The 72,089-nt window shown below is 31.0% G+C and overlaps 5 protein-coding genes across 8 annotated transcripts in view; 2 read left to right on the top strand and 3 right to left on the bottom strand.

The window, feature by feature from the left end:
- Window positions 1-2,155, bottom strand: part of LOC102598210 (uncharacterized) — a 7,947-nt gene extending 5,792 nt beyond the window's left edge. For 3 of the 4 annotated variants that reach the window (XM_006358045.2, XM_006358044.2, XM_006358043.2), the window contains exons 1-4: window positions 1,985-2,155; window positions 501-722; window positions 249-410; window positions 27-77 (exon numbers count right to left, since the gene is read on the bottom strand). In XM_006358045.2, coding sequence (XP_006358107.1) covers window positions 27-77; window positions 249-410; window positions 501-722; window positions 1,985-2,050 — 501 coding nt within the window. In that variant the 5' untranslated portion in view covers window positions 2,051-2,155. The remainder of the gene's footprint in view (window positions 1-26; window positions 78-248; window positions 411-500; window positions 723-1,984) is intronic. The other variant, XM_006358047.2, reaches the window with a different exon arrangement.
- Window positions 2,156-16,133: 13,978 nt separating this feature from the next.
- On the top strand, window positions 16,134-16,754 carry LOC102597896 (uncharacterized). Its single transcript, XM_006358042.2, has one exon. It carries the CDS (start codon window positions 16,239-16,241, stop codon window positions 16,524-16,526), a length of 288 nt encoding a protein of 95 aa, XP_006358104.1. The 5' UTR covers window positions 16,134-16,238; the 3' UTR covers window positions 16,527-16,754.
- A 22,994-nt stretch (window positions 16,755-39,748) lies between these two features.
- Window positions 39,749-45,711, top strand: LOC102597579 (probable alpha,alpha-trehalose-phosphate synthase [UDP-forming] 7). Its single transcript, XM_006358041.2, has 4 exons — window positions 39,749-39,955; window positions 40,262-42,410; window positions 42,497-42,770; window positions 44,686-45,711. Exons 2-4 carry the CDS (start codon window positions 40,429-40,431, stop codon window positions 44,980-44,982), a joined length of 2,553 nt encoding a protein of 850 aa, XP_006358103.1. The 5' UTR covers window positions 39,749-39,955; window positions 40,262-40,428; the 3' UTR covers window positions 44,983-45,711.
- A 2,547-nt stretch (window positions 45,712-48,258) lies between these two features.
- Window positions 48,259-50,630, bottom strand: LOC102597251 (IRK-interacting protein). The gene has a single exon (XM_006358040.2). The coding sequence runs from the start codon at window positions 50,241-50,243 to the stop codon at window positions 48,867-48,869; it is 1,377 nt and encodes a 458-aa protein (XP_006358102.1). The 5' UTR covers window positions 50,244-50,630; the 3' UTR covers window positions 48,259-48,866.
- Window positions 50,631-65,865: 15,235 nt separating this feature from the next.
- Window positions 65,866-70,429, bottom strand: LOC102596929 (protein transport protein Sec61 subunit alpha-like). The gene is made up of 7 exons (XM_006358039.2): window positions 70,251-70,429; window positions 68,628-68,995; window positions 67,868-68,095; window positions 67,424-67,778; window positions 67,190-67,314; window positions 66,917-67,052; window positions 65,866-66,333 (listed from the first exon to the last, which is right to left on the bottom strand). The coding sequence occupies exons 2-7, from the start codon at window positions 68,969-68,971 to the stop codon at window positions 66,094-66,096; spliced, it is 1,428 nt and encodes a 475-aa protein (XP_006358101.1). The 5' UTR covers window positions 68,972-68,995; window positions 70,251-70,429; the 3' UTR covers window positions 65,866-66,093.
- Window positions 70,430-72,089: the final 1,660 nt, after the last annotated feature.

The raw sequence follows: 72,089 nt of genomic DNA, 5'->3' as shown, positions 1-72,089 counted from the left end.
GAGAATAACATCAAAAGGATACTCACCAGGTCAACATCTTCACCAAGCATTCTTCTTGCCTTCTCTTCATTTCTGACCTAAAGTATTTAAGAATGTCAAGAAGAAGGAAATTTTAGTTAAAATAGAGGGAGTGGACATTATTATTTTCTACTCAAATAACATGTTTTTCCATTTAGTAAGCAAAAGAAAGAGTTGTACAAATCTTAGAAAGGAAACAACAAAGGTAAAAAAGATCAGAAGAAACATACGAGTACTCGGACAGACAATTTTTTGTTGCGTAATACGTCCACCACTCTTCTCCCAACACCACCAGTGGCTCCAGTTACCAGGGTAATTCCAGAAGAATCCATCGAGTTAACTGGTTTACTAGGTGATGGACCAGTTAGTTTCTCAATCAGTGATTCAAAAAACTTTAAGAAAAAGAAAAATCGGTTAGAAGTAATGAAGCGCCACGAAAAGAGTCATACACCACTTGCCAGAAAGGGAAAAGAAAGGCCAACCTTTGCAGGGGAAGGAGGGCCATTAAAAAAATACAATGTCTTTATAAATCTGCCAAAATCCCAACCTTGTTTTCCAGCTTCTGCCAATATGGCACCCTTAAACGTCTTCTGCCTGTAAACAAAATTTTGATGTTTCTTTTCAGGTCTAGATAATGGCCAGGAAAGATAAGATGGGGCACCTAAGGATTTCTGAGACGATCTTCCACCAAAAGATGAAACACCCTGCAATGTATTACCACATACAAAGGTATAAATGGTAAAAGTTAGAAATTGCCAAGAATGGAGTAAAGGAAATACAGAAAAGGAAAATGAAGCAATGCAGTCGTCCACAGATGAATCTGAAGTCCAATTTACACTTCAAATGAGCTGCAAGTCTAAGCATTTTTCCAGTGGTTAAAACAAATCCATATTATACTCTATTTTTTGGAACTATAATATCATCAAATGCATCACAAAACCGGAAATACGTCACAAAGCTTCATGGTGTGTCTAGTGGCAGAGAATTTGATAAACAAAGTCCTATAGCTATTTTCATGGTAGTAACTACTGACAGGTTTATAAATTCATGTAAACAACCAAGTATTTGGCATCAACATCAAGTAAGAAAACACACACATCACCCCAGCAAAAAACCCTCAAGAAAAAATCATAGTTTTCATTCACCTCTAATACTTTCTTCCCACTAAAATTCCATGTATACCTCTGTTTCATGTAGACTAAGACTACTACATTATGGTTTTAGTAATAGCTTCTCTAAAAAAACTGGGTTTTGGACACTTTGCACAGTTTTATGAAATATATTATGAGTGATCGATGACTCTAAGCCACCTACAAGTAATCAGAATCCAACAACTACGAGTCAAAAAAGAAAACCACTTTTCAAATATAGTGCTATACAGGAATGTAGATAACTAACAGAATTCGGTTATATCTCCTCCAGTCTTTGCCAACGAGGCAGTATGGGCAGACATACCAGGAACTACATCTTTTGGTCTAGTCGGTGGAACCAGTGAACCACTCGAGCCGGTTAGATGCATGAGGCAGAGGGCTCGTAGCACCTTTGAACAACAATTATTGGAATATAACAGTAACTTGGTAAAAACAATCACTGAACTACCTTAGAGTACATATGCTATTTATTATCCATTTAACCCGGGAAAAAAAAAAAAAAAAACTCATCAATATGTCCTTATAAGCATTTCTATCACCAACTTAAGGCAAACTCTTGCACACAAGCCTCACCCTCTCGAAGGATCAAGAATCAAACATCAATTTTTCAACTGCACCCAAAATTTATGTAACTAAGAATATAATAATAATTATGTTTTGCCTCCCTTTACACACTAAAGTTTCCCGTTAGCTAATTCACCCACTGATCAACTATAAATATTGAAATACATAATGAGATAAGTATATTACATACAAAAAGGACACAAATATTTAAAAATGTAACAATTATTAAAGGACATGTTGAAAAGTTGTACCTGAAAATTCAGAATAGTTGAAGATGATGATGATGGCTTTGTTACAGTGAAATAACAAGATTCCATTTTCCCAAAAGCTAACTTATTTTTGCTTCTTGATGAGTGCAAAACTTAAAAATTAAACAATATGTGGTTGATAAAGTGACAATTGAAATTGTAAGAGTTAATTTACACCACATATTAGGAGGGAAAAAAAAAGTATTTTTCTCAATCATACAGAGATTTCTGGAAGAAAATGTGGATCAAGCCATTTACTGGACAATTCGGCCCATATTTGATTTGATGCTACTTAGTAAACATTTGAACTTTGGACTAGTGCAGATGAAAAATTTCTCATTTAAAAGCCCAAAAGCAAAAACTCTCTCATTTAAAAGCCCAAGTGTAGTTGAATTAAGAGGCACTTTCGCAACTATAATAAACTTAATTATGTTTCATAGCTATAGTTTGCATATTTATGGACTGTAGCTACAATTTAAGTTATCTCGTTTGTATAATTCGCGGATTTGTATAAATTCGCAGGTTTGTATAATTCGTTAGTACATTTGTATAATTTAGTTATTTTTGTATAAACTCGAAATAACAAATTTATACAATTACAAACATCAAAAGTATAAACAGTTATACAAATTACAAATTATACAAAAGTTATACAAATTATATTATACAAAGTGCGAATTATACAAAACTAAAAAGCTAAACTGCATAATTATAGCTAAAAGTAGGCCGCGAATTGTAATTAAGGCAAACTATAGTTATGCTAATTAATTAACTATTATATGTTTGCTTATATGCGTAATTTTCCCTTGAATTAAAGAGGTCGGAAGTAGGGCTTACCATACCTAGGTTTTTCATCTTTTTTTTTGTTTGGTGGGAGTCCACCCAAGCAGTGGCGGACCCAGGATTTTTGTTCAGGGGGTTCGAAAAATAAAAGTATAAACGTGTATATATAAGCCAACAAGATAAAATCTCAAGAAAGTAGTAGTATTTAGTTTTAGTGGAGGACACTTGAATTTTTTTGGGTTTAAAACCACACTTTTAGCATGTTTTATAAAATAAAAAACAAAAAAAAAGGGAACTGAAACTAAAAAAAAAAACTGAAACTGAAAAAGAAAAAAAATAAAACGCTAATGAAGGGATTCGAACCCTTGACGTAAGGCTTAATTTTCAAGGAACTTGCCACTGGACTATCTCTTTCTCCTTGTCATTGAGGGGGTTCAAAATATATATATACACATAAATACAGAAAATTACCTTATATATACAGTGTAATTTTTTGTCGAGGGGGTTCGGGTGAACCCCTGGAACCAACGTGGGTCCGCCCCTGCACCCAAGGTGCTTATGGGGCTTAGGCACGATCTCAACGTGTATATATATCAAAAAATGAGCAAAACCCTACTCTTGATAGTCTTCCGAGTAGGCTATGCAATGCGTCCATAAGGATGACATCATGCTTTAACTTTCGTAGCTCTAATTTAACATAAGGGGAACCTTCTCCCTCAAACAAGGACATAAGACGTACAATAATTACATACAATTGGCAAATTTTAGCCTAGAATTAATTAGCATCTTTTAGTCCAAAACAATTAGCAACTATTAGCCCAATACTAAAAAAGAGAAATATTGTAGATTTTTTTTTTTTTAAATGTGCCTGCAACTAACCATCAAAAAAGGACGTGGGTTGATTAATCTTCCTCATTATTTATTAACTCCTACATAATGTATCCTTTAAAGAATTAGTATTTGTATACATTCAATTGTAAAGATTATGCACCAATGTATACACACAACCGTGTATACATAAGTATTCGTACACATTCAATATTAACGTTTCTGCACCAATGTATAGTATACATACTTGTTTGTATACATTCAATTGTATTGTGACTGCACCAATGTATACACACAACCATATATATAGTAAATATGATTAACTTAAGTATGCTGATATAAGTAGATTTTATATCAACTCTACCGTATGGCAACAATGCATACATTGATTTTTTGGAATCATCATCTCGATTTTTAACAGAAATCTTACAAAAGGTTTTTTTACCCATGAATTTAACAAAAATCACAAACACCAAAATCTAAATCCCCAAAACAAACTGAGAAACCCAAATAAATAACACTAAAATATCAATAATTTACCTTACATATAAAAATACGGAACAAATTAAGGCAAGAAAATAGAATTACCATTAGAAAAAATTTAGAACAGAAAATTTTGAAAAACTTATAAGGAATTAAGAAAGAAAGAAGAAAGAGAAAATGTAATATTTAATATTATTTAACTTGTTGCGGTTGACAAATCTGATGAAAGGGATTCGGAGTAAATTATAAAAATTACCTTTTTAATAACGAAATAAAAGGATCAATGGGGTAGTTACCGTATCTCAATATTAGAGAGAGAAAAGAAAATATATGAGAAGCATTTCAGTTTTCAAGAATATAAATTGGGCTATTTAATGCAAAAATAAATATTAAAAAACTTTTCATGCTAAAAAAATAAAAAGGGGTTATTTATTGCCAATTTAGAGAATGTAACATAAGGACTTTCCCACTCATGTTTCATTTCTTAAAAAATAATCTGAACTAGAGAGTTTTTTTCTGGATAAAACTAACAAATACCGACTTAAGCATGCATAATTCATCATAAATAAGAAAATGACTTATGATACATGAGATTGGAAATTAAAGGGGCGTTTCTTAAATAGGAAAAAGGGAAGACATTAAATCTAAATCAGAAAGGCATACATAAAAAGTTGAAGGGAGAAATAGGAAAAACAAGTTCTCCTAGATAGTATTTTACATTGATTGTACTCCTCCAACGTTTTTGACCTTCACCTCAAGGTCCCAACCCCGACCCCTAAACCCCCTCGACATCGACCCCAAGTCTCCAACCCCATCCCAACTCCTATCATCCTGCCACCAGCCCAATCCATTTTATTCGTCTGCGTTATATATAAATGCTTTTCAAACAACAAGATTTTTACTTACTTTTCAAATATTAGAACAAAAATATATATTTTTCGTGATACTAAACGTATACACCCGAAATGTTACTTTTAGTTATTCGACAATAACATAATAAGTCTCCTCATTGCATTTTCTACTTAACATTACTACTTGCTTTAAACTAAGAGTTTGCTAGCCCATTAATCTCAATTTATACTAATTAATTCATATTTAAAAGGAAGAACTATTCACTCAATTATATTGAATTATACGTATTTAACTCATGATGTATACTAAATTAAAGTAGAGGCATGGTATGCATGTTGTTTTCTTGACTTCTGCGAAATCATAAAAATTATACTTCATTTTCATAGAATACTACCTATGGAATTTTATAAATTCAATTATTAGAAATGGTGGATTTCGTCAAGGAATGAACAAAATCTCAGGTTAAATCTCTGACGACCCTAAGATTCCTTAATTATTTAATTAGTAGTTATTTAACTACTCAATTATACTCTTTATATTATTGCGTTGTATGATGTATCTAACCTAAGGAAATAAAAATAAATAAATTATAGGATATCGTGCCTCACATGAATAGTAATTAAATGTTTAATTAGTTTGATTAGTCATATGAAGAATAATTTCCGTTATAATTATGGCAGCTAGAAAGCCCCTCTTTTCTTCTTCTTCTTTGGAGTTTCAATCAAAACGTAAAATATACATAAAAATTAAATTTTAAAAAAGAAAAAATCTAACAGAAGATTAGCAAGTTGGCTAGATCGATCTTATTATTAAAAAATTGTATATAAAACATAGCTAGTTGTGTCCTTTGTTTTAACAAACAATTGATTAAATAAGAAAAAGCATAACAAGTTACTTATTACCATAATCTAAATGATCAGGATGTCATCTAAGTTGAAGACTTCAAGTGATTTGAAACAAATGTAATAATATAATATAATACTATGAAATAACGTAAAATGTGAAGCAACATTTGGGCCTCCCCATTTTCAATTCCGTTTTTGTACTTCTAGCAGATGCGAAGCCAGGATTAGGAGTTTGGGGATTCTAAATTTTAAGATAGAAGAGAAAAATATTACAAAAGTAGAGTTTGAATCCACAATACTAGTGTCAAAAATATTTTCACCGGCCTTACTTACAATTGAACTACCTATCAATTTTGTTAGGGGGTTCACAAGTTAATATACACATATATTTATTTAATTTTCTAATACAAATATAAAATTTACGAAAAAGCTAGTGGGTTCTCTGAACCCATGAACCCCACCGGCCACCTAGCTCCGCCTCTGACTTCTAGTTAATTGATCCATATATTATCTCCCCCATAATATTTCCAGTCAATGATCATTATTGATTCACTCTTGTTTTTTTATAATATCTCAAATAATAGCAGACACAAGAAAAAGAAACAAGACGTAGAGATCATATGTACTTTTCACATTTGAGGCAGCAAGTTACATACTTCCACCGTTCTTATTTACTTGTAGAATTTTAACTTTATATACTAATTCAGAAAATAATAATTGGTGTAGCGAGTTTATCATTTTGGCCCTACTAATTGATAGGGTCTCAAACATATTTACTCACTATATTTTTAAAGACATTAATTCACTGTTAATAAATTGAGGATGTCAAAGAAAAAAATATTATCCATCAATGATTTGTCAAAAATGACAAGTAAAAGAAGAAATTAAATTAAAAAATATTTGACAAGTAAATAGAAATGGAGGGAGTATATGAGAAGCAATATTAGATACCTCTAAAGACAAATTAATATCATGCTGCCAACTCCTATATATGCCAAAAACATTTTTAGTGGCTATTCACTAGCTTCTATAAATTAATGCTTACAGCTAACTTAAAAGATAAAATTGCCCCAGCCCATCAATTTAGTTTTTGGTTTAATTCTTTAATTAATTAGTTTTCTGTATATAAAAATTATAGTTCTTTCTTAAATGTTATTTGCATTTAGTTTGTTTTCTTTTCTCACGTAGGAGTATAATTTATCAGTTCACATATAAATTGAATTCAAAATCCTATATATGTTCTGTTATCAAAACTTAACAAAAGGTAAACTATATAGAGAAAATTGAAAGGCTAACACTCCTGAACTTGGAGCAAATTATTAGTTTCGTTCATGAACTATTGACAGTCTTAAAAATACACCGATCTACCTTACTAACTAAAATAAAATAATACCCCAAATCTGCCACGTGATATAGATTGAGTAAACCACAAAAAGGCAGGATGGGAGATATATGTGTAAAGTGTAATATGGTTGAAAAATGTAGCAGTCCAATCATGCATATTCATACTCTAATTTTAAGACAGACAAAACCCATTGATAGTAAGAAAAATGAATTGTTTGTGCCCATAAAGAAACACAAAACGAGTGGACAAGGGGCCAAGTGTACAATTTTTGCCTAGCAAACCTCTTTTCTTCAATACCGACAATTCACCACCTTTTAAGACAACACAAACAAAACAAACCTTGAAAAAAATGTGAGGGTGTGTATGTGTTTTGCCCCTCCCCCTTCCATTTTGACAATCTTGTATTCTGACAAGTAAAAGATTTCTTCTATAATTATTATTAATCATTCAAAATTTACTGACTCGACTAATTCATATCTATATCATGTAGGGTCGATAAAAGGAGAAAGTGATTCCCATATGATAGTCATGTCAAATGAACTAGTTGAGCTGAATTTAAGTGTGTCGAAATGAATCTATCATCAACTCATTCAAAAGTTATTTAAGCTGAAATAAATTGGATCAAACAATAAGCTAAAAAATAAGCATGTCATATTTTTACGGATTAATTTTATTATTTATATTCTTAAAGTTGAATAATAAGATTCATTGATCTTCTCCGTGTTGGAAAATCTTTAATCTAATTCTATGTATTAACGGGGATGTTCCAATTATTTTCATTCATTACAAGTCAATAGTGGTCGACCGTCACCAGGCCACCTGTGTTGTTTTATGCTCCTATTTATTTATTTATTTAATTTTACTAGGGCCATATAATTCTTTGTTAATTTTATGTTTGTTGTGGCACGGTCGGTCCTTATTGGACAATTGGGGCAAAAATTATGGAGTAATGAAGGTAGGTTAATGTAGAATAATTTTGTGGGTTGATTTGAAGCATGTTATATGTACGTAACGTTAGGTACATTATTGAGATGAACACTACTGCTCCAAAATTACGAAGAAAAATAGGGAGTTGACTTAATTATATATAAACATTATTATGTACTATAATTTCTAAATAATAGACTATAGTGTAAGGTAACTTGGTTAATAAAGTTATTGTAATTTTCTGTTTTCAACTCTCTTTAATTGCATATGCTATTAATTATAACTACTTTAGTTCGTGTAAGCATTGAATGAGCCCTCAAAAATTTGAGGATTTGTGCTAAATTAACTCAAATCCACATTCTTCGACTATATGTATACTCGAAAAACAATTAAAACAATAAAATGATTTATGTAGCTTGACGTAGTGGACTGAACATGTTTTGCTTGTACACTTAGGTAATTCTAATTTCTAAACACGACTAAACCATCCCGTGTTGATTATGTCTTCCATCTAGCTCTAAAAGACAAAAATAAATAGGTAAACTAATAAAAGAATAATGAAAATTAATTAATTAAAACATTATTATACAGTCGAAACAGTACTCTTGGGAATATGACAGTTAATTAAATAAATTAAAATAACTAAACAACGCATATGGGTTGTCACTTAAATTGGCAGCCACTGTCACTATTTTAGAGAGTTTGTCTTTTATTATGGATATAATTATTATTTAAAACTCTGCAAAAGATTTAGATCAAGGATTATCGTTGACTTTAATTTATAATTTTAAAATAAATAGCTTAATCACTAGGGACCATACAGTTAGCATGGCAAATATTATTTTTTTTTCCCTTACTTTTCCTTATAAAACTTATTACGTGAGTGTAACTACTAGATGATTGCTTGCAAAAAATAATAACAATATATGTGATTTGTTTATTTCAATTTTCAGTTTGAAAAATTCAAATTTGTAATCAAAACTCAAGTTTAGCTAGGTAGATTTACTTAATCTAATCGCGTGCAATCTATGTATGATATATAATTAATGGTAGGTGCTTAGAATATTTTTTAGCACAAGATCAAGGAAATTATACCTAATTGACCATTTAATGTTTAAAAAAAGACGCGTGCTTAATATTTTTTTCTGTTGATTATTATTATTTAAGCATATCCTATCTACTTCCTAACAGAAAATGTACTTCTGTTTTGATCATAATTGATAATATTACAAGAAGATTAATTCAAGCATGCCTCCAAACATCTCATGTGCTCAATTAAAAAATAGGATTAGAATGAATCTCAGAGTAATATATATGAAAATCAATAATCAAGATGAGTAAGTAAATACATATATTGTCACGATGCAAGCTTATGACATGTATTGTTTGCTTTGGCATATCAGGTTTCACATATATATTGTCCGCCTTGGGTTACACCATCATCATCAAGCTAAAAATGTGTGTACAATGTGAACTTATGTAACTCTAATTCACTTTCCTCTTCCATTTTGATATGAGATTCGTCAAAGATATCATGTGAGCTCTTTTTCAAAAGCTTATCAACTTAGAATTATGTCAGTCCTACTCTACGATCCGCCATCATTGACCCCCATCCTTCTCTTAGGGGCTTCACGTTCTCGTTGAAGTTTTCCCCTACTATCGTACTAAGGGAGTGTTCAACTCTTATATCATATTTGTCATGATTCAAACCCATGACACGTATTGTGCATTTTGACCTAATAACCGGCCTCATATATTTGTCTTTTAGGCTATGCCATAATCCAGCTCAAAAACAAGTGTACCATGTACTGTGTACTAATTAACCTATGTTATGCTCAATGATTTCTTATATTTGTAAGGATGCTGTAAATTACAAGAGTAATTATTTTATTTTTTGGAACCTCAAAAGCAAATAAAGTAAATGACCCAATTTCTCAATAAAATGGAAAGCCAGTTGTTGATTTATATGCCTGCCGGCTTAAGAGAGGAAGTTAAATTTAAGGGAGAAATTTGTCCTAAATCTAATTAAGCTTTGAATAGTTCTCTAGCTAGTACGTACTACACTATATTTTGTTGTCTATGTTCCCCCAATAATAGTATTATTCTGACGCATTTATTAAGATGGGGTTAATCATAAAGTTAATTTGACTAAATTATGCGTACGTATATATCTTCCTTTAATGAATTATTGATGAGCATATGCCTTCTTAGAGAAAGTATTAATACTTGTACATGTTTGCGATAAATTTTAAATATGAGAAAATCAATAATAAATAAAATATGAAGAAACGTGGAATATTAATAATAAAATAATATCGGTGTAATTCGATTCCTCCTATGATTTCTTCGTGATTCGAGAGCGTTAATGGCATATTTTTTCGAACTAAGGATGATTTGGGTTGATCTCTTTATGATTTATGAATATCCCAAGAGTTTATGATATATTCGAGATGCCTCGATCTTCAAGGGAATATACTACCTTTTATATAGTCATGAACTAGGGATACCAAACACAACTTACTTATCCCATAAATTTTCAATGCCTATAATTTCATTTCAGAAAGAAAACTAATTATGACTTATTAGTTCAACAAATAAAAGGATCTGAATAAGTAGTAGTAATTAAAAACACAAAGAAAGTTACAATAATTTTTAATATTAATATTAATTTCATGTCAATAACAGTGATTACACTTTCATTTTTTTAATATGCAAATTGTAACCAGTTAATTAGATGCTAATGGCAAGGTGACTATAGCAACAAAACAAAGCCCAAGTTTTTTGGTAAATAAATCCTTTTAGTTTTGTGGTGTCCTGGCGGGACTAATCTTGTTTAATTAACTTAATATATAATTATAATGATATGGTACGAAAAGTTTATAATAAGTTAATTAACTACACGCGTGGAGTGGATGAACTATAACGTTTGATTTTATTTTTTTCTATATTCGTTAATCTCACTTAAAGTTGGCAAAATAGAATTTAAAGCATTTTAGTCAGCATCAAAATCCCAGTTAAATGACACACGATAATTTCAAAATTGACTAAACGTACTTTGCATAGGACAACGTGAAAAATGTTAAAATGTTTATTCTTTGACGAATTGTTTCGGCTATCGTCGGCAGGACAATAAATCTTGTACATACACATAAGGTTACACGTGTGGTGTGGACAAGAATTAAATTTTTCGTTACTTGAAAGTTGAATAAAAATCATTTGTTGAAATTCTACCAACTTTCTGCTCCCTCCATTCACTTTTACTTGTCACGATTTACTTTTTAAGAATCAAATTGTATGGACTTTGATCCAGATTTTATATAATTTTCAAACATCTAATTAATTTCAAACTTGAAATTTTGATTAATATTCATCAATTTATCTATACAGCTTAATTGAATTGACTCGCATGAAGCAAAATGTGTCAAGTAAAAATGAATAAGTGAGTATTTTCAAAGCTTAGTTTTTAAGCTAGTGAAAACTTATGTATTTAACCACTTTGATTTGGACTATATTACCTAATTCAATTAGTTTTTTTTCATGGTCAATAGGTTTACTTAATCACAACTAACGTTTGACTATTCACATTCTTTCTGTTCATTTAAATATTTGTGGCCGAATCATTAACAATTATTTTGTTTAACCCATCGATTAGTGTCCGCTGATATGATTAATTTTGATTCACCTTAAAAATTATCATTGAATGAATTTTCGTTTTGAGGGCTCAATTAACTTTTACATTAGTTATAAAATCCAATTTTTCAAGAATAAACTTAGAAGAAACGTGTCATACTTTTTCTTATGATGGTTGTGAAATTGTCTGGTGAGTAGAAATTAATGAGCATATGTTTGAATTTGAGTATATATACTTCCAAGCAAATTAGGCAAAGGCAAGATCTTCGAAAAAGGGAAATTGGAAAAAGTGTCACGAGCCCCTTAATCTTCGTAGAAATTTCAGTATAAGCCTTAAAAGTCAATATGAAGATCAAATAAAAAAAAAAGATAGAAATTAAAGTGATGAGGCTTGGACTAAAGAGGATTTGGAGCATGTTGTTGACATTATATTCATACTGGACAATACCCATGTGATCGTTGAAATTTTGACAATAATAATGTACGTATCAAGCAACTATAATATAAAAATTGGGACATTACTGTGAGTGTTGACGGTAACTTTTAGGTAAAATTGCTAATATAGGACATTACTGGTATGAAAGAAAATGTTTTTCACATTTTTTTCAACAAAAAGAAAAGTGATTCAAAAGAATTCATATTAATTGTGCAGGGTAATTAGTATGAAATATCATTTATAGGACGTGTTTTAAAATTTTTATTGAGGAAAATAATTTTCTTGGTTTTTTAAAAATATTTTTGCCAACAAAACGTGAAAATATTGGACAACATTCCTTGGTACCAAAATTCAAATATACGCACTAGAATCACTATTTGACTATGTAAATGCCTGATAATTAAGTTTGGAGCATGAAAATATCGTAGCTGGGTTGTAGTATGTGCTAGTATCTATTTTGTAGCTAAATGAAAACAGATTAACAATTAAGAAATTTTTGAAATTACTTTCTAATATTTATGCATGTGATCAATACTGTCTACACTTTCAAAATTAATTAATTCTATTTTAATTCAATTTTGAAATTGACAAGTGACTTGGGCAAACACTATTAATAATGTGAACAAGTAATAGGAGACGGTAGGAGTATCATTTTCCTATTAAGAGAAACTATATTTTTGGTCACGTAACTTGAATTCTGTTGTTCCATGCCCTAATCAATTTATCTAATCATACCTAATTCATAAATCATGGGAAATAGGTAACAATGTTTGGTGACATAAATTTATTTATTTTTCTATAAGAAATATGACTCTATACTTTTCTACTTTTAGAATATAATTACTTTTATAACTTGGGTCATTAATATAAGTACTTGGCATATACTTAATTTGTTTTTTGAACTTTGAAGTGATACCATTTTATTTTCTTGCGTGGGGTTCAACAAAAATAAAAGTTTCATCTCTATTAAATGTTTTTTTCAATGCACTTTGCAAAAGCCAATTAAATAAATCTTTCTTTTTCGTGTTGATTATGGGCCATAACGATCAATATGTTGAAGATCACTACTAATTGGTGTTAGGTAATATCTAGACCCTACCCTACAATTTCATGTATATTTTGATGCATTAATGTTTCTCTTTTAAAGCAGCAAATTAAAACTCATCTATTTTAGAGGTTTTAATCTGATAGTAATAATTGAAAACATTGCACAAGATCCCAACTTGGTACGTTGTAATCTTATGAATATAATAATAGAATTACACCAACCTGGAGCCTAGGGTAAGATTCCTTTATTACTTTCTCCGTTCGCTTTATTTGTCATAGTTGAACCTGAAATAATTCATTACAAAAAAATTGACATAGTTATTTTAACATATTATTCCTACTAATTGATGTTTAGTAGTATGATTTGAAGAATATACTAAAAGTAAAACATGAAAAAAAAAATTATTCTTTCTTGGTACTTTAAAAATACAAATAAAAATAAAAATATATTTCTAAAATAATCGCTTATTGTTTTTAAGGAAGAAAGATAGTAGGATTTTCAGACCGACACAATTAATTTCCCTAGTCAGTGGTCACAGCTTTAAAATTAAAGTGAGATTGTGGATTTTTAGTGCAGGAAAATGCCTACTTGATTACATTAGTACTTTCGTTTAAAGTCGGAATAATGAGACACTGGTTTTGGTTTTCTTATTGCAAAATTATATCTAAAAATAGAGAAATAATTGTATTTTTTTCATTTCAATTATCTGTGTCGTGTTATTAAATTAAAATATGTTACATATATATATTTTAATTTTATAAATTTAAATCTATGATATGTAAAATCAGAATGAAAAATTTGCTAGAAAAAAAAAGAATTTTTTGGACGTGATAAAAAAAAATATATGACAAGCAAATCAACATGAGGAGAATATAATTTTTTTTCTCAAAGGGAAAGGGGATTAAAGATGGGACAAATAAAAGGGCGGTAGCAGTGTAATAGCCGGTGGTTGAATTTTGACCAATTTTCGTTTTCTTGATTTTTGGTTAAATAGTAGACTACTTTCATTTTGTTTGTATGACTTTAATTGGCATGAATTTTAAGAAGTAAAAAAGATTTTAAATATTTTTATTTCAAATAAAAAATATGTAATATATTGTAGAATGTTATTTAATTTTATAACCTTAAATATATCATGCGAAAAATTAAAACTAAAAAGTTATAAAAAAAAAGAAAAAAGAGAGACATATACTCTTCTTATAATAGAATAAAAAAAATTGACATGTTTAAAATAAATTGAAACAAAGAAAGTATCAAAATATTATTTTTTATTGACCAATGTCATTAAGAATCTATGTTGAAAATGGAATCTTCGTAGCTCAATAATTAGTTAGTTGAACTTTCATCTTGTTAGTAAAAAAATAATTCTGCCTTGTAATTCCTTTCCCCTTTTCCTTCCTCAAAATTTTTTTTTTTATTTTTTTTAAAAAAAAAGGAAAATGGAAAGTGTATAACATTTGAGTACCGAAAGTTTGTTAAGATTAAGTTAACCTATAATAAGATAATTATCTATAACAAATTTAACATTATACTTATAATTGATTAGATTGTGTATATTAATATTGAAAATTAGCCGGTGGCTGAGCTCACTCTTCACCTAATTACTTTTCCACGTGGCTCTTCCATATTCCCATTTTACTAAAACATTAAACCCTTTTTACGATTTAATTTTCAGATTAAACTTAATTTCTATTTATATGAACACGTTGCTCTTTGAACGAATGAATAAAAGTCGGAACAAATTAAAGTCCAAATTCTGGTGCTAAAATCTTTATATATTCTATGAATCAAGTCACAACAACTTTTAATGAAAATAGATAAATAATCAGAAATACGCTTATTTTTCGAAACCGAAAACAAAAGACGGCTTATTTCTTATTTTCTCTAGTACCCGTTTTAAACCTTGATCTAATTACTCGTTGAGGAATTATTGTTGAATGACTGGTTTAGAGATCTTATGGTACTTGGATTCTCTTTAACGCAGCCCATTTTAAATTATTTGTTGTGTTTCTCTTTTATACTTTTAAAAAAAAAATTAATTAGGAAGAATTTTTAACTATTTATCTTTATTTATGTTTTAAGATATAGTCTCTAATTAATATCTCTTTATTGAAGATTTACTTTATTTATGTGTCATTTCAACGTGTTTGTGTTTTCGAGAATAATTACTATCAAGGGTAAAATGTTTTTAAAATTTTTTTAAACTTCTAATATAACAAATAATTTAATAATACTAATTTTAAAAATCACGACAAATAATTAGAGAAAATAAAAAGACCAACGGAGACCAAAAAGGAAAAAATAAATGCAACAATGAAATTCTTCTCCAATGAGAAATATCAAGATATAAGAAAATTAACATTCCTAAGTCATGACTTTGATTTGCATTTTCTTATATAGTAAAAAAAACTTTTCTTTAGTACTTTAATATTTTGAACTTATTATTACTTCAATTAATTCAAATTTACATTTGATAAGCTCGATAAAGGAAAACACGTCATATTAAAAAATTCTTAATTTTTAAACCTCGAACACACAAGTCACAAATTTTCATTAATAACAGAATTTTCTTAATCATTCAATCAACATTTCACTAGCTAACTTTCTTCACTCCATATTCTAATTAGACAACAATAGAGAGAATTTACGTTTTTACTTGTTCGAGTCTTTTCACCAACTACAAATATTAAAATTTTCAAAAACACAATTTTCTTAAAAACTAAAAAGTCAGGGGCGGAATGTCCACCTTTCCTCCTCGATAGGAAGAAGGGTGGACTCTACATTCCGCCCCTCGATACCAAAAGAAAATTGTATACCCAAAGAAGAAGAAATTGCATCAATTTCGGAAAGAAAAAAAAAATGTTCATTTGACTTGGCCCAACTAACTTGATCTCCACGCACTTCTCCCAAACCGTCACGCGTTCTTTTTTCAATAAATATATACTTCCTCATAAACTCCATTTATATATATATATATACTTCAACCTACCCCTTTCTCAATCCTCTCAAAATACAAAAGGAAAAAAAATCACAACTTTTCACACCATCAAAAACAGAGTATTCAAAAGAACTCATATAAAATGGGTCTTTCAAGGATTTCTACATCTATTTTGTTGATGTTTGTATTGTTTTTAGCTTCATTTTCATCATCAATGGAAGCAAGAAAGTTATTAAACTCGCATGAAGTGAAAAAAATACCAAATTTAAGGTCTCTGTATCTAAATGCTCTGCCTAAAGGCATAGTACCAGCTTCAACACCAAGCAAAAAAGGTCACTCTTATACCACAGATGAAAAGCTTATCGCCCGTCATCTTGCAACTATCGATCGGATTCTCCGGTCAGTTCCTAGCCCCGGAGTTGGCCATTAATTTTAATAACAGGCACGCGGTCAGAGCCTTGACTCTTTCCAACTCATGTTCTACACATGTAAACTTTTTTTTTTGATATTACAGTTTTGGATTCATTTTCTTGGAGGGAATTACATTAGGTCAGGATTTGTAAACACAATATAATTGGGAAAAATTGTACAGTTGGAGAGTGATGATATAGGATTTTTTAAAATTTATTTATGGAGTTGTACACAACTTATACTTTTATTTTGTTTTTGTTTTTGTTCTTGTTAGGATCATTTGATTTGATGATTATTAGTTCTTTTATTTCTAATTGAAATAAAAAAAAAACATTGAATCATGAGTCTGTATTTTTTTTTTCTTCCTTATATTAAATTCCAATTATTATCATTTTTGTTAAGAGTATAGCACAAATTGAACTATTTTATTTTATTTATGTATCAATAGCCTTATTAGGTGTGCTGGCAGTGACAATTTTTTCAAGAAAATGGAAAATTGTAATAATGGTCATTAACTCATTAAAAAGGCTTTAATTGGGTGATTGTACATGTGTGGTTCATGTACCAATCAAAGTATACGTGGCTTTGGTGTGAAAAATTGACTACTACAGTGCTTTTTTTTATTAAACTTTGATTTGCACATGTTACTCTTTGGTCTTTTATGAAATTAATCCAAGGGATTTTCAGAAAATTTATGTGAATATTCTTCCACAACGAAAAAGCAAAAAAAAAAAGGGGAAATAAAAACGCGTTAGGAGACTTCTTGTTCTTTTTTTCTTCCCTTTTTGCTAATTTGCTTTTTTATAAAGTATTTTGGTTATAATCTATAAGCTTTTTTTATATATATTTTGCATTTTGAAGGGCCATAGGAGCATGACATTACATAACAATTAAGAACTAGATAGCTAGCAGATGCTTCAAGAATGTTGTTTCCAGTTTCGACGGCCAATATTTTCTCCTTTCTTGGTGGATTTTCTTTTTGATTTTATTCTTGCTGCGTATTCGCATATTTGAAAAAATAAATTAAAAAAAAAAACTCCTCCATCCTATTTTATGTGGCACTTTTTTAATTTCGAAATTCAAAAGTCTATCTTTGATTATTGTATTTTTTTTTTTACGTAGTTTACAAATATATAAATTTCATTGCAAAAAATTAATATTTCATGCACAAATTCCCGATCAAACTTAAACTGTTTCGATTTCAAAAAATGAAAGTGTCACATATCATTTGAATATGTAATTTGACTTACGTGTACCGGCAGGTAATTGTCTAATGTGATAATTTTAAAATCATAACCTAGAAATTCGGTAAAACTATTTGTTAAAAGACATTTAAAATACATTAATATGGTAACAATTATTTACTCGGCTAGTTTTGTACATGTAAAGAGACTAGTGGTGGAATGAGTGAGGTTTTCATTTTTAATTAGAATTCGTGTTTAAATCTCGAGAATAAAAAATAAAATTGATATGAAGCACTTGTTCACTAATGAGTTTTATTATTACGATCCAAATTCATGCTATGTATTGTCTGTTTTGAGCAAATCGGGCTCATAGATTTGTCTCTTGTGTGTCATTATCAAGCCAAAAATATGCATATCATATGAATTTGTGGTATGCCCAGTAAAACTTTTCACTTTTTTTCCCATTCTGATGTGTAATACGCCTAAGATGTCATATGCATCTCTTTTTGCAAAGCTTGTCAACCTAGAAATCTATCAATCCACTTTCTATCACGGACATTACTCTTAAGTTGTGCGCGTGAATCTGAATTAAACAAGCCGATATCAGAAGGTAAGTACTGTGATGCCAAATAGGTCGAGCTTTTGATTTCTTTCTTAGAAAAGAAGATGTAAGAAAAATTTACCTTCAACTTTGTCTTGAATTCGAATTCATCTTCTAACTTTTGACTATATATGTACATATATCACCTTAATATTTTTTAAACAATAACATATATAGGGAGATTCATAATTTGAAAATCAAATGAATACTTATTGAGAAAGGAGGAAAACAATTACAATTTAAAATGCAGAGGAATTTTGTTAAGGAACAATGACTAGCTAGCAAAAACAAAATATAATAGTCCGATTTTTTATTTTAAAATTTTATTATAAGGTTTTAAGCTTCTTTTAAGTTAGGAGGGCGTTGGACGTTAGAATTCTATTTTTATTTTATTTCACTGTAGAGTGCGATAGATGTGGAATCAAGTTTTTGAAAGGCCATGAATGAGCTGCCTAAAAGTTGGGAAATTTGATTCCAACACTAATCTAATATTCTTCCATCTAAAGAATGGTTCAAAATCTAGCTTAATTTTATGTCAACATTGGCTTTATTTGGTCTCTTCCATTAAAAATATTTTAGTGGGATATGCGCATTACTTACATTGAGCTCATTGGAAAGCATCATAAGAACTTTTAACTAATTTTAGAACGTCGAAAAAGAAAAAAGAAAAAAAAAATAGAGAAGAAAATGTGTATTTAAATTTAATTTGACCGTGAGAAGCTCCAATGTTTCACTTCCTTATTATTTACCAACCTTTTGTAATAATTCATTAAATTTGAGTAATCTTTTTAATATAAAAATAATTTAGTTGATTTGATACCGTAAAGTGAAAGTAGAATGACTATCTGGTAACTTATCTCAATTTAAAAAAATAAAACTGAAATTCTCTGAAAATAGATTTGTTCTACTTTAGGTAATGACTAGAAAATATGTTTCTATCGAAGTTCAGTATTTTATAACTTTTTATTTATAGAATAAAATAAAAGCTAAAGAATTTCCCTAGGGTTCCTATTAGCTTTTAGTCAACTTGTAGGACCAAATAAATGTAAAGAAAAATTCAATGGGGACGAAATTGATGGATTTGTGACATATGAGACGAGCACAAGTCACATGCACTTGGGCGGCAAAAGGTATAAAGTGTAAACAATAACTTTTGAGGGACTTCTTTTTCTATATATTTCAACTATCATAAAGTACTAATTACTACACTTTAGTATCCATACTAAGCTATGATTCCTTTTTAGCCATTCAAATTATAATTATTGGTTAAGTGTAAAAGAAGTTTTTTCAATTTTTTATTGAGTGGCTCTGGTTGGAAACAAATTATTTCAGGATTAATTAACGAACACTTTTAGGGACATTTTAATATTGCAAATAAGTAAAGATTTAAGCAAATAACAACACTAATAGATCAAAAAAAGTCTTTTTATATTACATTACTAAGGAGGAAATCTATCATATAAGAATATATGTCTAATAACAACAATTAGTTCCAACATGACCAAACGAGTCCTTAGTTTCCAATTAGAAACAATATGCTATAAGTACAATTTGGGTCAAAATGGAGTTGTTAGTGGTTGAAGAGTCAACTTAATTAATCAGTGCATAGATAGTTAAAACAAAAGTGACGTTTTATAAGCAAGCAGATTAGTCACTTAATCATGGGTTGGTGAGAATTTTACACTTGACTGTCACATTATTAATTAGTACTACTAATTTCTATCAACTTTCAATCTGTTAAGGAACCGAAAGAAAGATCATTAGTCTATTTAGATAAGTGTTAAAATAACTAATCACGTTGACTAGTTTATAGAATTAGAAGATGGAAAGTAACACGCAATTTTTATTTTTTTTCATAATTATGGTCTACCAGAGGCAAAATTAACCCATAAAAATATATCCTGACCAACTTGTTTAAATTTTCAATCTAATAACTTGACTAATTAAAACGTGATCTGTCCAAATCGTTCAAATTTTCGATTCATAAACTTAACCATTGTTGATCCACCAAGTTCAGCCTTGCTAAAATATATTTTGTTTGCTTGTTTATGTTATATAGTCAATAGTTATATTAAAGAAAAAAAAAAGTTTTATTTGGTGTTTGAATAAAATATATTAAAATCTAATTCAAACTTAGTAACAGTTGATTAGTGAGTTATGACTAATTTCTTAGGCTATTTCAGTCTGGATGTTTAGACGGATCGTTACATTAACATAACCCTTTTTAATCCGACTCATATTTAGTTCAATTCGTCGATCTGACACCTCTTTTCCAGTTTCACGCGATTAAAGGTTTGATATTTTCAGTGCTCTTTAAAAACAAATTCAACTAACCTTATCTTAGTAACATTTTTTTATGACATTGTGACCGATGAATAAAATCAGGATAACATGAATTCCAAAAAAATAGGAACTATAATTGAAGCTTTTAAACCTATCTTATTTCACAAAGTTTGAACCTTACATTTCTTTTTTAGCTAATTTAATTTTCTTTTTCGTCTTCTTTTTTCTTAAGAAAATAATAATAAATCCAGCACATATAAATGAGTTATAAATGTTAAAGAAACATGTAAGCCATATTCCCGCGAAAGGTACAAACTGAAAGGCACATTACACAAGTTTATTGCAATTCAAGGGACATGTCACAACTATATTGTCGACCCCCTTTTAAATGTTTTACTCGTTCACTTTTACTTGTTCACTTTACATTTTGCACGCTTCTAAAAAAAATCATGGATAATATAAATATTTTACCACAATACTCATATTGAACGTATAGTTTTAAGTCTCGGAGAATAAGTAATTAGTATTAAGACTAAAATAAGAAGAAGAAGAAAAAATATTTTCTTGATATCTGAATAACGACAAATTAATAAAAATATTTTTGAAATATTACAATCAAATGAAGGGAGTATATTCAATTGATAGTGCCCTCACTACAAGAATAAACACTCTTGTTACATTATAAACAGTCAAGTATCTAGTGGAATTTGTGACAATTTAAATTTACTTGTAAGATTACATTAGATCGTATGATACGTTGTTTTATATATTTTTTTAAAAAGGACCATGTTTTTGGATTGTTAATCCAAGAAAAATGAGTACTATATATGTATACATACCTCCTTGTGATTGCTGGAATATGCATGTGAAATGAGTACTGAAGAGTAAATGTACAACATTCGTGTGGTGTAATAGAACAATATAAGAATGACAGATTTAAGTTATTTACACGAATATTTTACATCAATATACGGGTTAATTATAACATGTTACTCTTCTATTTTTTTTCATCAGATTATCATATCATCAAGCTTACTAAAAAATTTATCGATTGTTGCAAGTGAATTGATATCTTTAGGAAATAACAGATATGGAGTGCACGTGTGAACAGAAAATTACATATTTACGAGCTTGTGAGGACGTAAATGTTACTATGATCATTTCAAAGATAGAAATTCAAAATTAGACAGCTTTCTTCTTCTTGATCTTCTTTGACTGGAATATTAGTGACAAATAAAATAAATTGAGAGTGACCTATGATGCCCTCATTCCATGGAAATATCAATACTGCATTCAAACTTGCAATAAATGTTGATACACATATAGAGTAATTAATTAACAAGACATATATAGATAGATGTATGTTACACGTACGTTTTCACTATTATCTCGTGACTTTCATTTCAAACTTTCTATACCCTTAATTTGTTGTTGTAGTTTTTTAGTTTTGGCCCACAAATGAGATATTTAGTGACAATAGATTTTTCTTTTAACATTACTGATATATATGTTGGGTTTTAAAGGTGTGAACAGGAAATGAAGGGTTGTGACTATGCCGAAGGGTTGTGACCTTTATGAAAGGTTGTGTCCTTTCTAAAGGGTTGTGACCGTTTGAAAGGTTGTGCCTTTTCCAAAGTGTTGTGACCTTTCTGAAAGGTTGTCCTCTTTCCAAAGGGTTGTGACCTTTACCCTTTGTTGGCTATAAATAGAGAGACTTTCTCTCATTTTTCTGCATCGAATTCTTCCCTTCTTTTGCATACATTTCTTATAAAACAAAATCGATCGATCGTGACTGTGTGTGATTCATTGCTGTCATTTTGAGTTCGTTGAAATTATCGAAGTTTGAGGTACCGCTACTTCTTTAATGGTTAATCCGTTTTATCTTGGGAGGAATTAATCTGCAACCTCGGGTACTTGAGGGGATTAAATTTCTTAAGGACACACAGTGGGTTCTGTGGACTCAGATAGTTCTTTGTGTTTTTCTTTTCATCTTTTATTATTTCTGGTTTGCTAATTTGAATACAGGAGATAACAATATATTACTGTAAAAACATTTAGTAGCAATTAAATTAATGCCATTACATCTAATGTTATTAAAGTCTCTATCGACATTGATATATAGTATTGATAATAAATAACCATATTTATTAGAGAGAAATATATAAAAAAAAAAAACTTGGTGTAAATTATTATTTTCATCTCAAAACTATTGACAGCCTTAAAAATACTCGTTACGTGACTAATTGAAGCTAAATACACCCCCGATCTTGCAACATTAGTGAAATACACCCCAAAAATCTTGTCAAGTTTAGGGGTGTTTTCAATACCTCTGTCGATTTTTATTAAGAACTCTATGCTCCTACAAGAGTTTGAGACCACTTGCTATGTCATGTGTATATCGGGAGTGTATCGGGTATATATTTAAGTTTAGTTAGTCAAGTAGAGGGGTGTTTTTAAGGTTGTCAATAGTTCAGGGATGAAACTAATAATTTGCGTCAAGTTTAGAGGTATTTTTGATATTTCTCTCTATTTATTATTGCCGCTAAAAAATTATCGTAAAATTTTTTATTTGTTGTAGTGTGCATGTAAATCCTCATTTTCTTGTTTTTTGGAATCGGAAATTTTATCAGTCCCCTATTAAAAAGTTGGAAAAGCCCATTATCAGTGCATAATGAAAGCCCATTTATTGAAAGACCAAGAACTAATTGGATCTTTACTTATTTTCAATTACGTAAATCATGATATATAAAGGGAAAATTGTATGAAATAGTAAACTATTAATTCAAATTAAATGATATATCCATAGTTTATTTTAATTGTAATTCGCAGCAAACATTCACTTTTTTTGCCATCTGATTCGATATACAATTAGCCATTTTCGGTATACAATTAGTCATTTTATACATTTCGGTATAAAATGTGTTTCTATTTGTATAAAGCGAGAGAAAAGTGTATATACAAATACAAATACATATATTTTCGTCCTATACACTTATAATTATACAAATACAGATCTTATTATACAAATTACAATGTATGAATGGATTTATACAAAACTGAACAATTTGTATAAAATTGAATATTTGTACCGAATTATACAAATCAAAAGCTCCATAGCAAACATAAAATTTGTTATGGAGCGCAATTATGAAAATTATAGCTATAACATACAAATATGATTTTTATATTTGCTATATGTGAAAGTTGCTCATATATAAATGAGTATTTCTTTCCTCAGAATTTTATTTTTATTTTTTTCAAAAAATATTCTTTCTTGAGAAGGTTTTAAAGCTTGTTCATTTTTACCTCATGTTACGATTTTCCTTCCTTCATCTTTTAATTATTAATTATTGGTTATTTATACCAATTGTGTATATATATAGAGTGTACTATGTTAAAAAATAAAAGAATATATAGACATCAATAAATGATGATAAGTGATTGACGTAATATATTTTCAGCATTATCTCGTGACCTTAGCTTAAATGTCTGCATTTTCCCCCATCTTATTTATTGCTTCTTCTTTTCCTTCTTTCATTGATGGAAGACGCCCTCAAAACAAGGGGAATTAACAGGAGGGTAAAATATACAAGTAACTTACGAGACTAAGTATACCTAACTCGTAGAAAATTATATTGTGTAGATAGGTAAAAAATTATAATTGCATAAACATAGTTATTGGAGTAAAAAAAAGAAATAGAGAAATTTTAGTAATACTTTAGTTGGTTGATTATCAAAATTTCATTGTGTTGATAAAGATTTGATTCTCGATTTTTAATCTTCTCCACTATACATTTCGGTATAAAATGTGTTTGTGTTTGTATAAAGCGAGAGAAAAGTGTATATACAAATACAAATACATATATTTTCGTCCTATACACTTATAATTATACAAATACAGATCTTATTATACAAATTACAATGTATGAATGGATTTATACAAAACTGAACAATTTGTATAAAATTGAATATTTGTACCGAATTATACAAATCAAAAGCTCCATAGCAAACATAAAATTTGTTATGGAGCGCAATTATGAAAATTATAGCTATAACATACAAATATGATTTTTATATTTGCTATATGTGAAAGTTGCTCATATATAAATGAGTATTTCTTTCCTCAGAATTTTATTTTTATTTTTTTCAAAAAATATTCTTTCTTGAGAAGGTTTTAAAGCTTGTTCATTTTTACCTCATGTTACGATTTTCCTTCCTTCATCTTTTAATTATTAATTATTGGTTATTTATACCAATTGTGTATATATATAGAGTGTACTATGTTAAAAAATAAAAGAATATATAGACATCAATAAATGATGATAAGTGATTGACGTAATATATTTTCAGCATTATCTCGTGACCTTAGCTTAAATGTCTGCATTTTCCCCCATCTTATTTATTGCTTCTTCTTTTCCTTCTTTCATTGATGGAAGACGCCCTCAAAACAAGGGGAATTAACAGGAGGGTAAAATATACAAGTAACTTACGAGACTAAGTATACCTAACTCGTAGAAAATTATATTGTGTAGATAGGTAAAAAATTATAATTGCATAAACATAGTTATTGGAGTAAAAAAAAGAAATAGAGAAATTTTAGTAATACTTTAGTTGGTTGATTATCAAAATTTCATTGTGTTGATAAAGATTTGATTCTCGATTTTTAATCTTCTCCACTATTTTTCCTTCCCCTACTCTTAAACAAAGAAATAAATATGTGGTGGATATCAGTATCGAAGCTTTTCTTTTTTTAAAAACAAAAAATTGTATTTCTTACATTTTAAATTTTCAAAATATAGTGTCTTTTTCTTCTTTCATTTTTCCACACTGTTAACTGAAATGACTCAACTCTGAGTAGTCTACTACAGAAGGTCAATCTTTTTGCAATTGGCCTATACCACGGGATAGGCCAATATAATTTAAATGAAAAAAAAGAAGAAAAAGGTAATGAGTAATTTAAAATGGAAAAAAATACTTAATTGCATGGACATTTCTATCATATTTACTAATTCTTTTTATAATTTACAACAATTACAAATTATCTGATTCATTAATAATTTTATACCAGATTTCAATATTGATATACCTAAAGATATATTTTTTTGCTACTATGAAATACAAAATTTTAGGGAAAGGGGGAGATGATCGAGAGAGGAGAGAGGCGAGCGAGAAAATCAATGTATCATAAATACATGTGAACACACTCAATATATGCATGTATATGGAATACCTGATACATTTAACATACAGATACAAAGCGAGAGAGGTGAGAGATTCATTCTACCTAAGATATATTTAAATCAACTGGAATATAGTTGGAATAAATTAATTTCTAACTTTGACCTCTTATTTCTGTAACAAATTACACATAATTTTAACTCTATATATATATATGGGGACCAAAATATGACACAAATAGTAATACCGAAAACTCACGAAAAGACATTTAGTGGGATTTTTGTTTTTTCTCTAAGATTAAATAAAATTAAACTACTTTTAACGACAATAGAGTACTAAGATGGGAAATGAATATCAAATTATTGTTCTAAATTATTATTTTCTCCAAATGAAAGGAGACTGATTGATATGGCCATGCTAGATTAACTTTTGCATAAGTTCTTTCTATTTAAAATAAAAAGTAGTTGCACAAACATGTTTTATATACCATTGGTCAAAAAGTTACAAGTAATATAGTAAAATTTTCCTCTTAATACCAAACCACTAATCACTATGCTATTTTGAGAAGCTTTTCATATTATTTGGCACTAGAAGAACATATAAGATGAAACAATAGCCATATAATACTAGCTCCATCAATTTTAAAAAGCAAAATTCAATGGTGAAAAGATAAACCAACTTCCAAAACATTTAGCAGAAAACATAAAGGTAGGAGAAAAACACTGATCAATATTTCCTTATATCCAAATCTAATATATATATATTCACCACAAAAATTAATCATTAATTTTAGAACTACATCACTTTCACATATCTACTAGCTAGCACCATGCCTAATTAACTTTCCAATCCCACCTCTCAAATTAAGAAAACATAACACAAAATCACCTTAGTGTAAAGGTTGTTCATGAATATCATATAAAATGTTACAAATGTGCTAATCATGTAATCGGAAAAACTTTTCTATGACCTCTTCTGCTTGGACCAGAGGATGGCACTCTGCGTTTCGCCAAACTAACATGTTGATTATTAGTACTCATCATTCCTCCCCTTGTTGTTGTTTCGATTGGCATTAATAATCTGTGACTTGTTGTTGAAGATGCAGCCATTAATATTACCATCATCACAAAAATGGAGAAAGATAGACAAGGTCTATGAACTAAGTTGGCCATGCAATTAATTTATGAACTCTATATATGAAAATGTGTTAGAGAGAAAATGTTTGATGATGATGAGTGTATTTTCGTTTGGTTGTTTTTGTCTTTGTGTGTGTGGAGGGAAAGCATTTATATGTAGTCGTGTTTAATTTATTTGATTAATAAAAAGGTTTTGAAAGGATTTATGTGATATCATCAAATAGTGTAATATTTTCACCAATCTATGTCCCACCTCCCCAATTCAATGTCATCACTCATCTCTTTCCCCTAGAAAAGGAAAATAAAAACCATATATTATACAAAAAAAAAAAAAAACAGTAAAGCACTACAAATTGACGGATTTTAGTGATGAAACATTTTTTTGTCATTTAAGTAATGATGGACAGTTACTATTTGTTCGGAATTATAATGATAAGTCAATAAAAGAATTAATTAGTGTCTAATAGTATATTTATGGAATTGCGATTGAAATGAAATTTGGTCGATAAATATTCACTAAATTTAAGCCTCTTCATTTTACCTAAAGCATTTAAAGTGGCAATTTTTTTTTAAAAAAATATTAGCAATGGATTTTGCTTTAGTTTTAAGAATTAAGCTCTTTGTATGGCTTCGTGTTAGAAGGCAATGCTCGTGGTGGACTATTCTATGATGGATTTCCTCTATTATTACCTTATAATCTTGAGGGAGTAATCGAAATTAAGTTTCGTACTCAAATTCATATAGAAATAGAAAAAGTATGAAAGCACTAAAATATTATGAATGTCGTTTCATATTCATGATAATTGTTAAGTTAGGTTTGAAATGATCCATATTTGTGGTAGTGTGCTATGCATTATAACACCTAAGGGATTTTGCGGCTATTATTTAGCGACAATAAAAATATTTGGATATTAATAACTAACATTCTATATATATATATAAATGTAGTTGAAGACTTAGCAACTCTAAATGCAGTGCTATAAATTCAATTGCCCTGAATATTTTTGCAGCAATAGAAAAATCTATTTTCACCGAATGTCTCTTTGGTCGAAGTGGTATATCATTTGATTATAATTTCATGCATATGAAAATCATTCTTTAAGCTCTCCCCTGTTTTTTCTGTTAAATCCTTTTTAATTAACCATTTGCTATAACATCTGTTTTCTTTTTCTCCCCATCTTTTCCCAAATTAAAGAAATGATTTTCCTTAAATTGTATGATATTCTTAGATTATGAATATTGTTAATCTTTTGACCTTTTCAACGATTTGCTGCAAGTCTTTGTAGGGACAAAAGAAGAAAACTAGTTGATCACATGCTTTGTATATATCCCATCATACAAAACCCCAATTTAATTAATGGTACTCCCTCCGTTTAAGTAAATAATAATCTAGTCGATTTGACATAAAATTTAAGAAAATAAATAAAAAATTTTAATTTTGTGATTTTAAATTAAAATTATGTTAAATTTATCAAAATATTTTTTAATTTTGTGTCCTTAAATATGTCATATGAAAAATTGAAATTAAAATGTTGCAAAAAAAAAAAGATCATTCATTTAAAATCGATAAAAAGAAAAAAAGTAGGTCATTCTTTTTAGACGGAGACGGGAGTACTAAATTTTGCAGACCTCCTAGCAAAGGAATTGGGGTTAGGTTAAGTAGTTAAAAGGCTTTGACTAATGTCTTTTCCATAAATATAGATCAAAATCTCATAATTGGAGGAATTGTGCACATGATTTTGTTCATTTAAATTTTTTTGACAAAGTCAAATTCATTTCTTTCCCACTAACAATGGACTCACATAGCCAAATTCTAAAAGCAGCCCATTGTTTATATAATTTGCAAATTATAATTAATTTGATTGAGTCATCATGAGAAAGAATAAAATGAAGAATGAACTTTATTTTAAAAGTGCTAGTAGTTGTTATTGTATTTATCTTCTAAAATATTACTCTCCCCGTTTTATTATACTCCGTTCATATATTGAAAACAAAAATCTTTTAATGGTCTATTTTGACAAATCAAAAGAGTTTTATTACTTCTTTTGTATTATTTTTAGTATTAAATAGTAGTTAAATTTAGAATCCAAAAATATCATTAATAAGTAAAATATATATCTAATAAAAAAATTCTTGATAATTGTGTCAAGTCAATATGAACCAAGTAAAATCAAAACGAATAATATATATATATGGACATTGAACTTGGCTCATCTTTTGTATCAACGATGACTATTATTTGCATTAGTCCAACTTCCAACGGCTGAAACTTGATTCAACTTATAGGGTTCATGAACATAATTGCATAATTTTCTTCTACTTTATTTGTTTTTCTTCAGAGTAAAGAAAAGGAAATGCTTTCCCTTTTAGATGTCAACAACATAAATAGTGCTGCCTTGCGGTATCATTAAGATTTGTTTGGTTCAGAAATAAGCTATTAGTGTATTAATAATACTAAAAAAATAGTGCATATAGTATAGTATAAAACATGTAGTATTGATTTGTCAAACTAAGATAATTCCAAATAGGTGTTTACTTGTTAAATAAAACAAATGATTGTTTACTCTATGGGGTTACGTATTAATCTCGGTATAACTTGTACAAGTATTAGTTATTGAGAAAAAAATATATGAACAATTCTATAGCCTATATATTAGAGTTAATATCTCATATGGTCACTCAACATATACTTCTTTTCACGGAAAGTCACTCAACTTTCATTTATAACTTCAAAGTCACTCAACTATAGATTTTTTCCACAGAAAGTCACTCAACTAATAGTTCTTTCCATAGAAAGTCACTCAACTTTCTTTTATAACTTCAAAGTCACTCAACTATAAATATTTTACTTACAAAGTCACTCAACTATTGATATTTCATTTAGAAAGTCACCCAACCAATTTAAATATGTTTTCATTAAATTTTGTTAAAATACAATTTTTGTTTTAAACTAATTTTAATAAAAAATAAAATAATTCGATGCTCATTTAATTTTCTTATTAAATTTTTTTGAAACAATTTTTTTGTTTTAAACTATTTTTTTAGAAAATAGAAGAAGATACGCATTTTAATCATTTTATTGAAATACTATTTTGATTTAAATTATTTTTAAAAAAAACTAAATATTCATTTGAATTATTTTATTAAATTTTGTTGAGATACAATTTTTATTTAAACTAATTTTTAAAGAAATAATAACTATTGTGAACCTAATACAAAAATAATAAGATTTACACTGTAGCATTTTTTAATCGAAAATGATGCATTGTCATTGCATCCACCGTTACTAGTGCTGGTGCCGGGCTGCATAACAGTTTTATTAAAAGAATCGTTTTAATAAATTGGTATTTAAACAAAATTAAATAAAATAATTAAAATGAGTATCTTACTATTTGTTAAGAATTAGTTTAAAACAAAAATTGTGTTTCAATAATTTAATAAAATAATTAAATGAGAATCTTATTATTTTTTAAGAAATTAGTTTAAAAGCAAAATTATGTTTTAATAAATTTAATAAAATAATTAAAATGTGCATCTTATTATTATTTTAAAAAAAATTGTTTTCAACAAAATTTAATGAAAACATATTTAAATGGGTTGGGTGACTTTCTAAATGAAATATCAATAGATGAGTGACTTTGTAGGTAAAATATTCATAGTTTAGTAACTTTGAAGTTATAAAAAAAGTTGAGTGACTTTCTAAGAAAAAAATAATTAGTTGAGTGACTTTATATGAGAAAAATTCATAGCTAAGTGACTTTGAAGTTATAAATGAAAGTTGAGTGACTTTTTGTGAAAAAAGGTATTAGTTGAGTGACCATATGAGATATTAACTCCTATATATTAGTATGTGCAAGTATTAATTTCTCCTAGTGCTATCAACCGTCACCTTATAGCTAGGGGTGTGCATCTGTCGATTCGATTTGGTTTTATGTATTATCGGTTCGGTTTATCGATTTTTGATTTTTAAATACGTTAAACCAATAACTAAATCAATAAGAGATTTTTTATTGGTTTTTGATTTATTACCAATTTTGGTCCTTAACGGTTTGGTTTTCGGTTTAACGAATAAGATAATACTTGTAAAATAAAAATATGACTTTTCTAATAAATTTGACGCGACAACACAATAATGTAATGAAAAAACTATACAAGTGAAACACAAAGAGAAATTAAGAGGAATAGGGTTCTTACTTCAGATTTTGACATTTTGTACAACATGAAGTTGTGAACTGACATTAACTAATAAGGTATTGAGATTAATATATAATATTTATGTACAAGTAAATGTAGTAAATTACTAGTCTTAATGGGTTATCGATTTACCCAATATTAAAAATCAATACCGTATTGATAACCCGATATTTTTTTTATATAAAATTATTAAAAAACCATTAATCCAATAACCTAATAACTTTTTCGATTCAATTTATCGATCGATTCGACTTTTGCCTACCTTTACTATATATATATATATTAAAAAGTAAAGTAAAACAAATAAATTAAGACATTGATCCTTGACTAAAATTAGTAATGATGATTGATGATATCTGATTCAGTTCAGCATGTTTGATAGGCCTAGGATAATGGGCTGACCTTCTTTGAGATCCAACCAAAATGAAAATCAAGATATTATGGGCCTTGTGATGATGTGGCCCATATAATCTATGGGCTATCCTAACCCATAAAGACTGTTGGGTTGAGCTTTTAGTTACTTGACTCAAATGGGGACAAATTATAGGCTAAACTTTTGGACACGTGAATCCGTAGTCTTTCAATAAAACTAGATATTTTAAGTATGCATTTAATTAAATATTGAATTATTTACCTAGATGATTCTTTTGAATTTCATGAATTATTGCTCTATTATTTATGAGAAAACAGCATCTTCAAAATGCTAGATCACAAAAACCCTTGATTTCTCAGAGCATTCTCTTATAACAACATTTTCTGCTTTTAACATTTTCCTACGATAGTTTTGCTGCATTTCCTTAAATCTGATTATAACAAAATATACTACAGTACAACTAACTAGTGCAATAATCTCTCCGTTCGTTTTTACTTGTTCACTATATATCCAATACCTCTGCTTCCTCCGTTTAAAAAATCCAAAGATATTATCTGTTTTATCCTTGTAACGAATTATTCCCAAACATTAGACTACTTACAAAAATTCAAAATGATATTATCAAATTATCATTTTATAACCATAAATAAGTAAACGTGGACGGAGAGAATAGTAGCGGTTAAATAAATAATCAGTTGTAAATGGTTGATGCAGGGTCAAACATGAACAGACTGGAGCCAGCTATCCCCTATCTATAGTACAAGTAAGTAATAGCAAAGACAATTCCAACAAAATGAGGCAGGCACAGCACCACAAATCCAGCTACTTTGGGTATTTCAATGTTATTTATAGTGATACATCTTTTTGGGTACATTTACTTATTTAATTACTAATTTGTCAACAATATGTCTTCATAACCTAATCCTATTCAGCCTAAAATTACAATAGCCACATATATGTATGTATGTATATTTCATTATATCTCATATAAATTTGGAAATTTACCTTGTCAAAGAAGAGAAATAATACTATATATTATTCTAAGGAGACATTGTTGATCAGAGACCCTTATAGCTGCTTGTTGTAGCATATTTTATAGACTAGTAGTAGTCATTAATTGAGTTTTTCCAATTTAAAACATTTTTATCACCATTAAAAAAAAACTAAAAAGAGTCTGTTTGGATAGGTTGATATTAGGTGTTTTTAAGTCAATATAGCTTTTAAACCGTTCAATAAACTAGAAGTTTAACAATTTATGTTATAGAGAAGTAATAAGTTCACAACTTGCACGTTTAGACAAGGAAATAAAAAAAGACACTAAGTAAAAAATAATAAAAGATCACGATTTAGTATTCAAATTCTAAAAATAAAGAATTTCAAAGTAGGGAGCATTTATCCTAAATAGGTACTAATATAATTTGAATTAATTGTTCTAGTAGTAGGATTCTGCCATCAAATTATTTTGAAACATTGAGAACCATTTTTAATATTACAACCTAACTTTGAAATCCCTACTTTCTAAAGTTTTCTACTCTTGATAAATAAATTTTAAATTTGATCAAATTTGAAACTAGATTGAATTATATCCTTTTTCTTGAATAGGAATCTGTGCATTATTATTATTATTATAATATTACACCTACTATTCCAACTGACCAAAAGAGTCCAATATCTCATGCACAAGTCAATTTTAGGAAGCTGCTCTCCTAACAACACCTACCACAAAATTGAGCAACAAAAATAACTAAGATGTGAAAAATATACATAACCATTTTTACACTTCATGTGAAGGACCAATTTGTCTTGTTCTCATTTATATCACTATTTTTCAAATCTACAAGGTTTTTTTTTTTTTTATAACTACAACTTTCTGAATTCCAACAGCTTCAACAATATTAATAAAATCTAGGTACCATATATACATATGACCAATTATATATTTCAAAGACCCTTTTTTTAAAAAGTCAAAGTTTCAAGATTTCATAGTTAGGCTTACAAAACTAGGGGGCTAGCTTATCAAAGAGAGGAAGGGGAAAGAGGAGGGTAATTACTCCACAATCCTCATCATATAAGCTTACAAAAAGAGAGTTCTAAATACTTTCTAGCATAGAAAAAACTCGAGGGTGCAACAGTAAGGATGTATATGAGTCATTCTTAAATTACTTACTATATGGTGTTCGATACATATACCCACAATGGGCCCAACTAAATTAGAATTCACACCGGTTAGTGTCATATTAGTGTTAATTCCTAAGAAATGTGATTGTATACTCATGGTTCGAACCTAAGGCTCCAAACTAGACATATAAAAATATTGTTTATACTTATTACTCCACCATAATTCTAAATGATAGTAAAAAAAAAACATCACATTCTTCACAAATATCCATGATTTTGACTAAAGATGATTGGGTAGAAACAGTCTGGAGCCAGCCAACAACAAGGACAATTACAAGAAAAAGACACAGAAAACAATAACTCCAGCTGCAAAGGATATGCCAGTTACAAAAACAGGTGATATATGGCAACTGTTTTTACAGCCAATTTAATTTTATTACTAGTTCAACTGCACGTTATAGTAATAACCTAATGTACTGACCCATATGCATGTCAGTAAATATATAACTTCTAAGTTCTATGAATCTGATTAATAAAGAAAGTATAAAAGTTAAAACAATAAGAAGTCGTTTAGTGAGTTATAAGGTATTATAATATATAATTTCAAGATAAAATGTAGGAATATTTTATCTCAAGTTTGATTGGAGGTATTAGATAGTCCTTGGATTATTTATCCTATCATTTTTACGATGGTGATTAGATACGTTATCTCATATACGTAGTGAAATAACTTATCATGACTAATTATCTCAGAATAACTTGTTTCCAACCAAATGGGCCGTTCCAATTGAATATTATTCTCAAGGAATTGTCGATTGGATGAACGTGGACAGCTCAAGCTTTAAATACTAATTTACTCGCTAAGTAGTTGGGTTATATTAATTCTTTCTATTAAAAAAAACACTTATGTATTATGTACTGTAATAGCATTAAAAAAAAAGGGTGGGGGGAAGAGTAGTGACATTTTGTTTCTCAAAGAATAAAGAGTTTAATAATGTAAATTGAAATCCAATGTACATTTTACTTTGCATAAATTTATTATCAATATTTTATTTGAAGGACAACTAAATTATGATAGTTGAACAATTTTAAAACGCTTTTAACTAGAAAAAAAAAAGCATCAAATCGCTCTACTACCACTACAACAAAAATACATTTTAGCAACAATAAATATACACATTAACAAAAAGTGTTAAAGACTTTACTGACATTTGTTAATTGTCATTGAATTCAATGTTGCTAAAGGCTATAGGGAGTGCTAATTGTCGAGAAATGTACATATTTAGTGGCAATTAAGCTATTGCCGTTAATTAATTGTTGCTAAAGATCATTTTTAATATAGTGGATGTACATTGAGCACATAGACTAAAATGAATAGAATTAGCTAGTCGTAATATATGTTTCTTCTGTTTCAATTTATACGATAACACTTTAAATTTAACGAGAAATCATGACGTTCAAAACTTGAAGGACATAAATAGTTCATGAAAGTTTCACTAGTAATAATAAAGTTAAGGGATAAATTGAAGCGTTTTGGTATTGCAGTTGTAGAAGTTTCTTTAAAAGTTTGCCCAAAACCAAATTGGATTTGGTATAGTATCATATATATATGTGATAAGATGCCAATGGATGATTAGGAAAATGCCAAAGAATGTGCAAAATATGAAGAGTTATTATCCCAATTGAAAATTAGAGGTACATCCTAAAGTACATTAGGCATATCCTCATCCTCATTTGGAGTTTTGGTTTTAGACCAAACCTACCCACCATTAAGAGGCCTTGTCTTTTGCCTGCACATGCTAGACTCAATCTTTTACCTAATAATAATAACACCAATAAATTATAGTGATGTAATAATAATGAAAATGTTTTTAGTTTAATACAATTTTTAACTTGTTTAGACTTTTTCTAGTATTTTAATTATTCGATATTTGAAATTTATTGACCTGTCTAATTTAAATTTGCATTGGATACCAGATCGACTTAACAGATGAAACATTCTTTATCAAGTTGTTATACATCGATTTGTATTGGTGGATTTACATTAATCTCATTGTTTAGAAACTAGGTTATTATTCAACAAAAAATATTAAGTGAAACATTTAGACCTAGCATGCCAAATTAAAGACACAATTATTTTGGTGAAGTGTTGCCACAAGAAAAATGTTTAACGTTATCTCTGATCAGAGGCTTGAGTTTGAAGTTTCATTTGATAGTGAAGGATGTCTTGATTGTTAATATCGAAGTTGAATGAATTACTTCACCTGGAAACAACAAAGTTAAATTTGGCACAATTCAAAGAGGAAAACAAGCAAGAATTCCACTTTGAAAAGGAAAATGACCAAGAAAATTATCGGAAGTACCATTTCAAATTTTGGTGGAAATAACAATACTAAAATGTCTTTTTCCTTATCTACTAAATCTTGATTGATAAAATTACTCGATATTTATGTTGATGACAAATAACAAATACCCGATAAAAAATAAGTTGATCACCACTTCCATTAAAAAGTGATAAAACAATGGGTTTTCCATTGTTGAACCAAAATACGCAAAGAAAAAGGAGATAATAGAATAAAAATTAATCACATGGCAAGTTGAAGCAATTCTATGCCAAAGCAAAATGAAGATTATAAAAAAAAAGAAAAAAAGAAAAAGGAAAGATAGATAAAGCAACAACCACCAATTTAAATTAAAAATAGGCACATGCTAAAGTCATTTGGCATTTAAAGAATATTCCAACGAATTTAAAGGAAATCAAATAAAAACAATGTGTACCCAAGATCTAAAGTATAATCTTTGCATTAATTACGCTAACGCGATTATCCAGCTTCGCCTACCTCATTTAAATAAACACATGCTAAAAGCATTTTATGTCACTATTTGCTTCTTCTTTTTCTTCTACAAATATTCAATATTTATATTGAAAAATTTAAAGTTACATAGCCTAAAGTTTGTTTTAAAAAAAAAATACTACTCTCTCTCTTCCTATTTACTTGTCCATTTTTCCTTTTTTGGTTGTCCCTAATTACTTGTTCATTTTGACAAATCAAGATATGACACATTTTTTTACCTATTATATCCTCAATTAATTACTTTGAAAAAGATAGAACTTCTTGAAAATCTTAAGTTTTTTAATTCATCTTCATAATTAATAGGGGTAAAATGGTAAACTCACTATGTCAATCATTGATTTCTTAATAGGTGTGTCAATTCAAAAGTGGACAAGTAATTATGGACAAAGGGAGAACTTACTAACAGAATCGTACAAATATTTAATTAATGATATACTCATCCAGTAACGTAACCATATATAGCTCAGGATGATCAGTTAGACACCATTTATCAAAAAATTATCCCTATTATATATTGTTGAGTTTTAAAAGGTGTGAATGAAAAATGAAGAGTTGCGATTTTTATGAAGAATTGTGACTTTTATGAAGAGTTGTGACTTTTATGAAAACTGAAAAGTTGTGATTTCTATGAAAAATTGTGACTTTTATGAAAGGTTGTGACCTTTTTGAAAGATTGTTACTTTTCCAAAGGGTTGTGACCTTTCCGGTTAGGCACAATAAGAACATTTTTACACTACCATTTGTTTTCTATAAATTGAGGGATTTCTCTCATTTTAAGGGAACTAATTTTTCTGGACTTCTTCTACTACTCTAAATCTAGTATTCTAAGTGTACTTTACTGTCGTTGAGTGGTTTGCTGACACCGTGATTTTAGGTACCGATACATCGGTGAGTAAGATCGTTCTATCCTTGGAGGATATATTCCATTAATCTCGGGTAATTGAGGGGAATAATTTCCTTAAGGGGACACTGTGCATTCAGTGGACTCGATTTTCTTTCTTTGAGAAAAATATTTTTATAGTGTTTCTAATTTGTTTCTGATTCTATTTTCTCTACTAGTTTTAATTTTTTAGTTTTGAAAATACTCTTCAAACTATGTTATTTCTTACCAAGTTCTTTAAAGTTTTGTTCTAAGTATTTTAGAAATATAAGTTGAACAATATATATATAAAAAATTATACAAAGTATATAAATCATTGTTTTTCATACGTATGTATTAGTCATGGACATAAATTTTTGACTTCGCCGGGTAACTCATTCCATCTTAATCCTAGTGGGTCATGATACTATTTGCAATTGTACAAAAAAGTACCAAGAAATAAAATTAGGGATTGAATTTTGTATGGATGGTTTTTTGAATGAATAGACGGATATAATAAACAAATAAATAATTATTTTTTAAGGAAACTTGTTATATATTTGAGGAGACAAATTTGACCAAAACACTAGCCATATTTTTTTTGAATAAATAGGAGAAAAGAGGTGGAAATTTACGTAACAAAAAGGAGAAAAAAGAAAGACAAAGTTTGACGAAAAATGACGGAGCCCACTAAGTTTATTAAATAATAATTATATTATAGATAAAATACAGGGATTGTTTCACAAATAAAGAGAGTTTTGTCTCCACAACTCAAACCACCTAAATATTTGACAACTCCGAAAATGAGTCAAAAAAACTCTTATGACTTATCCACCCAACTCAACTATTTATTTCTCTTTGGTCGCTTTTGAATATTACCTAATTCCCTATATTACTATTTTATTCCCAAAATATCCCTTTGTTTTTTTGCATATAAAATAGATCCCTTTTTGGATTTTGATTGGCTCAAGAGGGGTGCTTGTCATTCCATTTCAATTTGTTTTTTCTTAAGAAAATCAACTATATGGGATAGTGTTTGTGGGCATTTAGTGATATGGAAAATTAGATATATAATTTTTATGTATGATAAAACACGAATAGGTGAATTTTTGGCTATAAAATAACATGACTCATCCATCCTTTAAATTACAAAAGTATAAAACAACAAATTCATAAATGGAGTTTAGAAAGATTGAGATCTACATAAATTTTACTTCTTATTTTGATATGATAAAAAAGTTATTTCTGATGTATCCTTAATTCAAAATAAAATTTATATTAGGAAAGGTTGAAAAAACTGATAATAAAAATATATATTAAGGCAAAATGAAGCAACAAATAGTTGAAACACATAGAAGAAAAATGATAGGGGGAGAGCTCCTGCATCTCCCGCCTTACGGGGAAGATCATACTTGTCTACCTACTTATTTTCTATTATAATATATAATCTCCAGCTTTCATATTTTCGTATTTAGGATAATTTCCTCAATAAGCTGAAGTTATGTTATTTCATGTCTAGTCACATCTTCCTTCGTCCTCCTAGTTTATTCTTGATATATTTCTACATCCCTTAATTCTTCTATAACCAACCTCTCGCTCCAACCTACAAATATAATTATATTAAATGATCCAAATTAATACCAAGCAAAACTATATATCTTAATTTTTAAATTTTACGAATACATGAGAAATCACCACAATGGTATTATTTGATTTTTTAATAAAAAAATCAATTTAATTTTACTAATTATTTATTTGGATTTTCATTTCCATTTTTATCTTAAACACCCTTAAGTGATGGATAAAACTTTTTTATCTCAAAAAGGGCAAAATAGGACATTAATACGCTCACCACCTCACCAAACTGCCTGACCTCAAACGCCCCAACGAGAAAATTGCCGGCAACGTGTAGCCAATTCGACATGCTGACGTCACCCATGACGCGTCTCCTTTGCCAGGTCATCTCTCATGCCTTATCCGCTAATCTACGCCCTGGAAATGCCACGTGGAATTAGCCCCTGTCCCCACCTTAATCCTAAAATTTCATATTCCTGTGCTTCTCATCCCCACACTAACCATCACCTCTCTCCATTCATATCCAGCCACGTGTCACATTCCTACTCCTGAACAAAACAAATAAACGTGTCCTTTAATTTAACTTCAATTAATATATCTCCAACTTCACATATACACAAAATAAACACTCAAACTTATATTAATAAGTTCACGTGAGAATCTAGATACACACGTTCTATGTGACACATTGTGTACGCTCACAAGTTTCATTGTAATATAAGAATTTTTTATTTTTAGCGCGTGACATAATAGACAACTATGCCTGCCATTTGTCCTGGCAAAGAGGAAAAAAAATAAATTCCAGTTGGCATAAGTACGCGTCTGCTGACCGACCTTATCCTCTTTTTATTTTTTCGCCCATATTTTGGTTTATAGTTTATAGTTTTTAATGAAATGAAAAGTTAATGAACATTGATAGAAAGAGAAGGCTAATGAAATATGAATAGATATATATACATATATATAGAGAGAGAAACAAAGAGTAAGAGAGACTAAACCCTAGATTTCATTCTGACTGAAAGCAGAGTATTTTGTATTTTGACCAACAAGGAGCTTTGTTTACATCAAATTTTTCCGTCATTATTCATAAAGGTAAGTCATTAAAGTTTTTATTTTTTGAACACTTTATTAGTATTAATGTTGTTTTATGTAATAATTATTATGTGAAAATAATTTTTTTTTGCAAATGGAGTTGTTTAACACCACTTGTATGTATGGTGATTGTTAGATATAGGTTGGATTTGATCTTGTTTTGTTTAAAGATTGAGTTTTTTTACTATATTTTGTATATGGGTTTCTGTTTTATTGCTTGGATCATGTTTTTGCAACTGTTTTTTTTTCTTTTGCTTCAAGTTTAATGAGTTTATTTTGATTCTTGGATTATACCCATTTTTTCAGATCCTTTTGAAATGTACTCAGTTTGATAATCAAGAACAGGCTATTGGGTTTGGTTGGTGGGTGTGATTCAGTCTGAGGAAGTTTGAACAGAAAAAAGGTTACTGTTTGGTCTGTCTTCTAATTTGAGGATCTGCTGAAGGAGTTTTTGCAAATAAAGGCTTGTAAAGATGATGTCCAAATCTTATACCAACTTGCTAGATCTAGCATCTGGGAATTTCCCGGTGATGGGGCGTGAAAAGAAGCGGCTGCCACGGGTAATGACAGTTGCTGGAGTTATTTCTGAGCTTGATGATGATCAAGCTAATAGTGTTACATCAGATGTTCCATCATCAATTATTGTAGATCGAATAATTATAGTGGCTAATCAGCTCCCTGTAAAAGCTAAGCGTAGGTCGGATAATAAAGGATGGAGTTTTAGTTGGGATGAGGATTCATTGTTGTTGCACATAAAAGATGGGTTGCCAGATGATATGGAAGTTCTCTATGTTGGTTCTTTAAAGGTTGAGGTCGATTCAAGTGAACAGGATGATGTTTCACAGTTGCTGCTGGATAGGTTTAAATGTGTTCCTGCTTTTCTCCCTCCAGACATTTTATCTAAATATTATCATGGTTTTTGCAAACAGCATTTATGGCCACTTTTCCATTATATGCTTCCCTACTCTGCTAGTCATGGCAGTCGATTTGATCGGTCGTGGTGGGAGGCATATGTTGCAGCAAACAAGATATTTTCCCAGAAGGTTATTGAGGTGATAAATCCCGAGGATGATTATGTCTGGATCCATGATTATCATTTAATGGTTCTACCTACATTCTTGCGGAGGCGTTTTAATCGGCTGCGAATGGGGTTCTTTCTGCATAGCCCTTTTCCTTCATCAGAGATATATAGGACTCTTCCAGTGAGAGAAGAAATTCTCAAGGCCCTACTGAATTCCGATCTGATTGGTTTCCATACATTTGATTATGCACGGCATTTCCTATCCTGTTGTAGTCGCATGTTGGGATTAGAGTATCAGTCAAAGAGGGGTTACATTGGACTTGAATACTACGGACGGATGGTGGGGATCAAGATTATGCCAGTTGGGATTCACATGGGACGGATTGAAACTGTGCTTCAACTAGCAGATAAAGAGTCAAGAGTTGGAGAACTTAAGCAACAGTTTGAAGGTAAAACTGTTTTACTTGGTGTTGATGATATGGACATTTTCAAAGGTGTCAATTTGAAACTTCTCGCATTGGAGGAAATGTTAAAACAACATCCTAAGTGGCAAAGAAGGGCAGTGCTGGTCCAGATTGCTAATCCAGCTCGAGGAAAAGGAAAAGATATTGAGGAAATACAAGAAGAAATTCAAACAACCGTCAAAAGAATCAATGACAAGTTTAGACAGCCTGGTTATGAACCCATCGTGTTCATTGATCGCCCAGTTTCTCTTAGTGAACGGACTGCCTATTACTCTGTTGCTGAGTGTGTAGTTGTAACAGCAGTAAGAGATGGCATGAACCTTACACCATATGAATACATTGTGTGTAGGCAGGGCATCCCTGGTTCAGACTGCACTGCAGAGTCCAATGATTTGAAAAGCAGCATGCTGGTAGTGTCTGAGTTCATTGGATGTTCTCCTTCACTAAGTGGTGCTATACGTGTTAACCCATGGAATGTGGAAGCAACTGCAGAAGCACTGAATGAGGCAATTTCAATGGCTGATGGTGAGAAGGTGTTACGCCATGAGAAGCATTACAAGTATGTAAGCACACATGACGTAGCTTATTGGTCAAGAAGCTTCTTCCAGGATCTGGAGAGAAGTTGCAGAGACCATTTCAGGCGACGTTGCTGGGGTATAGGTCTGAGCTTCGGTTTTAGGGTTGTAGCACTTGATCCTAATTTTAAAAAGCTATCCATCGACTCTATTGTTTCTGCTTACTCAAGAGCCAAAAATCGGGCAATATTGTTGGATTATGATGGCACTCTCATGCCTCAAACAGCAATCAATAAGGTCCCTAGTCCCGAAGTTATTTCAATTGTTAACTCACTTTGTGGTGATGAAAGAAATACCGTGTTTCTCGTGAGTGGACGAGGAAGGGATAGTTTAGGCCAGTGGTTTTCTCCGTGTGAGAAGCTTGGCATTGCTGCGGAACATGGATACTTCTTAAGGTATTCTTAGAACAAGCTTATTCTCATTTTGTGTCTATTTGTCATATCCCGTATGTCAGTATGTACTTATTGTCTTTATTTACCAGGTGGTCTGCAGATAAAGAATGGGAAGTAGTTGGGCAGAACAACGATTTTCAGTGGATGCAGATAGCTGAACCTGTTATGAAACAGTATACAGAAGCTACAGATGGGTCTTCCATTGAAACAAAAGAGAGTGCTCTTGTTTGGCATCATCGAGATGCAGATCTTGGTTTTGGGTCTTGCCAAGCAAAAGAGATGTTAGACCATCTTGAGAGTGTGCTTGCAAATGAGCCTGTTGCTGTGAAGAGTGGGCAGTTCATTGTTGAAGTTAAGCCTCAGGTGTGCCATCTCTTAACCTTTGCATTTGACTCTAGTTTTTTCGATTAACATTATTCGATTTCACAAATATACTTCATTCATCCATTGGATCTGCTCTAATCTCCACCTATATACTGAGTCGTTGTTTTGTCTTCTATCTTGACATGCTTTATAATTCTGTGTATGGGTGCTATATACTGAGTAGCTGTATTTTCTTATAACAAAAGTGGGCATGATCAGACTGTTTATGAAGTGTCTTTGCTGATTCTAGATGAATGCAGACATTATAAGATTCTTCAATCAAATATATGCAATTTTTTTAAATCTGTCATATTTCATGTAAGTAATTAAAGGTGATGATTGAAATATTTTTTTTGGAGTTGGTGTTTAAACTATGAAGGTTTTTGATAGAGTCCGGAGTTAAAAGGGGAAAATATCGAGTGAAATTTCCAAAAGGGCAACATTTAGACGGAAGGGTAACACTGTGAAATTTTAAGCGGGAAGGCGCAAGGCGACAATATCCTTGTAAGGCATGGAGCCTGCGCCTTTTGCTTTCTATTTTTTGACAGAATGTTCAACTAAGGCGCATAGTTTGGCTTCTTTTAAATTTTTTTAGTTGTTAGTTGAACACCTCCATTTAAGTTTAAACAATCATTATTGTTGTTAACTAAATATTAAGAATAATTTAGTTGTTCAACTAATATTTAAACAATCATATATATTAGTACCTTAATATTTTATTCTTATTTTTCTTGAAGGTTAATCATTCAAAATGGTAATGTGTGATATTATATAACGACTAAGAATAATACAATCTATTCAAACATTGTATTTATTTAAACAGTATAATACAATACAGTTTATTAATACAAAACAACCTATCCAAACATATTTCAAAAATTAAATATATTTTTGTTACATACTAAAAAGAAAAACATAGTATAACTTACCTGAATATATGAGAGCCATAGTAAAAAGCAATTTTAATCTCTCAAATTATAACAATCTAATAGAAATTGAAGTAAAATGAATATACAAGTGAAAATATTAAATAATATTAATATACTTTATAAATATTTTACATTATATTTCAAATTATTTTTTAAAAATTTAAAAATAGTATAAATTATTATGTAATAATTGGATTTATATTATTACAACTAAATTTTATGGATTGAATTTACATTATTCTTAATATTTAGTTAACAACAATAATGATTGTTTAAATTTAAATGGAGGTGTTCAACTAACAACGAAAAAAATTTAAAAGAAGGCAAACTATGCGCCTCAGTTGAACAACTTCTGACAAAATATAGAAAGCAAAGTGCAGGCTCCATGCGCCTTACAAGGACATTGCGCCTTGTAAAGCACATGAGACATTGCGTCTTCCCGCTCAAAATTTCACGGAGTTACCCTTCCGTCTAAATGTTACCCTTTTGGTTTCAATCTTATTTTTTGTTGCCCTTTTGGAAATTTCACTCAGTTTTTTTGCCCTTTTAGCTCCGGACTCGTTTTTGATGACCGTCAACCAAGAAGGTGTATTACAATCTAAATTGCTTTATTTGATGGATTATTACAAACAACTGCAGGAAATAACACATTTTATCTGTTAGATATATGCCTTGATTAAATCTCTAAGTAATTCCAGCATAATGCCAAATAGCTAGGGAATATATTACTCTCATTTCTTAATAACAAGAACAGAAACAACTACTTTCCTAATACATGTACTTCTCAACAGGATGTGAGCAGCCAGAAAATTTTAGTAAAATATATTGTTGAATTGGATGGCTCATATGCTTTCCTAAATAGTCTTCTTGTTATAGCTGTATTCTCTTTTCTACCTGTTTTATCGCATGCACATCCATGTGGCCTTATTTGTTTTCTTTTGCCGCCTCCAGTTTATTTTAAACTTTAATTTTTGCCACAATTCCAGGGAGTCAGTAAAGGTCTAGTTGCAGAGAAAATTTTCGCAACAATGGCTGAGAGTGGCCGGCAGGCTGATTTCGTGCTGTGCGTAGGTGATGATAGGTCTGACGAGGACATGTTTGAGATTATTGGAAATGCAATAAATAGTGGTATACTCTCTTCAAGCACGGAAGTGTATGCTTGCACAGTGGGACAAAAGCCAAGTAAAGCCAAATATTATCTTGATGACACAACAGAAGTTAGAACCATGCTTCATGCTCTTGCCGAGGAATCCATTCCTCCTTCATCAGACATTGTAACATGAAGCTCTGTTTGGAGTATATCCTTTCCTGTTACTTGTCCGAGTGCACTTCACATTGACTCAACCCTTTCAAGTTGTGCAAAGAAATATCATTAGAGCTTGTACTGACATATGACGCATAATACTCTCAAAAGATGAATGGAGACATTGTACAGAATTCTTTATCAGATAGTCAGTCCAAGCATCGTAAAGCTAAAATTAGCCTTCTCTTCTTCGAGAGACCATTGACTCATGGGGTTGAGATTTAACTGATCCCAAATGTTTCAAACTGAGAAGCACTGCTGGCCAATTGGTTATACATGTGAAGTTGACACTGAAGGAGAGAGCAGTGCCAAATGGTAATCTTCATGGCCTTCAGAAAATATATATGTGCTGCCCTTGTTGAATACATACCCTTATTCAAGTTCTTTTAAGAAGGCCACTCCTCAGTTTCTTGCCTTTCATATGACAAGATGGAGCGTTGATTGTCAAAGACTCATAACTTGCATTATTAGATCAACTGTAAACAGGTGTTTTTTCTTCTCTTTTGCTTCATTTATTTAAGGGACCTTCTTACTGTTGTTTGGATACACCAATTTGTTGGATTATCATAATTGTAAATGCTATAGAAATTCACCCTCTCTTTCTTCCTTACGATAGAGTTCCTAAACTAAATTTCGTAACCTAGAACATGACACCAAAACCTGGTGATTGTTAATAGTGACATCAATGACGGTATTTCTGGTCTTTCAAGTGCTAGTTTCCAGAACAGACATTTGATTCCTAATCTTTCTATCATGAAGATGGAATTTTTTATCTTGCTCTGTGAGCATCAGCTGCTTTTAAGTTCTTTCTTAAACCAGTCCATATGGTTTTTCGTTGGTGATCTTGACGGTGTGCTCTCTGTGTGTCTCAACTCATGGTCAAAAATGGCTTCCGAGGTGAGTTTTTACCTTCTCTATAGAAGTTCTGTGAAAACTGAGATTACTTGTCCTACCTGAGAGAAGTTGCTTCTTACGTAGAGACCTCTCGTTAGTTTTGGTTTTCCTGCAGGCTGCAACCCCCTCCCCCTCATTTTTAATCTCATTTTCATTTAGTTTAGCCAAGAGGGTTGTGCTAGTACCCATTAAGCAAATCCGAGAGAGGGGAACAAAAACATAACAAAATAATCGTACGTTTTCGTGCATATGCTGTTGTGGAGTTTACGTTACGATGATACTTGTCGTGACGTATTGTGGCTATGTAGCATGATTTATGAATGTTCTCTGAAGGAGTTGTGGCATAAGGTGCCTGTTATGGATCATAGCAATAAATTTGATTAGGTAGCTATTTCTTTTTTTTTTTCCACTACATTGGGTTAGTCTGGAAACTTTTGTAATCCACCCAAGATTGTCTGAACTTTGAGGGGTCAATTACAGTGCGTTTCTTTGTTTTTTGCTCAACTAAAATAGGTCAAAAGTTATCCTTTTAACATATTAGAAATGGTTCAAAAATGTTCTCATTTCACTTATTGGATCAAAGCTGAGTTTACAATGGAAGGCGCACACTTTCAAGTGCATTTTTGATCCAATAGATGGGATGAGGGCGTTATCAAGCCTTTTCTAATATGTAAAGAATGGTGCATATCAACGTTATACTAAAATTAATTAGAAATTCTGGCATTCGAGTGAAGTTTTATATAAAACTATAGGCGGTAACCTATAAACTTACCAAATTTCAAGGTAGTTAGTATTTAAAATCGGTTAACTTAAACTTGTGGGTACGCTCACCAATACTAAACTTAATTTGAGAAATCAAGTATAAAACATAGGGGCTTAAAACTTGATGAAGAAACAAATAAATTTGAAGTATATGATGAAAAGAAAGAAAGTTTAGCAAAGGTAATTTCAAATTCTCCACACTAACAATTTATGATTAGTCTGACAAAACAGCCCATAAAAATGGGGAGTAGTTCAAAAACGAAACAATCTCTAGATCCATCCATTTTTCTCCAATCATTTTGGTCTATTTAAACGAGAGGCTAGCAAGAGAATCTTAGTATTCGTAATATATGTGAATCATGCATGTATATAACATCTAATTTGACCCACATATGATTGAGATACATATATCTGAGTGTACTAGATATATGTGTATGACGAGGTAAATGTGTAATGGAAAATAATTTCAAAAACTGAAATGAAGGCACATAATTAGATCCTAAAATTAATGAGTTTTGTGTTTTTTGCTCTATAACAATTATATATACTGATATTATTTTAATATAATAGGTAGTTTGACATTTTCTGTAGTTTTTCCTTCTAATAATAATAAAGGATATGTAGCCCAAATTAAGCATAATGGATCCAATGTAGCTAATTGTATCATTTGTTTCTAATAATAATAAAGGAATTGGGAAAATCAATATAAAAAAAAAACAAATGAGAAAGGCACCCGTGAATCTGTTTTTGTATTTGCATTGTACATATGACATTTCCTTTTCAGTGTTGTAGTGTCTGTCCCCTTTGCCTAAAAACTTACAACCATTTCTCCAAAATATTTCTGACAATAACTTCAATCATTTTTGTATGAATATGCATCATGCACATTACACTACTAATTCCATTTTCCACATCTTGTTGGTAATCGTGTCAGAATTAGATTTTTTACTAATCAAATTCTTGCTCATAACATGTGCATAGATTTGTTTTTGACCTGTTTATATAATGTAATTTTTGACGAAGAAATATCAATTCACTATCTTTAAACAAGAATAGTTCCACCTATAGAGGTGGATTAAAGCCAAATCATGTGTCCAACTGAAAATCATTGTTTTTTTGTTACACACACTGTGTAGTTTAAAATATATTTTATGTATAAATTTTTTATTCATTTTGAACTTACTGACGGTATGTCGTTGAAAAAGAAAATAATATCCTACAAAAATTACCTTGTAATGGGGGATCCCAAGGGAGGTAGGCGGCTTGATATTGTTAGATTCAAATTAGTATATTTTTATATTTATATCTAAGATGCTCATTTTGGACAAGATCTATAAACTCCTTTTGCCTTGCAAAAAGATTGAACTGAGTGTACATTACACACTTTACCTTTTTCTTTTATGTCACACTCGATGTTTGGTACTCAAAGCTGACTAGCTAAATCCAAATTTGCACATTACAAGGCTCATTTCTGAATTAACTCGGAGAAGTCGGAAATATTCATTTGCAAATATTGGTTATTTGTCAATAGGTTTTTCATTCAGAACAGAGAAAAATAGGAAATAAAAACACCATGTGCAAGTACCTAGATCCAAAATTGAAAGCAAAGATACCATGCACAATGTTAATATTCATTATATATACTATGTATATATTAAGTAATAGTTTAGCTAATTGTTTATACACATTATTATATAGTCTGATATGCAAGTTGCAGGCATATGTCTGTCATTCTTTAACGTACAATTTGAGGAATAAACAACAATTTAAGCTATTTTTTAATGCAGAGAAAAAGGGTCCTCATGCCCCTTTCTTTTTTTGTGATATACCAAAGAAAACAAAGACGTATGCTTGTTGGGCCCACAACTTGACTGAGCCTACTTTGCCTTTTGTCTCACCGCCCAATCTTTTCTTCACTATACTCCAAATGATCCACTTCACAGCCCTGAACCACTTTCACTATGTGGGCCCAAAAGCCCACTTAATACTTTTGGACCAAGGCCCATCACTTTCCAAAACATAAAGACCGTACCGCGTGAAACTCACGCGCCACCGTAAATTGTTTTTGATAAACTCATTTTATTGAAGGAAGTTTGATAGCTGGATCTCTAAACAATTTACATGCTGCGGCCGGAGAGCGGAGATCCACCACTGTGATTGAGGCAGCGCGTGGTGATTTAGAGCGAGTGGGGATGTGATTTTATCCCATTAGTGCTTGGACGGAGGAGTGACCGGAGATAAATATACCTGACTTTGGACTACTGTTTGACCGATTTTAAACCCGGGAACCACCGTGAACGCCACCTTGAACTCGCCGCCGGCGAAGGAGAAAATCTCGTCTGTGACGCTTTCCATGTAGACCTCAGAGAATCTAGAGTTCTTCCGAACTTGAAAAATGCTAACTTGTTGATCGAAAGAGAATGCTAAGCAATGTAAAAGCCACACGCGCCGACCCATCTCGCTGAAAACTTTGAAGAACTCTGTTTCCGGGAACTCGCCGGAGTTTACAAGTTTCCTCTGGTTTAAGTTCCCGGAGAAGGAAAACTCCATTTTTGGATGAACTAAATGAAGGTATTTGGCTTTCAAGAATTTCCCAAATAGAGAAGAAGGGTTCTGTTTGAGAAAAGGACTGACATTCACAGATTTCAACTTCTTGAACTGATCGAAGAAGAAATTCCGGCGTTGGGTCACGCCGGAAAATAATGAATCGTCATTCTGAACAGAAAACGTAGGCTCGTTAAACCCACTGAAAATCTCTCTGCAAACAAAAGATTCAAATGCAAAAGCCCTATGATTACTCTTCTGGAAAGTGACACCATTTTGAATAGATTTCGTAGCAGCATCTATATCCCAATTTGCAGACTCCATTTCCCGAATCAAGAACTTGACAAAATTTCGGATAGATCTCATGGCATAGTGTAAAACCATGATGAAATCTTTAGGATTTACATCTGAAAATTTGACATTGTCAAGAATGGAGAATGATCCACTGGCGTTGAGCTTCCTTTCGAGTGATTTATTGTTGTGAATGGTTTCTTGTAGCTCCTTTTGTAGAGAAGATATGTTGTACCCTTTAGATTCAATTTCTCCCTGCATTTTCTTCATGGTGATTTCATACGTTTTCATGACAGATTGCTGTTCTTGAATCTCAGCAAGCATTAAAGTTACATGGGGTGGTGAAGAATCAATTTGTTTTTTGATATAAGTGTGTTTAAGCTCAGACAAAGCTTTGAGTTCATCCACCACAGCTTGATCTGCAACTTGAATAGCTTCACTATCATAAGGGAACTGAGCCAACTGAAGCTCAGCATAAGCAGCTTTAACAGAAGAAATTGTAGCAAAAAGCTTAGCAACAAAAGCCTCCATAACAGCTCTGTTCTTGGTATGCTCTTTACACTCTTCAATTTCTTGTTTATCAAAGTGCTGCGACTCACAACACCTAAGCTTTTCTTGAGGTATGAGTAGGCAAAACCCATTGTTGGAAAATGGTTTTGAAGAGTTTTTCCGATGGATTACTCTCTGAAATGTCTTAGCTAACCTGCTTTTACTAGGAGCTGGAGCTGGAGCTGGTCTCACAGATTCCATTTTGATTTTGCAGAAACAGAGTAGGCAAGCAAAATCAGTGATTTTAGGACATGAAAAATGGAGTCTTGAGAAGTGTGAACTGAAGGAAGAAAGCAAAAGGGTGTGCTGAGAAAGTAGAAAAAAGAAAGGAAACTAATTAAAGAGAAAATATGAGCAGAGGGGAAAAGGAGGGAAAAGCAGAGTCCCTCTTGTTTGATACAAGGTTGAAGATGAAAGAAAATGGAAGTTGGGTAGTAGTAAAAGCCAAGATTTGGCGCGAGAGAGAGGAATAGACCAGTCATTATTGTGTATTATATGGAGACTTAAATAAGCTAAGATAAAAAATTCATTCTTTTAAACGTTAAATTCTACTAATTCAAATTCGAAATCTTTGATCAAGGATGAAACACATTCTTAGGTGGTAAAAGAAAATAAATTTATCCAACTACCATTGAAATAATTTGCTGGTCATTTAAGTTACTGAAATTGAAGAGTGTATATTAAAAGCAAAGATTTCTAAAATCATTCAAGTATTTGATATTTCCTTCTCTTTCATGGATTCTTCTTCAGCACAAGTCTCACCTATTATCTAATGATTTTGCATGAATGTTCTGACGATTTACTATTTGATCTTTAACATTTTTAGTGATAAACTTTTTTTCATTCATATAGTCGTTTATTTTAATTGGTGGTGGTATATAACAATATACTTGGTGAAATCAAATAAATGATGTTTGACGAGTTGAGTAAACTGCACACAAATTTTATCACTATCTTATAAAAGCAATAAGTTATTTCTTAAAAACCTTCCGCTCAAATTCAAGTAAAAGAAATAGTGAAAAAAATAAATTTAGAAATCAAAAGTCCATACAATAATTTATTGTCTAATCTATTTTGATTCAATTCATTTCAACTCAAGTAATCAATTATTATCATTTATTACTCAATTTATTTTAACTGCCTAAAATAACTCAACCTACCGTTTTAACGCACCAAAATTAACTCAACCTACCGTTATATACTACTACATTTTATTATGATTTTCTATTTTCACGGTGAGAATGCGTTAGGAGTATTATAAGTGATGAAGGTGTAAAGTAGGTGGTAGACACTGTTTAATAATGTGGGGTCCACTTAATGAATCCTTCCCCAAATACCCAAAAGAAAAAACACTACTTCTTCCTTTTTCATATTTTATCCACTTTATTAAATAAAATAATTATTTATTTATTATAGTATAAAATGAATTACAATATTCTCATTTTCTCTTATAGTTAATATTTTTTTTGAAAGACTAAAAATAATTTATAAATTTCAAAATAATAACAAAGGAAGGTATAAAGAATATATTAATAAGCTTATTCATTTTTTATTGGAAACAAGTTATCTCAAAATTAAATTATCTCGATATAAGTTATTTTACTAGATATATGAGATAACTTATTTCATCACTAAGATATAAATGATGGGATAAATAATCTCACAATTGTTTAATACCTTCAATCAATAATTCTATATTTTATTTCTGAAATTATTATACTTTATACCTCACGCAAAAACGACTTCTAAAAAGTATTGGGTACTACAATACGGACCTTGTTTGACTTGAGGCATGAGAGAGGGGCCTCCAAGTTAGTTGGTGGGGGTACTTAAGAATCTATTATTCATGTCCTTCTGTGTGTCAAACTGGCAACAACTATCTCTCATTAAATCACTCTACTTTCATTAGAGGTTTTAAGACTAGTAATTAACCTCAATTAGAAATTTAAGTATTATATATAATATTATTTGAGTTTATACACAGTTTTAAAAGCAATTGTGAAATTTTAAAGTTTTAAGTTATATTTTATTATAATAAAATAACATTATTTTTCAACGATAAAATGTATCATATACATTGAGCAGAATTAAGAGAAATACTAAAAATATAGTCAATTAGACAAGTTATAGGGAAAAATCCTTTTGTCCAGAATGATATTTTTTCTATGTTATTTTGCTTTTTAAAATATTTTTTTCCTTTTAATTTTAATATCTTTTAATTAAAAAATGAAAAAAATATTAATTTATTTTAAAATAAAAAAATATTATAAACTTTTTAAATTTTCTGGTCATTGAGCATTACCTCAAATTATAGATTACTGATTAATAATACATTGCCATTATTCTGAGTTTTAAAGAAACTGCGCAATGCAATGCGGCGGTGGCGAACATTTTATTCCTTATTCTATTGTTGTTTGAACCATTTGATACGAATCGTGATATTGTTTTAAATAAGTTTAGTGACACTTACCACAATATGGAGTAATTAATTTATATGTTGCCGTTTTTCGGAAACACAACTTTGATGTTGAGAGTTTAATAATACACCACAAAAAAAATGTTTTGCGGGGAATGCAATTGCTTTTTTCTTAATTAGAAATCTCGAGCATTTATCATTAAAAAAATTAGTAGAGAACAGTACTTTCGAACGGGCCTTATTAAGCGTAAATTCAAATTAATCGATATATATATATATTAACTCCACTTTTTAAAAATTAATTTAAGTGACAAACATTTTTTCTTTTTCCCCGTAAAAATAATATTAGAATATTGGGAATTTCTAAATACAATTCAGGGGTAAAGCTAGGATATAAGAAAATTACGTTATATAATTTTTAGTTAAAATTATTATAATAAGAATAAATGTTGATTTATTTTTTTTACTTTTTGGTATATATTACAGTAATATTTTGAATTCTGGTGAAAATTCTAACTTAGCTTTTGCAAATTTTAAAAAAAAAAGGATGAAGGAATTTCCTTTTTTAATTTGGGTTGTTTTCATTATGAGTTAACTCTTACTAATTTCATACGTTTTTAGTAGTTCATCATATTAATAATTTTGATGTATGGTATTAATTGTTGAGTGAGTTATAATGCAGCATTATTATACCTAAAACGTATATCCAGCGCATGCTTGAAAAGCACAGCTCCCAAAAGATAGTAATGATTATGCCCAACAATGTTGTACATTCACAAATATTATTATGCATATAATATCAAAATAACGTATATTTGCCTACACAAAGGTTCCTTAATTACCTCAAAAAGTCCTTATGAGATTCTGAAGGAAAATAAAATATTAAAGTAATAATATATGTACAAGTACTCAAAGATTAACCATGATTTACAAAAAAGATAAAAAAAGATTGATAGAAGACTTTATTCAATAACCTTATAACTAGGATAGATTTACCTAGATAACTATTCATTTGGAGGACTCGTCAAAACATCTTTCTTGTGCGGTAAATTTTTCCTACATATTCGATTGAGTTTTTAATTAAAAAAATATATATCATTATTCTCAAACATTCAAATTTTCAACCAAGATTTTCTTGCATTTAATTTCTACTTGTGTGTTGTATTATTGCTCAAATCAGAATTATTATGTACATGTATACGGAATTTTTCGAGCCGGTCTAATAAATTATTTTCTATTTTTCCCAATATCCAAATTGAAATACCTTTCATATAAATGATTCGCATAAAGTACTTACACTCAATAGTATACAATATAATTTATATTATTAGCATATAAATATAAACTTTTAAAAAGATAAAAAGGAGCCAAAGCTGTTCTTACTTTTTTTTTTTTCCTTTCAAAATATAATACAATGCTTTTCTTAGCATTCGTTATGATTTTTTCACTTTTGTATTTTTCTTTTTTCAAATTGCTTTGATATATTTATAAGATAATATTAAATTTATTATTATTAAAAAATTCCAAAACCTTGAACAAACAAGACACTAAATAGAAAAAATCCTTTTGGCCAGAAAATTTAAAAAAAATATGTTATTTTACCTTTTAAAACATTTTTATCCTTTTAACTTTAATACATTTTAATTAAAAAATAAAAAACAAATCAGTTTAACTTTAAATAAAAAGAATACTATAGATTTTTTTAATTTTCTAGCTATTTAGCATTATTCAATAATAAATTATTAATTAATCCATCTAACATAAACTAATTGAACGGATCATAATTATTTGGACTGATTTTATTGCTCCAATTTCCCTCGGAAGTGTTAAATTCTAGGAAAATGGAATCCCTTAGATAAGGGGTTCTGCAGTTTGTTTGGTGGCTTCTTTATGGATGGACATGTTTTCTCTTTTTTCTCATTTCGGCTATCAATTTTCACACTAACTTGCACAATTTTCCCTATTACAAGACAAAAACATGAAGGACTTCTGAGGAAAATGAGTTCTCTCCGAATCTCGAGGTACAAGAGGTTGGTTATATATAAGATATAAGGAGAGATAGAGATAAATCGAAAAAGTATTTTAGAGAAATCCTTTTGGTCAGTAAATTTAGCTAGAATTTGATCAAAATGGTATTTTATCTATCTTATTTTATCTTTTTGAATATTTTTACCTCTTTAACTTTAATACATTTTAACTAAAAAATGAAAAAAAGATCAGTTTATTTTAAAATAAAAAAGATATTACAGATCTTTTAAAATTCTGGCCAAATTTTCTGACCATTTAGCATTACCCTATGATTTTTATCAAAGACATGACTCTAAATATAGGAGACTGTGTGAGACATGTATTAGAGTAGAATGTTAGTTATTAGTGTAGTACTATTATCTTAGGGTGATTAGTTTTTTGTCATATATTGTCATTATACTAGTAGTTTTTGTTTTAGCTATATTCGATTATTATACTATTTTGTTGTTACTTGTTATATTTTTTTCATTATTATCGTATCTTTATACTTGAATTTGCTATACTTAGTCAAGGGTCATTTGAAAATAATTTTTCCACCTCTACAAATTAGCAATAACGTCTGTATATATTATATCCTCTCTACACTCCACTTATAAGATTGTATTTGAATATACTATTTTTGTTGGTATGAGAGATAAATAGAATAAATAAGATATACAAGATTACATTCATATTATGTTTGACCTTTATATTATATGTTTTACGTTCCAAATTGATGCTTTTGAGCATGCGGTGTTATCACACATCAAATGAAATATAAAATATTTGATCTGTCGTATCTCATTAGCTAACTTCTGAAATTAAATAAGTTAAAAAATCATTCTCTATTTCACCGTTGAGACGTTTTCAACGTACAATGCTCCGGATCGAATGAGTTAATTTCTTGTTTCTAATGAGTGATGGCTGACACTAAAAAGATTTCTCATAACATAATTAACTCCTAAAATTAAACTATATATAGGATATAAATTAATAAATTGACAAATTAACGTAGTAAAATCAATATGATTAAGCTAAAAAGGATAATCTTGGTCAAATAATGTATACAACCGTTTTCTGGAATATTTCATTTGGTGTTTGATATCCGTATTGACACGTAACTAAAAAAAATTTAATATACAAAACTTAAAATCGAGATAAGAAAAAAGTTGTCTCATTCGGTGTACGAGGTCATTTGCCCATGGACACAGCTGTTGATGGTGATAGATGATGAAAAATGGGGCTTGCTGGTACGTCCAGCATTATACAATGCATCTTCTTCCTTTCATTTATTTGGAATGATTGGTGAATATTTTTATTTAATGGAATATTATTTTTAAAATTTGAAATTTCAAAATTGTATAATATTATATGATCAATTTTCTGTTTTTTTGTGGTCAGTGACTGGTTAATAATTTAGAGAATATATACTTTTTCTTGTCAATTTAGTCAGGGGTATACATGGTCCACAACACACATTACTCTGATCTGCTGTTGTTTTCAAATGATGTTCAAATTACCACTCTCACGATACCAAAATGTCTCAAAACAATTTTAATGCGTGTACGATGTCCCACTTTTTTTGTAAGAAAAAAAAAAACTTTTTTAGGAATTACATTTTAGTTGAAATTAATGAACAATTAACTGAAACTACAAAATTAACAGCTTATCTATACAGATTATGTCATAAAATGACTAATGAAGAAGAATTTTCTATATTTTTCAAAGTTTATTTTGAGTGAATTATTTGGAATATCTGCCACTAAATCATATTATAGGAGTATACGTTAGGGTAAAATAACAAGGAGAGTAAGTACTACTAATTTTTTTTATTTTTTTATTTTACTTTTCCAATCCTACTGAAATTTCTCATTAAATAATGTTCCGTGGTTATTCCTATAGATATTTTGATAGGTGAGAAAAAATAATAATAATTTTTTCATACGAAAAAATTAAGAAATTTTCCACTATTCTAGGAAGAATATGTTTTTCAATTTCCACTATGTATTTTTGCAGTGCGCTGATTCGATAAAAAATGAATGAATAATCATGATTTATAACATAATTTTTCCATTGTTTTCCAATGGAAAAGATCTTTATATTTTACTTAAGAAAGTTGGATAGTAATAATACATATAAGTATGTAAGATATTAAATAAAATTAATGAAAGTCCCTACCATAAGTGAGGAGGAAATCAAGTTGATTGTGATTTTAAAATTTTTTGATAGAGAGAGGAATGTATGGTCATAGATGTGCCCTACAAAATCATATTTTCTCTAGCTCTTAATGGTTTAGTCAATAATATTTGTTTTATGGAAACTTAGGGATAAATAATTGCCCTCTTCAAATCATTAGGAGACAATCTACCTTCTTAATTTAAAAAAATTATATTGTTGGAGCCAATACTTATTCAAAATCATAAACAGTACTAGTACAGCTACAAAAAATAAAAGATACACTTAATTATTTTTAGTCATTCTATATGTTGGAAATTTGAAGGATAATACATGTGCATATTCCAAGGGAACATAGAAAAGATGGATGTTGATGGTATAAATAATGAAACAAATATAGAGATCAATAGTATTTGTAGAATAGTTATCTTATCTCCATGATTTGTGTTAGATGGCTTACAATTTAATTAAAGATTAGCAAATTTTTGTAAGGAAAAATATTCAGACTTGTTCTTAAACTTTGTAAAATGATCCAAATTCGTCCTCTGTTAATAGTTGTAGTTAAATATATTTCTAATATTGCAAATTTATCCTTGAACTTAGCATAAATTTACAAAATTCAAGGACAAATTTGGATAATAGATTTATGTATTTTAAGGATAAATGTGACTATTATTTCTTGTGGAAAAGATTCAGGCGTTAAAAAGCTTTCATTGTTATGAAATAATCACATATTCGGACAAATCTTTTAACAACAAATTATATTTAACTCTAACTAGTAGTGATGAAAAATTTGAACCATTTTGTAAAGTTCAAGAATAAATTAAAATATGTTTCCTTTTGTTAATAGCGCAAAAGTATAGTTACAACCAAAAAAGAATAACTATGCAATTTCCATATATAAAAAGAAGTAGAAATTGACATGATTAGGTGTAACGTATATATATTCCAAGGAAATGTTCAATCATAATTTAGCTAGTTGCATACGTAATTAAAGATGGTCTAAGTTGTGATTAAAATACTAACAATAGTAGTAGTATTTCAGAAGACTAATTCGTTGTTTAACTTGTCAAAATAATAGTTTGAAAATAACAAATGTATTTTATAACTAAAGAATGTGGTGCAGTGGATGAGGTTGTTCATTCCTTAACTAGATGTGTTGAATTCGAGTCTTGGGTATGGAAGAATCCTTGATAGGGAGCGCTTCCCTCTGAATGGAGTCTGGCACAAATTCGGAATAGTCGGGCTTTAGTATATAATTATTATTATATACATTCATTCTACATAACGTCAATTAGAAGTTGATACGTAATTAATTAGTAATAATTACGAACCTAATTGATCAATATAGCACTTTAAGCATAAACAAATTCATTATATTCCAGAGAGACTTCCTTTTGGGAATAGCTAAATCACCGTAGCTTCAGAATACATGAGGAACCTAATTATAACCTACTGTTGTAGCACTTCACAATTGCATTATGAATTTCATAAACACACTTATTAATTAAAAAAAAATACTTGCATTGTATCCTAATTATTACTAAATGGATCATTAATAATTACATCAAAAATCTTGGAAATAAAGCTTTCAGTATACATCACTATTTATATGTATGAGCAAAAAACATTTCTTGCCTTCTCATGCCTTCAAATTTTTCGAATTTTGCACAAAAAATATGGTGCAATTTTCTCATACATAATGAAATTCTCTAGGAAAAGATAAAAGAGTATGGAATAGTAAAACTTTTTTTTTCTTGTCATATGAGTCTGAATTTCATAATTTCACAAGTGAATAATAATATCAATATCTGCATACATCAAATGCTCATCGATTTCATCAGAATTGTAACCCTATTTTTCTTCTTTGTGAATCATTTTTTCGTAAATGAAATTCATAATATAAAAAGGGGTTTAAATGCTAAAAACCTATTTTTATTCAATGAGTATATATATATATTTTTTCGTTGTCTCGAGAGTCTACTGGACATATAGTCTAGTCTTTCTATCCCAAGCACATATATGAATAAAATTTACGTACATTCTACCCTCTTTAAATCTCACATGTAGAATTACGCTGAATTTGTTATCGCTATTTTGATTTTTATGGCTTAATGCCGAATCCATTTATTTTGATACAGTGACAGAGATACTACTTTTAAGATTTCAAAAAATTGTGGTAATCCTATCATAGCCAAAGTAAGTGTGCTCAAATTTTGTCCAAGTCTTTGAACCTATTTATATATAGAGCTACATGTCACGTCCCGCCACATCACAGTGAAATTTTGTGTCCGAATAGGGGCAGAAGGGTCTAGAGTTGTGCAGAGGTTTTCAGAAGACTCTAGAACCCTTTCGATTATTCAAGAAGACTGGAGAATTCTTCTATAGAATAACTTAGAAGGCAATGGAAGGTCCTAGATAGTTTCCAAGAAAGCCTTAGAATTCTCTAGAATGTGTAAAGAATTCTAGAAGAGGGACTAGATATTTTCTTGGAAAGCTTTAGAATTTCCTAGAATTAGTAGAAGATTCTAGGGAGGGACCAAAGTGTACTTAAGTTAGGGACTTGTAAGTAATTTTTAATTGTACGTTAGTCCTTAGGAGTTAGTATAAATAGGGGGTGACATTCATTTGCAAGGCACCCAAGCTTGAGAACAAGCAACCAAGCAAGTTGTAAAGCATTCTCCAGGCAATATAAAGCCTTCTTCCAAAATTTTCTTAGTCTTCCTTTTCATTCTCTTAGCGATCTTAGTCGTAAAGGCTTACTTGAGCTTACAAGATCGTGAAAGATTCGTGAGTAAGTTGTCAAGTGCCACACAGAGCTTTAGTAAGACTCTAAGTTCGTGACAAAGTGGTATCAGAGCAAAGGTTTGCACTAAGGGAATGGCTAACGAAGGAGATGTGAATGCCGCTAGCACCACCAACGTCCGTCTGGATGGAGGAAAGAAAAATCGCAAGGGAAAAAAGCACCAAAAGGGTAGTGAGGAAATGTTGCTCGACCCCACACCAAGTGAGGTGCTAACATCTCACCCACCTTCGACCACCGAAGCAAGTGACGACGAACTTGGCGAGGAGGCAATTGACATCACCGCTGGAGAGGAGTGGGTCACAAGGGTTGAAGTTGCGAGGCAGGCCGTGGAGATATTAGGCCAGCATTTGAATGTGGCTGATGGCAAGTTCAAGACCCTTGAAGACTTCACCCTTGAGGAGACTGAAAACCTCCGTTAGGAGTTGGAGGGAAGTCAGCAGGCCGAGTTTGAGATGAAGCAGGCTATCACTTCCTTGGATTGTCGGCTCATGGAGGCGTTGAGCACGATTGAGACCATGAACGCCGAGATGAAAGCACTCAAGGAAGGTGTGGCAACTGGAGGATTATCGTCGCTTGACCGAGATAGGGAGGCCAAGGTCGAGGCTCCCAAGTCACATATGTTCAAAGGCGTTTGTGACGCGCAAGAGGTGGAGAATTTCCTTTGGCATTTGGAGAATTACTTCAAGTGCAACGGGCTGAAGAGCGACGAGAGTAAGATCAACACAGTTGTGTTGTATCTTTCGGAGATGGCCATGCTATGGTGGAAGGGCAAGGAGGCCGAGATAGGGAAGGGGACGTGCACCATCAACACCTGGGAGCAATTTCGGGAGGAGTTCAAGAAAGCCTTCTTCCCTAACAACGACATTTATGAGGCGAAGCGCAAGTTTAGGGAGCTAAAGCAAACGGGCAACATACGCACATATGTGCAGGAGTTCACTACCCTCATGCTTCAAATTCCTAACTTCACGGATGATGATACGTTGTTCCACTTCATGGATGGGCTGCAAAATTGGGCCAGGACGGAGTTGGAACGTCGGCAAGTCAGGACCATAGACGAAGCCATCATGCAAGCCAAAACTTTGACAGACTTCAGGCATGAGAAGCCCAACAGAACCAGAGGAGAAGAGATGAGAGGTAGTCATGACCATGGTGGGGGAGATCGCGGCAAAGGCGAGGAGCAGCGACCACATCCCAAGAATCATGATACCTACTAGTCCGATGGCAAGAAGTTTGGACGTCATGGCAACACGGAGAGGAAGACAGAGGTTGCCAATAAAAGTGGTTGCTACATATGCAATGGGCCTCATGGCGATGCAAAGTGCCCTGAACTGAAGAGCCTTGGTGCCATCCTGTGAAAGCGGAAGGAGAAATACGCCCAGGAGCAAGGACAAAGCGTAGGGACGACGCAGTTGGGCTTGATAGGACTATGCGAAGCCATCACGAAGCAGCCAGAGAAGCCAAAATGATACGGCGCACAGTATGTCGACATTACGATAAATGGAAGACCCGCGCGTGCTATGGTCGACACGGGTGCAAAGGTCAATATCATGACAAAGACGGTAGCGACAAGGTTGGGGCTAAGTTACAGTCCAAGTAACGCCCAACTCATGACGGTCAATGCACCACCGACCCCGTGTGTGGAGTCGTACATGGAGTGAGCATCACGCTAGGCGAATGGCAAGGTAAGACCAATTTTACTGTCGCTCTTGTAGATCTCTTCGATGTAATTCTTGGACAGGAATTCTTCCAGCAGTACCACACAGTGATCGACCCTTACCTCCAACGACTTCTAGTCATGGAGTAAGGAAGATCATGTATGGTGCCCATGGTCAAGGTACCGAAGACGGAATGACAAGTACGCCTAACGGCCATGCAACTCGAGAAAAACCCTAAGAAGAAGAAGTCGACGTTTAGAGCCACCATTGCAAGTTCGAAGAAAGACAATGGTGCAAAAAGGTCCATGCCGCCACGCTCGAAGAAGGTTCCAAAAGGGAACGATGTCGTAATGCCAAAGAAGTTGTCAAGGCGCTTGCCTCCTAGGAAGGAGGTAGGTCATAAGTCCAAGCTGGAAGGGATATGGAAAACGTTGAAGGAGTTGCGCAAGGGCCTTGATCGAGTCAATGGACTTTTGGTCACGCACGCACAAGGCTCGAATGACGATGCAGCAGCAATGCAACGCGGTCGTCGCATCAATAGGTGGGGGAGAGTGTCACGTCCCGCCACATCATAGTGAAATTTTGTATCCAAATAGGGGCAGAAGGGTCTAGAGTTGTGGAGAGGTTTCCGAAAGACTCTAAAAGCCTTTAGATTATTCAAGAAGGCTAGAGAATTCGCTAGAATAACTTAGAAGGCAATGGAGGGTCCTAGATAGTTTCCAAGAAAGCCTTAGAATTCTCTAGAATGTGTAAAGAATTCTAGAAGAGGGACTAGATATTTTCTTGGAAAGCTTTAGAATTTCCTAGAATTAGTAGAAGATTCTAGGGAGGGACCAATGTGTAAATAAGTTAGGGACTTGTAAGTAATTTTTAATTGTACTTTAGTCCTTAGGAGTTAGTATAAACAGGGGGTGACATTCATTTGCAAGGCATCCAAGCTTGAGAACAAGCAACCAAGCAAGTTGTAAAGCATTCTCCAAGCAATATAAAGCCTTCTTCCAAAATTCTCTTAGTCTTCCTTTTCATTCTCTTAGCGATCTTAGTCGTAAAGGCTTACTTGAGTTTACAAGATTGTGAAAGATTCGTGAGTAAGTTGTCAAGTACCACACGGAGCTTTAGTAATACTCTAAGTCCGTGACATACACCTACATATGCCTAACCTTAATAAACGTGTAAACATAAATGTTGAAAACAACAAATTTAAAAGCAACTTTAACGATTACTTCTTTTGTTTCCCATGTTTAATAAGGGACCACAATAAGATGATAAATAAATAAGACTACCTCAACCATATAAATGTATGGAAAAAAAAAATTAAAATGGAGGAGTGGACAACATAAATATTGTATAGTGAAAAATTAATGATTATGCCTTTGTTGGTGTTTGTTTATAAGTAGTATATATATATAATGTCTATCTATATATATCTTTTGATTGAAAAAAGACATGGCTTTGAGTTTATTATGATACTACTTGTTTTGAGCACTCCAACTACAACCTTAATCAAAAAAATTTTTTTGCCTTTTTTCGCATGTTGCTTTGAAGTAATAGCTTCTACTAAACATCATTATTAATTCAATTTACTTTTGTACCCATGAAATAATATTTAAACAACATAAAGTTTGGACCATAATATTATATTTCTCCCCAAATTAAAAACTTATCTAATTTTATTAAGCTTCTTGTGATACAAATTAAATGCCTCCACCATATACATTTAGCTTTCATTTATCTATCATGATGAGCTGTCCTGATATAAACCTAGAAAGATGCATCTTAAGGGATTTTTTAAAATATCCTGGCTCAAGCTAGAAATAATTACTTTTTCCGTCTCTACCAAAAGTCAATACTGTGAAGGGTGGCACTTTAAATATTGTTCATAAAACTTTATATTATTTATATATACGACGAAGTTTCTGACTTTATCGCTAGTAGTGTTTATACCATTCCGGTCTCATATTGTCCCCCTTTTCTGTTTCAACTTTAATAATTCTCTCAATGTGATTGATAAAAGAAGATTTGTAAGCAAACAAAACGTGAATGAAGATTTTGCATACCAACGGGATTTTATAGAAAATAAAAGAAAGTGCATGCTACTATAAAAGTTCATTGAATTACAGCAATGTAAGTACATGTCAATCTCCCATAAGGCTGTTTATCTTTATTTGCTTTTAGGACAAGAACTAGGGTTGGGATAGGATAAGAATCCAAAGAGGCAAAGTGAGAATTTGTACATGTATATAATTTTGTTTTAATAACCTGATTTTTGAGTTAATTTGCTCACCTCGACTAATTTTATAGTGGATCTACTAGCTATTTCCACCAACATAGGCAAGGGACGGAGATAGGGGGTCGCAAGATGTTTCATCCAAATCTCCTTCATTGGAAATTATAGGATATATGCAAGATCAAAACTATTTTGTAACACAGGCAGACGGAGGAGATAGGGGTCACAAAATGGTTCATCCAAATCTCCTTCATTTAAAATTATATGGTACATGCAAAGTCAAAACTATTTTGTATGTCTATATATCCGATGTAATTCTATAAGTGGGGTCTGGAGAAGGTAAGATGTATGCAGACAGACCTTACCTTTATATTTGAGAGGCAAAGTAATTATTTTCGATAGATCCTCCACATAAAAAAATGCTTCTTTCTATGTTTATTTTCTTATAATATTAAATTTTGTTGATAGAAATCATAATTTCCCAACTGAACATAAATATCAAACAATACTGTTCACCTCCTAATTAAAGTGAGTATATTACTATTACTAGTTTACTAACTTTTTCAAACATTCTTCCAGAGTGACCATTGGCTATATAAAAGGGACAAAACATGCACCCCAGAAAAAAGGGTTCAAATAATTCCATTGAGAGCTAAAAAGACTAGATATCCAATATATGCAAACAATTTTTGTGGTATCTCAGCTTTACATGTACATTAATTTCAGCCTTTGGCAAAGCATATATAAATGTCAAATCAAAGATACAGAATATCTGATCAGTGTTATTATTAAAGGTGTCTGATAAGAGTACTAGCTAGCTCCTCTTATCTTTTTGCTTTAACTGCCTTAAATTCTCTGAAAAAGATATAATTTATTATACCACCAGCTACTTGCACTGATGTTACATGTTGATTGTAATTTGTAGTAGTAGTTGGGACCAACTGGACATAGATTAATATTTGAATCGGAGATACTATTGTTGAGCCCTACGTGAACTTTTCTTTTCTTATGAAATTTTTCTTAATTCCCATTTTAATATTTGAAGAACGTGTGATTAATTTTCTTTGTGGTTAAACCTAGGAATTGAATCGTCTTTGGCACATACTGATTTATCCTTAAAATGTGTCAATAAAAAGGGGAAGGATCATTGAAATTCTTGTACACTGGTTTGCTTTTGAGTTTCAAAAAGAAAGGACCCATGAGACATGATTTTCCAATTTCGTATTTCTATTCACGTGTCAAAGTTTAGTACGTGGGATTGATAATTCAACTAAACAATCTAGTTAAGTATGCGTTTGACCATAAATTTTATTTTATTTAAAACTTATAGAGTTAGAGTTGTTTTTTATTATACTTTTTGCAAAGCATATTTGGTATATACAAGTTATTTTTCAAATTTGAATTACAACTTCAAGTCAAATCTTGAATTTTCATGGTTAGCCAGACGCACTGAATTTGAAATAAAGTGAAAAAATCAATCCGAACAAAGGTGAATAATTTATATGGATAAACGGTTCATTAATCATATCTTCACAATGCCCTTTTGCCCCTCAAAAATGAAAGGAATAAACAAAAGCAGAAATAAAAATGGTTGAAAGGACTAAGTTTTTGATTTAATATTGGATAGAGTATCATTGTAATGGAACAAAAGAAGATAAAAAACATTCCAGTATTACGAAGTAGCATATTATAGCTCAAAGCAAATATTCCTCTGAAAACTCATTTCATAACTAATTAATAACATAATCAAAGTTATATTTGCATGCTTAAAAAAGAAAATTTCATATAAGGAAAAGTACTAATTCTAGTTCTGCTAATTTTTTTGTCATGAAAGTGCAAGTAATATGTGATATTTATAGTTATAATGTAAAACCTAATGCCTAAAATTTAGTGAAATAGGATGACAGTAATTTGATATGGGCCTAATATTACAACAATACTGAATTATTAGTACCCTACGGCCTACATAGTAAACCTAAATATTATATGTGTAATTATTAATCTATTTATATATATATATATATATAATTTGGTTTTTTTCGGTTTTTCGGTTTTCATTTTTCTAAATCCGAAACCAAACCAAAAAACCAAACAAAGTAACTTATAAATCCAAAACCAAACCAAAAATCCAAAAAACCAATCCAAATTACAATTCGGTTTAATTTGGTTTGGTTTTTCGATTTAATCCAAATTGTGCACACCCCTACTCTCACGGCAACCAAAGGTCCAACATAAGGGTTGTCAACACAAAGTCGCCAGTCACAAAACAGTTGAGATACGTTTTATTTAGTTCAAAAAAATAAGGTTATTGCTTAACGTTTATGGTTGAAGACTCAATAGTCAATACCCAAGGAACATGATGTTGAACTTCACCAAAAGCAGCACGTCTAAAAACATCTGTGCTTAGCCCAACACATCACGGTGAAGGGGGAATCGATGGCATAAATAATAACATGACAACAAACCGAAAGGCAAAACACAAGCTGCCTAAGCTTGTTTGTGCTCAATGCTTGTATCAATCACATTATGGAGGGGAATCAGGAGAGAGGTCAAGTAACATCCTTTGAGAATTTCTGTAAATTAACCTAGTCTTGTCTTGTAAAACATTCAGGCGCTCATCAGCACAGTTAAAAACAACAAAAACTTACAAAATTTAACAGGAAAAACTCGTGGCCTCTAATATCTATCCATTATAAGCCAACAAGTTAACAGTTACATTGCTCTCTTGGCTTGAAGGAGGGACAAACTAGCATAAACGCTACAGCCTACAAACCAAACATGCCTAGTTCAGTGGCCTTCTCCTTCTCGAATGTCTCAAAATACTGGTAAATGATTGTGACTGCAAGAAGGATTCCAGTTCCTGATCCAATCGCTCCCATCAAGTCTGCCAAAACTGTCAATGCACCAATGCAAACTCCTCCAAAGGCAGCTGCAGTAGGTATGTAACGATTTAATTCCTTCTGCAGGTTGGAATCACGATGACCAGGCATCACCATTTGTTGCTCCTGCAAATCAATCATTGTTAGAAGTGTCATACCGATAATACTCTTGGGAGCCATATCCATCTATAAAATATCGAGAAGATAACATAACTTTTAATGGCAAAAAAACAAGTGATTCAGGAAATACGCAAACCCTAAATTGTACCAAAACCACCATGATACTGTCTCATAACCTATGGGCTATGTGAGGCAATCAAGCTCCAAGTAACCAATGTTTTACCGTGTTCAAAATTAAGAGATGTAGGATATTACTGTCAGATGTTACAAAACTTCAATAGTATGGTTATGGGCAATGGGAAGAAGAATGATAGATTCTCTTTTAACCTATTTTGACTAGAAATAACGAGTTCTTCATAATTCATTCAGTAATAATCTATAGCAATTATTTCTTCTCATAATCTACGGCATGGGGGATAGTTAGAACCCCAGAGAAAAAGTTTTCATTCAGGTTGCCATCCATAACACAGCATTACAACCACTAAAAGTAACGAAGTTAAATTTCAGTTAATTTTACTGACAAATCACTTTGGGACAAATAAATAGAATGGGGAAAAGTTAACAAAACAAAGGCAACAAGATCATTTACCTTAAGCTGCTTGGCAACATCTCTGGCAGATGATCCAGAAACTTCAATCCAGGTCTTTGAGAACAGGGCACAGGCTGATAACATGAACACTATATAGAAAAGAGCGTGGAACGGATGTGACACCATGTCTGCCAAGCTGAAATACATTAAAAAGTTGACCGTCAATGGCATTTACAGAAGAAGCAATAAGCACAAGGAATGAGGCTAAACAAACTTGTGAAGAACTTTTACACAAAATAGAGATGGATTAGCTGAAGAAAAGGGGAACAATACCTTGACGGCGCAGTGACAAGGTAAGCAAGACCAGCAACAGGAACAGATTGTCCAGAATATTCAGATTCTTTCCAAGTTCCTATCATATCCACGATGAAATTTCCTCCATATCTCCTGTAGAGCAACTGATCATAGAGGAAAGAAGAGGGCAAAAAGAAAAAGAAATTGTTACACTCTTGGAACAGGTGACAGCAAGTTGGCAATCAACCAAAAAAAAACTTAACAATTAGGTACCTGAGAGATGAAATACAGGTTGGAGACAAGTGCAGACTGCAGAATAATAGGCATGTTTGAGGTGTAGAAGAGTTTGATTGGGTAAGAACCTTGCTGTCCGCGAGCATTCTTAGATCTAACAGGTAAAACTACACGGAATCCTTGAAAGTAGATAACAATGAGGAAGATCAACACAGTTGCAAGCAGATTTGTCACATTGGGGAGACTTTGCCGGTAGAAAGCCTCGCGCAGGGCACTAATCTTATTTGATCTACTAATAGTAAGATGGAACAGAGCAATTATAGCTCCTTCAAATTCAGCACCACGCCCGGTATTGATGGTTGTGGGACTGAATGCTTTCCAGATAATGCTTTCACTGAAAATATAATTAACTTGGATCATAAGCTCCATGAATGTACTGACAAACTCAAAATAGGTTTTTTTGATAAGACAGTGAAAACATACCAGATATTGGTAGCTATGAACAAGGAAATTCCAGAGCCAAGACCATATCCTTTCTGAAGAAGTTCATCTAAGCACATGACAATGATAGCAGCAAAGCAGAGTTGGAGGATAATGAGGATAGCATTTCCAACACCCAATTGGCTAACACTGCCATACATCCCCGACAGGACATAAGCAACTGCCTCACCGACAGCAATCAGGATACCCAATAGCTTTTGAGCACCATTACTGCATGGGATAAATTGTTAGAGAGCACAGGAGACAGCTTCATTGAGTAGAACAGCTAAAAGAAACATTATAAAAATCTACTTAACAGCATGAAAGAAATTTTGTTAGGTAACTGAGTAACAAGTACCAAAAGATGCCTCTCAATCTTTGGGGATATGGGTGTGTGGGCGGGGCAGGGCGGTGCACAGAGTAATCTAGGTCTACAAACGAGCATCAGATGACGGCAGAAATGTTCAGTAAAAGTTCAAGGGTGAGAAAATTTGAAACATGAAATTTGCCTTGCAAATCCAAATTATACAACTAATCTAGGTTCTGCAAAATGATTTCAGCATTAAAGTTACAGATCATATCATCCCCATAAGTTCCAAACAATATCCTTTTCTGAAGGTTCCAAACTATACTATTACCACTGGATATCGAATTAAAACAATAGACAACTAGCAAAATAGAACTGATACATTATACATATAGTTGTTAAACGAGTAAAGAAACAAAATAAAAGAAATAAAATCATAAAAACAAACTAACTTACAGGAGTGCTCGGTCCTCACGGACATTGTTGTCCACTTGAATGATTTTTGATCCAGCTAACAATTGCATCACCATTCCAGAAGTCACAATTGGAGTAATTCCAAGTTCCATGACTGTACCACGGTTTGAGGCAAGAATGACACGCATCCAGTAAAAAGGATCCGCGCCAGTTGTAGAGTGTATGCCATAAAGAGGGAGCTGACTGCAAACCAGAAAAATAGCAAGAGCAATTACAGTATAGATGACCTTCTCTTTGAATTGAACCTTCCTGTCAGCACTCTGAACTTCAGGTAGGAATGAGAGAAATGGTTTCACAAGGTGCAGCACTCTGAATCCTCCTCCCATTGTTCACTATTAACAGAATTATCTCTGTTCGAACCACCAAAAAAAAAAAAAGACGAAAACTATTTAGACAAATGACAGGGGAGGATATAGTGCCTCAACTATACCAGCAGAAAGTACAAACATATTCAAAACTTCTAGTTGTGGGATTCACTCATGATCTTGTGTAATTTTAATGTGCATAGCTAGGCAGAAAGATTAATTTCAGATGATATAATGCCAGTATTAACATTCTCAAGATACATTTTAAAGCAAATTTTCAATCAATGAAAGGTGTTATCATTAATTCAGATGTGAAGCATATAGATTAATTGAGAGCACATAGGATATGCTTGGGAACACAAAAACAGGAATATACCTAAGCATATAAATTGAGCTGATAAGGGTAAACAAAATGAGAAAGTTTCTTTCTTTTTAAGAAGACAAAATGAGATTGTTTCATCTTCTCCACCACCAATTCCACGGACTAAAACATGGAAATCACATATATCTGTCAATGAATCCTGCTAATAATAGGACAAATCCACTAACTATACAAACAATGTTATATCCCTATAACAATTCTCTTGGGGGTTTAGATATACTTACACAGGTTGACATAATTAAAATAGAGAGTTTTTTTATTGAAAAGAACCATACTTATATCAAGTTGAAATTTTCTTATGTCATTAGGAAAACAAAACTTGGAGATTCAAATCTAAGAACCATTCATGCATTCTAAGTCAATAGTACTTCTTCAATGCTTGCAACAAGACCAAAATGTAGATAAAGATAGAAAAACATCTCAACGCTGTTGTTCATGTACCACTTCATTCGATTAGTGACCATCACATATCACATAAATAATAAATCCATTTACTCATACTGTCTATCAAGCTATATCTTTATCGAGATTTCATGAAAACAAAACGAAGATATACAAACATACTTTTCAGATCTAGATCCTTTTACCATCACATTACAAATCAAAATTTAACAGCCAAAAAACTTTCAGAATTTCGTACTCTACAAAATTCAGATATGTACACGCACATGCATATAAACAAGCACATACATATATAATCAATTCAGACACATAACAGATCTTGAGCTAAATAAACTCATCAGATCTATGGATTGATTCAGATCTCAGCTCGACAAAATAATTTCATTTTCACACCGTTTTTTGATCTATAGATCTCTTCTTCCGGTACATACATGATCTAATTTTTTCTTCCATAAACAAACAAAATCATTTCTCTAGATGAGAAAAATACATGCAGAAGAGATCGGAGAGACTCACAGAAGCAGCGACGATCTGGAGATGTCCGTGGACTGTTATTCGCTCGATTTCTCCGTCGAGCTATGCTTCTATTTGTAGGGTTTTGACCATGAGAGAGAGGATAGGGAGAGAAGGGGCGGATCTGACGGATTTATGTGTAAGCGTCACCAGTTAACAGAGATGGAGAACGCGTGACGCCAAGTGGGATATTAATTAAATAAATAAATATCTTCATTTTGTTCCAAATGGGAAAATGCAGTTGGTGATGAAAACGTGGCAGTGGTGTTCTTTGGGAGACACGCAGCTTAACCAATGGGATTGTCCCACGTGGCTAATGAAACGGATTTAGTGGTCACTGTTTGGGTTGTAATGGTGGCCAATATTGAAAAAGTGAGAAGGAAATGGAATAAGTCAAATCAATTTTTGGGCAATGAGAAATGGCATATATTATTTTTAAGAATTATCGATAAAATATCTCATATTAAATATAATATATATTTATATATATATATATATATTTATGAATTTAATAAAATTTGATTTGTGAATGAAAGTGACAATAAAACTTAGATACATCATACAAGCAATTAGATAAATAGAAATATCACCTATATTAGAGTATATCGCAAGTAAGAATTACAAATCTGTTTAGAGTAATTCTTAAAGATAAAGAAATGTAAATAAAACATAATTAACTTATAAAATTAGGCATATTTATATGTTAGTTTGGTTCGAGAGAAAAGAGATAAAGTGACACATGAAGTTGTCCCAAATTTTTAAAAAGACACCTAAACTATGCAAGCGTCATATTACCCGCTTAAACAATTATGAACTGATATTATTACATCATTTTTTGTCAACTTGGCATGAAGAGTGTATGCACTCTCTTAAAGAGCGTGAACAAACTAAAAAAACGAATATAATTTTATTTTTACAAGTATTAAACAACTATGAATTGATATTATTACATCATTTTTTGTCAACTTGGCATGAAGAGTGTATGCACTCTCTTAAAGAGCATGAACAAACTAAAAAAACGAATATAATTTTATTTTTATAAGTATTTTGCTATAAAATATACTAGTATACGAGCCCGCGCGATGCGCGGATGACAACAAAAGGGGAAAAAAAAATACATTATACAATAAGCACGAATTACTTTATAAAACTAAAGAGTACTTCTAAAGTAATATTGCTACAAAAAGTTAAATATAACATAAATAGTTAAACAATAACACTATGAAATATTCAAAAGTCTAATTTGGTTTAAGACAAATATACTAATTAAGTTAAAATGTTAGCATATTTTACTCATAATTTGATGTCTTCATTACATTGGATGAATAGCAAGTATATTAAAAAATAGTTACGCTAAATATGGAAAACACTCATTACAACAACAATAACCTACAATGCTTAAATCTCATACACAAAGCTTTATATTTAAATAAGAAATGTCAACAATAACTTATCAAAAAATTTATATCCAGCTTGAAATTATTTTTACATAGTTCAACTTCATCTATATATCTACCAATATTGTTGAGTAAATTCAATTTATACATTGCTCTCATCCATGTCCTCTTATTCATTTGAGTTGACTGTCTATCTACTCAAGTGTATAATAAAGAAATGAACATGATTATTATCCAAGTGACTTAATTTATCCATGAGTCTGAATAAGAGGGACGCAAGAGAAACTAAAATTTGAAAATTCATATTAAGTAAAAAAAATAATAGCACTATAGGATAGAACAATTATATGAATCATCATAAATCAATAGTAAAGGTAGCACATAAATTAGCAGACTTATTTTAATAATTGAAATCCATATTAAACTACTCAGTCATATATTACAT

Source organism: Solanum tuberosum, unplaced genomic scaffold, assembly GCF_000226075.1.
Source record: "Solanum tuberosum cultivar DM 1-3 516 R44 unplaced genomic scaffold, SolTub_3.0 scf00265, whole genome shotgun sequence".
Classification (NCBI taxonomy): domain Eukaryota; kingdom Viridiplantae; phylum Streptophyta; class Magnoliopsida; order Solanales; family Solanaceae; genus Solanum; species Solanum tuberosum.
Note: the sequence above shows the minus strand (reverse complement) of the source record. Positions and strands in the feature narration are given on the sequence as shown.

What these genes read in the sequence shown, in the direction of transcription:
- LOC102597251 (XM_006358040.2), bottom strand. Translation starts at nt 50,243, where the DNA reads ATGGAATCTGTGAGACCAGCTCCAGCTCCAGCTCCTAGTAAAAGCAGG.
- LOC102597896 (XM_006358042.2), top strand. Translation starts at nt 16,239, where the DNA reads ATGGGTCTTTCAAGGATTTCTACATCTATTTTGTTGATGTTTGTATTG.
- LOC102597579 (XM_006358041.2), top strand. Translation starts at nt 40,429, where the DNA reads ATGATGTCCAAATCTTATACCAACTTGCTAGATCTAGCATCTGGGAAT. An exon ending in GAACATGGATACTTCTTAAG is followed by an intron (nt 42,411 to 42,496) that starts GTATTCTTAGAA and finishes TTTATTTACCAG; the next exon opens with GTGGTCTGCAGATAAAGAAT. An exon ending in TTGTTGAAGTTAAGCCTCAG is followed by an intron (nt 42,771 to 44,685) that starts GTGTGCCATCTC and finishes CCACAATTCCAG; the next exon opens with GGAGTCAGTAAAGGTCTAGT.
- LOC102596929 (XM_006358039.2), bottom strand. Translation starts at nt 68,971, where the DNA reads ATGGGAGGAGGATTCAGAGTGCTGCACCTTGTGAAACCATTTCTCTCA. An exon ending in ACCTGTATTTCATCTCTCAG is followed by an intron (nt 67,315 to 67,423) that starts GTACCTAATTGT and finishes CTCTATGATCAG; the next exon opens with TTGCTCTACAGGAGATATGG. An exon ending in CTTGTCACTGCGCCGTCAAG is followed by an intron (nt 67,053 to 67,189) that starts GTATTGTTCCCC and finishes AATGTATTTCAG; the next exon opens with CTTGGCAGACATGGTGTCAC.